The sequence below is a fragment of the Tinamus guttatus genome, unplaced genomic scaffold (genome assembly GCF_059628265.1).
Source record: "Tinamus guttatus ecotype Peru unplaced genomic scaffold, ASM5962826v1 Tinamus_guttatus_pri_ptg000551l, whole genome shotgun sequence".
NCBI classification, from domain to species: Eukaryota; Metazoa; Chordata; class Aves; order Tinamiformes; family Tinamidae; genus Tinamus; species Tinamus guttatus.
In genome coordinates this window covers 1-57,500 of record NW_028289085.1, presented here as the reverse complement: position 1 = coordinate 57,500, position 57,500 = coordinate 1, and the positions used below count along the sequence as shown (strand labels likewise).

Sequence of the window (57,500 nt, the reverse complement as noted above, 5' to 3'; positions counted from 1 at the left end):
GCCGTGTTATGACTCCAGAATTTCCAAAAGCAGTGCATGCAGTACCTTACGTGAGTCCTGGCATGGGAATGAATGTCAGTGTGACTGATCTCTCGTGATTGATAAGAACCTTTTGAGTGCCTTACACAATGGTTTTCTTGTGCGTTTATTGTCCAAGTGGTGAGAGGCATCCAGTATCTTGAAGACTTTTCTTTCAGCCAAGAATTCTTATATTTGTGGAGTTCATCTTGGATTGTAATGAATGCTTAGTTGAAAACACAACACCATTTTCTACACAAGTTCAAGATGAAGCTTGACTGACATGCACAGCTAACATGGAAGTACTGTAATCTACCTGAAGTCGTTGTACAGGCAACACACCAGTTTCTGCAGCCACTGTTGTTAGTCCCTTGGTTCATACTGACTTAAGCACACTTGACATCAATTGCATCAAGATGTGACATGTTTTATAAGAAAAAAAGAAGAAAAAACATTTAAAATGAAAAAAATATTTTTAGGTATTTTCACAAACAAAAACTGGCTTTTAAATAAATTTGCTTCCATAATGGTTGAATATGACAAACAAGAGGAAAAAAAAAAGGAAAAAAGGAATATGACTGTGAGGAAGTGGAATATCAAAATAAAGCTTAAGACATCAATTCCGTATTTTTCAAAGCCAAATATGTAATGCTGAGAAGAGAAAAAATAATCAAAAGATTCAAAACTTGTAATTTAATATTGTTATTAAAACTTTGCTGTATATCCTATTCTTTAACATTTGGTGTTAATATGAAATTACTTGGCGATGCTTGACATTTGAAATAAACTTTTTTCTATGGTTTTATTTGCAAGTGGTTCCATTAATTTTACTAGCTGCATTTGGGTTCTATAACGTCTTAAATCTAAAAGGACACTGTCAAGGTTGGGTCAGTATATTAACTTTTGGGCAGCGTCGCCATCCCCAGCTGTTCAATGTTTTTATCCTATAGATGAGTTGAAGCTCTAACGCTGAAAATATTGAGCTCTGAATACCAGCTCTGAGCTCTGATGATCAAGTATGTTCTCTGTTAGGACAGGGCTTCACACTAGCTCATGGCAATCAGAGAGGTGCTGATTTGGAGTCCAGTTCCTCTTAACTCTGAAGCCCAGGGCCTTGCAGTCCAAAGATGTGGTTTGTGTCTGTCTCTACTTTTGCACAATTTTGTACAACACGGTCAGTAGTAACCGATAAATGGCAAGCACTAACAAACATAAAATAATTTTTAAAATTATAAAACATACGTCTCATAGTTCTTCAAGGGAGCAATTCTCAAACTATTAAAACCAATTTTAAGCAGTACCTAGTAATGTTATTTGTTACAAAAAAATCCTTGACAGTGTCTTTTTAAATTAAAAACAATAATAAATGAAATCAGCTATAAGTCTGTATTGATGAAATATAAGTGCTTACATGAAACTTAGGCATTGTGAATATTCTTTGCAATCTGAGGTTATCATGCATTTTAATTATATGTATTTAGATACCACAGCTCTACTTACAAAACAGAAAGGAATCCTAGGAGGGGTGCAATAACATTAATTTAAATGCTAATGCAAAAGAAACCAAAATAATATTTCTCAAGCTTTCCCTGTAGATAAAATACCGTACATTTTGTTGAAGCGTTTCCATTTTTGTGCACTGTGGATGCAAAAAGACACATTATGCTCCATGCAGCATCAGTAATTCTCTTTATTTCATTTTGGACTAAAAATTGGAAACGAGGCTTGCCGTTTTAGTTGGAATCCATCTCTTAGGCTTAAATACAATATTTCCTGAACACTGCAGGAGTTTATCAAAGTTTGAAGCCCTCCTCGTGGCACAAGCTCTGAGCTTGTTTGTGCAGCCATGGGAGCATCGTGGATGCTCTCACTGCTGTCAGTCTGAGACACCTGCAGCGTGGGCAACATCAGACAAACTCACCAGTAACTGCCCCATAATTTACCTAAACCATTCCTTGACACGTCTGTCCAAGTAATCCATAGGTGTCTGTGCATTAGTCCCCATCAGGAATGTTGGGAAATGCATTCTGATTTCTAATGTTCAATGCTAGAATGACCAAACTGAAATAACACTCATATGGTAAGCTAAACTTTTTCCAAAAGTAGAATTGCATTACTGTATACAGTGGAAAGCTACTTATTGTACCTCTGGGCTTATTCCTCTAAAAGTCGTAGCGTAAAAATCTTTGTCAAGCCTGAACTGATGTACATAACTGAAATAATGTAAAGTTATATTTTCATGTTTTTATACTTAACAACATGATGGGAATACATAATGTATGAGTATTTCAATAACAGGTAATATTGATTGGATACTCCACATCTCGGTTAAAAAGCAGTAATCATAGTTTAATATCCATGTTACAGTACATCAGTATATTGCTATATAAAGTATGTCTGTGTGCACTTAAGTGAAAAAGTAGTCAAGAGTGATGAACGATGTCCAAGGGTTTTTTATTCATTTTATATGAAAACTGTTATGGAGCAACCAAAATGTTTATGAAATTAATCTTGTGTAAATTTCAAAATGTCCTTTACTGTAGCTTTTTGTTTACAGTACAGTATCTTATTTTCTGCTTTGTTAAATGAGTAACAGTACAAAGCTGGACATACACTTTCTAAGACATTAACGTTCTCTTTTTTTCATGTATACCTATATGACAGAAAATGCTTCTGATTTTATTTTTAAATCTAACTCATGATGGCTTTTCTGGAGTGTTGTATAAACTTCAATCATACATAAAAAATCTTCTTAAAAAAGGCAAAAGATCCTTAATGTCTGTTTAGTATTATTGAAATCTGTTTTCTTATTCAATGTAAGTGTATTTTCCTAAGGTTTTACATATAGGGAACCTACTTGTCCCTCCAGACATGAATTGTCCTGAGTTTTTCAAGAAGAATATGAATTTTCTACAGAATGATCATGTCAGTCAAGCGTAGATTTATTGTAGTTCACATTATCACTAAACAAAGTAATGTCACTTTCTTGACAATGATATAATTGTATTTCTGGACTGTAACCTTCACGATCATGGTGGGATGGTGTGCTCGGAAAGTCGAGTACCTGTTCAGTAACTCTAAGGAAAAGCTGTCGGATGCTCCCTGGATCGGGAATTTTTTACTTCTACAGATTTTTAATGTGTTCAAATCAGGGAAAGGATCTAAGAAACGGCAAGTGTCTTCTGTATATATTAATAGTGCTGCTCTTATAAATCTAGATCTATAACAAAGAGTTTGCTTTAATAGCAAACACATTGAGTTTGAAGAGATTCACAGTGTGAGAGGTTCGACTCTTTATTTTAAATGTGTAACATTTTAATAGAGAGGGTGTCTTGGGACCTTTCCGCTCTCGGGCTGATAAATGCAGGCAATGTTTTTACCCTGAGCACAGCGCCTGCATAACTGTATTTACATGGTTTTTGTAAATACATGGTTTACATGGTTTTGTAAATACATTTACATGTATTTACAAATACATGGTTTTAGCTATCTTTTTGGTGCAATTGGATATCTGAATATAGGGTTAGCTGTCTTGTTGTCACCAGCAAAATAGAATCAGGACCAGCTACATCTTAGGTAATCCCTGCTGCTCAGATATCAGGCTACTCATATGCTGTATGCTGTTATACAGTACCAAATTTATCCTGGCAGGACATCACAAAAATGTCCTGTGAGAGACCTCTTGGGTCCAGATTGTTTTAGGAGCTCATATTTTATCAAGCACGCAGTATAAATCTTAGCAAATAACTTAACCACGGGCCTAACTTTGAGGATTTTCCCTGGCAGGAGTTTGTAGATAACATGGAGTGGTACATATATGTGCAAGATAGAATGAGGGATTATATGCAACAAAGGCACCTATGTGACAAATTCCATTTAAACTATGCCTGCTGTTGCTTTTCCTGAAATTTGGACAATGGTTCGTGTCTATTTTTACTACCCTTAATAGTATAAACTTGGAGCTTTTTCAGATTACTTCAGTGTAAAAATATCACAACTGTTGAGTTTTTTTCTGCCCTTAGTTCTATCCCTTCCCATCTTTCATCTCTTTTCCCAAAAGCAGACAGATAAACATGCCTGTAGCTAGGATCTTAGGACCTTTGGGAACTTCACGTGGTAACAGATTCATGACAAAAGATTCTCAATTAATTCCTATTTGCATTTAGAAGGTATCAACTCTTCATACCTTGAAATGACTGCAATATTGGTAATAAGTCTTATTTTCAGAGCTTACCTTAATGTGTTGACTATTACATTAATGATTATAATTTCTGAGCCTGTTAGATTCATTTAGTGCTATACCACATAATCTACTGAATCTTGATATTTGGAAAAAGAAGTCATTAAAAGAGGATTTTTGTAAACAGAAACCTAAAAAAATAGAACACTAAGATACAATGGAGGAGTTGTGAGAGCTGCAAATCTAACTCACCCGTGGCTTTGAGGTGCTGGGTCGTGAGGCCCTCCCACGCTCCCCAGTCCTAACGTTAGGGCATGATGTACTCCCTTTTCCTCTTACTGCACACATGCAGTTAGTTCTAATATATACTTTTTAGCTGGATGGGCAGATAAAAATGTAAGTATTGTATATAATGCTGATTATGTATTTCTAATTGATTTGGCAATCATTCAAAATGCTTCTTATGGCCCATTGCATCTGGCCTCTGCTATCATTTATCAGAAACGATAAATATGGAAAAGTTATCCTAGGTGATAAACCTGAACTTGAATTCAAGTGGCATCATCCAGTGCACCCTTCTCATATCCATCTCCTTTGTACATCTCTAATTGCTAATGAAAATGAAATTTAGGCTACCTCAATAGAAGTTTCAATGCGTACCTCAGTATTGAGAAAACACTTCCTTTATCCTAGAAGGAAAGCATTATTCCACCTAATCCCAAAAGGAAAAGGCTGGTAAACATTAACAAATAGACCAAGCCCTTAAAATTGCCTTCACTCAGTGTCTGGAATAGGGGAAATGTTGCAGGGAATTAGGGTGCAAAGGGTCCCATGTGCTATGAGCTGCCCAGGACCCAACTGCCTCCTTTACCTGCTGCATTTGCAGAGGGAAGGAGGTGGCCGTCGGCCTGCTGGTTTTCCACGTCATTCCTCTGTTCCTCTCAATCCTAAAAGGCAAAGGAATGTCCAGAAAAAAATACCAAGCAGGGTCTATCCCTGCTACCTAAGGATAGAAAATAAACTCATTTTTTTCCCCATTCTCAAATTTACTGTCAATGTAATTTTGAAAATGTCATTCTCTGAATTTTTTCATAAGCAATTCTTAAAATTGGAAAATGAAATCTGTTTGCAGAGTCTCTTACACGTACTTGTTTCTGAAAAGGGGACTTTCGAGAGTCCTTCTGATGTGTGTTCTACAGAAGCACAAAGAACATCTTGTTAAATCGACGTGGAGCTTTTTCATGACGGCTTTTTGTGCAGCATTCAGTTGGTGTTATTACTGTCAGTCCTTCAGCACCGTGTTCTCTGAGTTAAGAAGAAAATGCAAATAAAGAAATTGTTATATATCTTTTTTTCTTACAGAATTATCACTAAATGCTTACAAATAAGGTAGTATTTTTCCATTATTGTTTTCCTTAAGAGTTTCAGTTTAATTCACAGATACGTTATTGGTTACCTGCTACTGTAAATTGCTTCATGGAACTATTTTTCCGGTTTTGAAAGATTATATACTTTTTATGCTGTCACAGTGACTAAAAATATAATAATGTAAACTACTTCATGGTTTTTACTTGGATGATTGTTTTTGTATTTATTTTTATTTCATAAAACTGTTGGAAGAATATTTCCATAAGTTTGGATCTAAGTGATGAGTTTGGATCTCAGCCGATATGGGTTCCTTTTAGTTAGAATTTGTTATTCAGTTTCACCTGCTGCGTTCTAGCGAATAAACAGTCACTGCTCCATGAAAATGATGGTGGTGGATTTTCCAGGATGCACCTATGGCCACGCACACATGTGGCTATGCACTAGTTAAACAAGGGCTGACTTGGATAAAGCCAGGATTCTGCATTCAAAAAAGAGTGTAACTACAGCAATAATTCATAGTAGAACCTGTAGTGAGAGGCTCATAAGCAAGTGCCTTATCACCACTAGTTTGAAGAAATATGGTGTCTTATTTTTCCATAAAATAGTAGGTAGTCTCATAGGATTGAGTCACCAATGAATTCCATAATGTCATGGTTTAGACCCCGAGGTGGTCTTTGTTCTTATTTACAGCATTATTTTCTGCAGATTCTCCATAGGAAAAAAAATGAGGCTGTTCCACACTTCCCTTGACCTGCACAAAAATGTGGCCAAGTTGCTTCTAGAAAGGAAAGCTGCACCGTGCACCATTGCAGGGTCGATGGCAGTTATGTGTATACATGCATGTGCCTTATTTTTCAAATTAAAGTGTCTAAAAATCAATACGGTTATCTGAGATGCTCAGGTTAAAAAAAAATGAAGTAAACTGTGAGCTGCTGTTTGATTTTCTGAAGCAAAATCTCTGAAAGAAGTTAATGCCTCCAGAACAAAACTGGGTATCCACAGGGCTTGATGGTGCATTGCATTGTGCAGTAATACTGTTCTGGTGCTGTGGAAGGATTCTGTCCACATTTTATATTATTTTTAGTAGCACAGATCAATGAGTAGTTACAGGCTGCAGGCAGCCACAGTGCAGTCCTGGCAGGCAGTTCCCAGGCAGTTGCTATTGCAGGTTGGGGCTGTGGCATTACCATGTTCTCTTAATGTGCACCTTCAAACCCTAACAATAAAGCACACCACACACTTCTGTTGGTTTGTTTTTCAGAACCAGTGTCTTCAGTGAGAGTAGGATTTTACTCAGCATTTTTTTTCTTCATCCTGATGGCTGTATGTCCCTAAAATATTGTTTTCCACAGCAATATTTTAGCATAAATCTGCTTGTTTTCATTCTATTTTCTTCTGTGTTCTAGAAGACCTAATTGCCTATTAGTATAAATACATTTTTCTGTAATGCTATAGATCCACAATTGGATCTGGGAAACGTTCCTCAGTTCTGCTCAGTCTGTCACATAGGCTGCTTTCTGTAGGAGACCTTTGTAGTTTCATACTTGTAACTTAGTTTTTCTGATCTTTTATGACTGAGGAGAGATTTTAGCACATTGAGGAAAACAAATGAGCAGAGCTCCCCTGGGATCGCTGCTAACGCCAGCAACATCTATGGTGAGCAAGGGCAGGATGCTTCTCCTCACAGCAGGAGGCCAAAGGGAGGGTCTGGCCCCTTCTCCCCCTAGCAAAGCTGCTTGAAAAGCTGCTCCTCTGTGTGCTGCAAACTCGGAATATACCTTTGAAAATAGCATTAATATAAAATAATGGTGTCTTTTTTCACAGCAGAGGAAATCCAGCATTTGCCCTCACTGCAGAAAACTAAGCACAGCCATCTTGTCCAGGTGAACAGTTTTAGGGAGATTTTTCTCACAAGGCAAAAAATTCTAAGAATTATGAAATATGGTACATATTTTTCATTAAAGAAAACTAACTCCTCAGTAGAGCGTGAAAATGTAAGTATTTTGGGGTGGAAGGTGCTGGCTATTACTGTGTTGTTTTGTGGATAGTCTTTGTGTACACATGTCACAATATGCTATGGAAATTAAAGGTTATTGACTTGCCAGGTAGTTTTTCTGCAGTACCAGTATAGCACTTATATAATAGCATACATACAAATAATGCTATTTATGAATTTTAAAAGCATATTCTTTGATACTGGACAAAGCCTAAATTAGGAGTAATATAAGCAATTGAAGTTACATTAGTGCAAAGCACGCAATATGAGAACAGTTATCTGAAGTACACTTTATTTTTTTAATTTCTTTTTAATTACTGCTCAAACTGTGTCTTGCTAGAAGCAACTGGAACAGAAGGGTGGAGGGAAAAAAAAGCAAAGCAAGCGGAACCGGGAGTGTGGAGCGGGTTGTAAAGTCACAGTTTGAAATGTGACATTGATTAGTAAATGTAATGGAACTTAAGTCCTCACCTAAGTTAACATGTTGGCAGAATATCAGGAAATTTTATTGAAACGGCTTTGCAAAACCAGCTGAACAGAAGTATGGAAGTGTGTCATAATGTAATCATGTCTATGCAGTGTAGATGCTGTATGTAGCCCTTGGCGTTTCACGTGTAGGCTTATTCAGTCTCCATGTACTAGCCTTTTTTGGCTACTTTGTGAGATTGTCCTGGGCCAGGCTTCCTGCTTGGTTAAGCCCTGGTCCCGTTCTAGCTGCTTACATCCCATGAACGTCAAGATGGGAGTTTGCATTTCCTTTCAGTTGCTTTGCTTTGTATTTTAGAATCAGTATTTCAACAACCACCAAGGGTAATTATTTTCCTTTACTACTGATAATATTCTCCATGGATTTTTGAAAGTTTTTATTTAAAAATGTTTAAAAAATGTTTTACTTTAAAAAAGTAAAAATTGCTTACTGAGGGGTAATGTGGATTATCAGACAAGCCAGTATTTTAAATTTTCCCGTGCAGAAATTAATTTTTTTTATTTTTTAAAATTTGAAAAAATGAAATGAAATGAAAAATGAAAAAAATGAAATGAAATGAAATTTTTTTAAATTTTTCACCCGTGCAGATGGGCATTAGAGTGTCACAGACACCCTGTTCAGATATTTCGTCCTGATTTCACTTCCATGTGGATATGACTGTTCATTTCTTTCGTCAACTTGTATTTGTGCTACAGTCACAGCCACAGAGATTGATGACAAAAATGTAAAAAACGTTATTTCTAAGACAATGATGCACAATGCTCATGGAACAGATTTCTGTTTGGAAAAAAAAATACCTTCAAAAAAAAAAAGTTGCCTTTGAGCAACTTTCAATGTGCGGATAAACTAAGTGGTGGGGTCTTTTTGTCCTGTAATTGAATTCTCCTTGAATAGATAGTCCTATTCTTTGTACACGGATATTTTTGCAGGATCAGGCTCTAATTACCTGAATTCTGTGTAAATACGTGAATCTTGCTATGGAATGTGTGATGAAAGGCACAAAGAAACTTTGTTTATAAACCAACTAGCATGGGGTTTTTTTCCTTTCAGTAACATCTTCCAGCCTTGCAATCCTGTGGCTGTTTTGTTTTTTGTTTCATTTTTTGGTTGGTGCAGCATGAATGTGAATTGATGTTCAGTGTCCTTTGAGGTGACATTCCATCCCCATTGCACGGTGCTATTCCTCCCCCTCTTTCAGAGCCTGGAACTTGCCTTAGGAGCAGGACAGTCTTGTTAGTTACTGTAATGTGATTTTTTTGTCCGTCTTTGTGCCTGAAACATCTTGCAGACTGTTTTTCCTCCTCTTAGGAACAAAAAGAGATGATACCTGGAACGCCGCGAGTGTATCTGAACTCTGGAGATACCGTCACGTGTGTGTGTAGGTGCTTGGTCATGTCCTGTCTCAGCTGCGCTCAGACCTTGATGGCTGATGTGGTTTAAATCTTCTTTGTGTCATTATGTTGGAACCGGCTTTGTAACCAGGTACCATTCCCCAGGTAGCCATTAACTAATGATTAATGATGCCATTCAGACACCATATTTAATTTATGTAATACCTGGAGGCATATGCAGTGTTTTACAGAGAATTTAATATTTATAACACTCTAAAGTGAAGTCTTGGGCATCAAAGTTAGAACACTGAGGATAAAAGATTATAAATAAAGAAGGTGTAGGAGAAATAAAATACTGTGAGACTTTGCAGCCTCGTTGTGTTGTTGTGAACATATACTCTATTTGGTTTTGTGTTTAATATTAAAACTTGAAATCTTTAGTTCTGAATTTTCTTAATGAAAAAGTGAGCACGAATTCAGATACAGAAATACACATTATAATTTCCATCTGATGATTACACTTATTCCAACGGAAATGATTTTTTGCAGAGGGAAAAGAAAGATCTTTCTTGTGAGCATCTTATGCTCTTGATTTTGTTTAGAATAGTATTGCTTCTTCTTGAGATATTTCCTTAATTTCTTTATTGAAGTTCATCCTTTAAGTTTCAGAGAGAAATGCAGCTGCAAACATAAGATGCTTATTTTGCAAGTGCCTACAACTTCCTGAATTATTCCCTCTTTTGCCAAATTACCAAGTAAATACATGTTTTTCCCACTCCCTATTCTTTACTTATGGGAGGTAGTGTGTTCTGATAGCAGCTGAGTTCTCAAATGAAGTTTGGAACAATAAATCAAACTCTAAAAATGGTACTTAGATATGTGAAAATGAGCTCTTAAATTAAAGTTTATTGGCATGACTGAGCTAGAAGCTTCTAGATCCTCTGCAAGGAGCCCTCTGTGTTGTTTTACATGTCAGTGATGTTGTAAATCGTGATAAGGGAAACATAAACTGAAACCTTTCCATGTTAAGAAGACTTTTCCAGCTCCATTTGTCCGTGTGCTCATGTTAATCGGCCATGTAAAGTGTCTTTTTCTCAGAAACATTCAATTGTAGTCAGGCCTGTAATTTCCATGTTTATTTGGAGACTTTATTAAATAAATCATGCAGCAAAATTCACTAAGCATGGAGTTAACCTCTCTGTTGTTTCTCTTAAGTTGATTCAGACTTGAGACTTGGTTTATTTATTATATTCTATAGAAGAATCTGTGATAGAAAATTGCGAACAGCGTACTGCTCTATCTCTTGATGCGAGTTCCTTACCATCTATGTAATATAAATATTGCCTTGGAAAAATGAGTACAACCAAAAAGATATTTTATGATACTCATGATAATTTGTACTGCACTCACCTCAAAATTTCATCTATCCCCATCTCTAAGTGGGTAAAATGGTATATTATTGCAATAAGAATAATACCTTTTTTTTTTAATCATCTTGCGTTTAAAATGTTTAGAGCTGCATAAAAGGCCTTAACCAAAGGGCCAACAGAGTGTTCTCAGACTGGGTGAAAATGTGACTCCGTGGCACCATCCATGCTAACGGCTGGGTCATTATTTGGCAGCAAGCAGGAATATTTGTATTTAGAACAGAATAGTAAGGTATTTGAACTTAGGACCTTTCCTTTATCTGTTTATCTGCCTATATCCTTTTCTCTGCAGTTTCCATAGGAAAAAAAAATAGAAAAGATAATCCCCCCATTTTCTTCTGCTGGCAAAAAGAAAAAAAAAAAAAAGAAAAGGCATTAAAAAAGCAGATCAGACTGGTGAAAGTGTCTGCATCATTTTTACTATGAATTATCTTCCTATCTTTTTCAAAGTTCAGTTTGCCTGGTATCTAAATGGAACAGTGAAAATCTCTCGTAAGTCACTTATCAGATTCCTCCTCCACATGGCTTTGTCAATTAAGATTTCCCTGGTGATTTCCAAGTCTCATCAAAAGATTTTTTTAAGGAAGAAAGTTGGACCGACATGAGGATGTCTAAGACATCCTGCTTCGAGGTCAATCCCTGCTGTTTGAGCTCAGCAGTGAATCCAGAACAGCAACGTTCTGAGACAGCTTCAGAGTTTAGTTTCCACGGGCACTGCGAAACGAGGACAGGAGGAGACAGAGAGAGGAAAAAGAGCTTAAATGCAGGGAGAGTGTAATCTAACATGGCTGGGGTGCAAAATGAAAAGAAAATGTCCAGATTAGCATTAAAACAGGTGTTAAGCCCTTGGGTATTTCCAGGATCATTGAATCACCTAGAAGCCGTCATTGTCAAGCATTAATTTGAATAAGTAATGGAATTTCTAAGCACACCCGTGTGTGTTACCCGTGAGGGTCTCTGGTGCCGGCTGTGATACGCGGTGCCCGTGGTGATGGATTCAGCAGCCCCTGGCCCGTCTCCAGACTGACCATCGCTCCCACCGCGCGGACGTGCCCAGCCAAGCGGTCCCCATGAATTCCTGGGGACATCTCAGGAATTAGAGTGCCCCAGAGATCCTTCCCGTTAGACAATTTGTGTCTGTTGCAACTTTCTGGGTTGCGGAGAGGTTGCTGGCCTGGATGCAGGCTATTCCCCACTATGCAGCATGGGAATATTCTTGAGGCATTCAATTTAGCAGCATGGATGTCACCGAGGGGAGCTAATTAGCACAGTTGTGAGGCCAAGTGACTGGAGGAGTCTAGAGCTTGAACTCTGAGGGAACTGGCGGCACAGGGATTTCTTTGGGCGAGGATGTCATGTCTGGAAGAGATTTTTATCGGAAGCCTTTGCTCTAGTCCACCCTTGCGGAGTGGGAAAGACACATGAAATAAGTGATTATTTAAAATACCATGGCTGTTTTTCTGAAGAATTTTTTAGAAAAAGCGAGAACAGATTAAGAAAAATCAACCTGCAGTAGACTTTCCAACAGCCATTCAAGATCAAAATTTTCTTCAGACATTTGAATATATTAATACCAAATGTGAAAATGTGGGCTCGCTGTACTCTGACAGTTGTAACTCAAAGAGTAAATGTGTATTTTGGTTATGTTTTGGTAAGGAGGAGTGGTGAATAAACTGCAGGTTTCTTCCAAACAATAAAGTGTAAGGTGGGCAGGAATCTGGGCAAAGGATGCCCCATTACCTAAAGGAGTATTGCATTGTATTCTTTAAAGGTCAGCGTTAGATCAGCTGGGTTTTAACAGACAAAAGATGATCGTAATGTAAAGATTGGGAAAGACCTGCTGGAATAAATTTGATGATGCAAAGTTAAGATTAAAATTTGAGTGAGGGAAACGGATGTGCTTGGGGCCGGGAATGATAAATCGGAATAGCATAAAATGAAAGGCATTGACAAAACGAAACGCAGCAGCAGATCAAGGGAAACCCATTCCATTCCCTTCCTGCAGTGGCGGCTGGTGCAGGATGCCCTGTGAGGAGCCTACGGACAGGCCGCACGTGCGTTTTGTGCTTCGGGGTTTTCCTGAGACAAAGAACACACCTTTGCATTTCATATAATTTCCAGCAATTTACTAAATCCCTTTGAGCTCATCTAAACTTCTGCAGCCACAATATCCTCTAACAAAAATTGTCATGATTTAACTACGTGTTATGTAAAGAGCCACTTTATTTTCTTCATCTCCAGTCTGTTTCCTCACAGCAATTTCATTCGCTGTCTCCTTGTGCTCGTAGTGAGACAGATAGTTACCACTTGCTTGTTAATTCCAGTGCTGAGGTGAGGCTCGAGCAAAAGCAAAATGGGGTGAGTTGTTTCCCTGTGAGAAGGCCCCGCTGGGCCTGTCACACAGCAAATGGCAGCTGAGGCGCTGGGGCCGACACGACCAACACGAGCGAGAGGAGCGCTCGCTCACAACGGGGGAAAACGTTCCTTACTTCCGAGAACGGCAGCACCAAAACAGGGCAGAAATACGGGCAAGGCAGTAAGAAACAACCTGTGCAGGTTTCTCCATAGTCACCAGGGCCACAGATTGTGAGGATGTGTGAGATCCGCTCGTTGGGTTCGGCCAACGAGGAGGTCCCTTTCTGCGACGCAGAGGCCCTTGGCTCCTGTCGGATTCGCTCTCCTGCATCATCTATATGTGGGCGTTTGTATAAGGCAGCTTGCAAATAAGCAAGGATGCGTGTAGTGTCCTTTCGTCCCCTAGACCAGTGATTACAAGTGATTTAGTTTATTAAAAACAAACAAACCAACAAAAAAACACAACTTTCTTTGCACATGAGAAACCTTGATTCACCACTTCCTTTGGGGGGGGAAACTTGGTTTTACCCAGCGGGTGAAACTGTCATCACTGGTAGGAGTGGGTATTATCAGTGAACCCCCAGAAAATATCACACAGAAAAGAATTCTCTGTTGCAAGGATAAACCAAGCAGTCACTGAGCGAAATAGGCCCCATTTAAGAGAAGCCAGACCTGCTCCTCTTCCCGTGACTGAGGCCAGCACAGAAAACTGGCGCTTTTGGCAATACAGGAGCCGCTGCGTTAGGGGCAGCCGCGTTAGGGGCAGCCATCTTGCCCTCTTGGATTGTTCTCGGCCTTGCTCCGAGGCTTGTCCAGCTGAACCACGTCCATCTGCTTGGAGCAAGCCAGAGCCTCCCCTGCGAGACGTGGGCATCGCTCGAGGGACGTGGGCTTTGCTCCCGGTGCTGTCCTGGCAGACGCAGCCTGTCCGTTCTGTCCTGTGTGCGTGGAAGGTGGTGGCCACCATCAACACGAACGTGAGTTCCATCTTCCTCGCTAACTCACTGGAGCGAGGTGGGAGAGGAGCGCGGCAAAGTGTTGGCTCTGTGCGCTAGAACAAGGGGTGACGTACAGAGGATTCGTGGTACATTTCAAGTTCCCTCAGCAAAGAGGGGAATGTAATTCAGGTCTCCCACGCGCTACGTGAGCGTTGCAGCTCCTGGAGCAAAGCGCTGGCTTTGCCTGCGGTTCTTAGGAGGCTGCACTCAGCCATTATGCTCTGAGAAGCATAATGAGACACATGCTGAGGAGATGGAAACACCTCCAAGAGTGTGATTACAGGCTTAGATTCGAGTGGGACATCTTGAAGCGCAGTTTAATTAACATTTACACGCTTTGTGTCATGTCCAAAGCCAGATCCTGAGGTTCCCAGGAAAGACATTTAGAAAAACTTAGGCAGCTTCTAAGGAAGGTGGTAACTGAGTGCTGAAAGGCAGTGAGGGTGTAAATTGTAGATGTAGACACCTTTCATAAATATATCCTGAGAGCTTGGCTCAATAGGTTCTTTAAAATTACTGTGAACTGGTTGATAAGGTACAAATGAAGTATGAGCAAATCAGTCTTTTCTTCCTTAGTACTGAGTTATGTGTAAATAAGCTTGAGAGGGAAGCACAGTCTGTTCTTTCTTCTCTCTGAAGAGAATGCACTCCATGTGCTAAATTAAAATCTGCAGAATAGGAAAGGCCAGAGAGAAATTATCTTAAATAGAAAATTCTATGCTAAGACATGTGAGTTGCAGGTCTTTAGATCTTTAGTTTCTGGGGGGTTTTTTAGAGAAAAAGAGGAATGATATGTAAAAACCAGATCTGTTCAACCTTGAGTAATGCTATTTTCCACTAAATAGGGTTGCTCCTGCCAAAAACATTAAATTGGCAAAGAGAAGCTAAGATGTCTCATTATGCTATTGCCAATAAAGACATGAATTTTTAAGCTCTACAAGTTGGACCTAGAGGCTCTTGCTGCCAATCTACTCTGGTGTTCACCACTGAAGAATGAGTAGAATCAGTGTCCCTGAAGAAACGGTGCTTCAGGCATCCCTGGATGTGCACTGAAGAGATTCCAACAGTGCTATTTATGAACACAACCTCTCTCATGTGAGGATCTCAGTTTTGCTTTATGGTCGAGGCCGTAGGAGATGTTAGGGAAGATAATAGATCTCAGAATGTGTGTTTATCTTTAAGAACTGATAGAAGAAGAATCATAAAGTGGTGCTGCTAAAGGACAAAGGGAAAATGAAATCCTACAGCACTCTACAACAGGAGGCACAAGCTTTTTTAGAGGGATAAGCTGCTTATTTTAGAATTATTAATCATACCTGCCCTAAGGATGTGTTCAGTGAGAAGCATAAAATTATATTGAATAAGCAGGCAAAAAGTATGTCCAATGCATATTTTTCATTTTTTGGCAATTCATAAGCAAGTTGGAACAGCATACAAATAGACCTGTGAATTCTTGAGATTGCTGATGTGTAGCAAATTAATATGAATTGTGGTTTGTTTCCGTAGTGGAATGTGAATCAGGCATGAGCAAAAGATGGAAAAAAAAATAAGGAAAGAGCATTTACTCAACTAATCAAACTGACATGAGTATTCCTGGATTCAGGGGAAAAATACGAAAAAAAAAAAAAAAAAAAAAGGAAAGGAAAAAAAAGGAGGAAATACATTGCTTGGCAAGACAAAAATAAGATGAAAGTAGGATCCATCCTACTGCTCTTCCAGGAGCAGTTCATAAGGCACATTTTTAAAGAAAAGTTAAATTTGGAATGTAATTTGGATTAACTGTCCTCTATACTTGTACTAACAAGGTGTGTATCTTAGTCCAGGCATTTGAGTCATAAATTGTCAGTATTTGAAGGTTCGTAGATCTCAGAGCCAAAAGGAACTTTTGTTGCCTTACTCTTGACCTGCCTAAGACCTTCCAGAAAACCTTCTTTGGAGGCTTCCATGTTGAGCCAGCTTGGCACACTGCTCGGAGGAACATGCGGTCTTGACAAAAGGCTCTTATAACAGCAAACTTAGCAGGTTCTTTAGTAGTCTGCTCTTATATTTTTTTTAGCTTCATTTGAAAAGCATAATCTAAAAAAATGCAATCTAATTCTCATTTGAGCTGTGATCCTTCTGTCTCCTGGAGTGCCTGAGTTTGCTAGATTGAAGAGTCTGCTATTGGGAGATAATTTCCTTTTATATAAGCACAAATGGATCGTGATTTAATAACGTCATAATCTTCTTCACAATACTGTAAATACATTGAGGCGACTTAGTCTTTCATTGGAGTCAAGGTCGTAGATCATTCTTGCACTTCTAACTCTAATTTACTGTATCCAATTTGTCAGCAGTGTTCATAAAACTGTTGTTAGATTTTGACATGGGTAGTAAATGCCATTTCTCTATTCATGCTTATATTAACAACAACCAATTTTCTTGAATCTTCTTTGAGATTTTACGTTCAGGTAATGACACTGGTATTTTTCAGAATTGCAGTAAACTGGAGTAGGGCATGCCAGATGTCTTCCCATGTTTTTGTGTGCAGAGGATGAAGGAAGCAGAGCAACCTGCATCTTTCCACCTCTCTCCAAAGTCATTGGATTAAGAGTCTGCTAACATTAGGCCACGATTCCCTTGCAGGAGCCCTCCTCCCTTGCCATCACACGATGGGAGGAACGTTTTGGAACAGGCACTGGGTCTTCAAAAGCCGTTAAGTAGTGAGAAGATGATCTTGGAAATAAGAGGTGGGGAATGGTATGGAAGTTTTGCTCTTTCTGACTGGGACTTTCTGACTGTGCTAGGAGATGAGCAATCCCCCTCTTCCCCATACTGCTGCTTCACAGGAAGGTGGCATTTCTGCTGGTCGTGATGCGGCAAAAAGTCACCTGTAAGAGAAGATAATTTGGGAATGGATCTCCAGGCTTCACACTTTTTTATGCATCTCTAGTCTTTGAGTTCTTCTGCCCTTTCCAATACATATTTTAACATTCAGTATCTCATATCTGGGGTCCCAGGGACACTGGGGACATCACCGGACTTCTGCTAGGAACAAATAACTCTGATTAGGGAAATGCTGAAACAAAAGCCCTTAAAACAAATTCTTTCATTTGCTTGCAACTGATGCTATCTTGATGAGTATTAAAAATCTTGTACTAAATCTTTCTTGGAATTATTACAAAGAAAACTCTACCTTTCTGAAATATGAATGCTAATTGGAAAAAAAAATCAGCATTTATTTTGAGAAAATAAAACTGATAGCACTTTGTAGACCTGTGCATGTGTAGATTATTAAAGTCTATTCAAACAGTGTGTGCTCAAGTCAGCGCGGCGCAGGCTGCCATTCGTTGTCAGTTTTAATATCAGCCAACTAAAATCTACCAACTAGCCAACTGCACCTCTGTTTATTAGTTTCTAATTCATGTACTATGATTAGATTTGAACACAAAACATTGATTTAGTAGTAATCACATTTGTGTGAGTATTAAGATTATGTTTCAGGAAATCTGCCTAAATTCACCGTGAGGCTGTAGATAATGAAATGCTCACTCTATTGCTGAGTAGAAGAGCTTTTAAATATGCGCAGTCTATACTGCAAATAACAGAAAGTCAATTCATCCTTTCTGCTGACTTGTCTAGCTTGGGTCACTCTGCCAAAAGTGCAATATTTTGCCACGGTAGATCATGTACCAGCTTTTGAACATACCAGCTTTTTCACTATGTTTTGTGAGCATCTAGGAGAAAGGACATATGAGACATGTAAGAAATGAGGTAGCACTGAAAAAGTACTAATTTATACCCAGAACTCTCACTAGGGGCAGAGCTAGATGTATGAGAGTCTTTCTGTTAAGCAAATTCATAGTGTCTGCATTTGCATTAGGTGTTACATGCTTGACTGGTGCATGCCCACGGAGAATGACACCCTTCAATATGGGGGGTTACATCTTATTTTCCTCTTTTGCTGTTCTGATATTATTTTTAAAACTTCCCAAATCAAGATGTGCATAAATGTATGTTTTCATTTATAGACACAAGCTGCTGCCTTGTCTATAGTAACTACGTATATATATGCAAGTAACATAGACCAGGCATAAAGAGCAGGTAGTCTTGACTTATTTGTAATCAAAGTGTGTCTTGCTATTAAACTTTATTTGAAGTATCTATTAATGTAAAAGAGGGAAACAGTCGTAAGAAGGCTGATTATTATTCAGAGGCTTAGTTAAGGATTACCATGGCAATCAAATCACTCAGAATTGAAATATCAAAAACCCAGTTAAACCAGGCCTCAAAGCAGGAATACTTATTGTATTACCAAGCCAGGTGGTCTGGGTGTAATCTGCATGTTTTTTGAAACAAGAATTTGGACTGGAGCAAGCGGTTTCCAGCCAGGAGTGTTTAAGAAGACACTTGTGTTGGTGCAGAGGGCACTGACATTAGGAGCAGTCCACGTTTCTCATGTTCTGTTTCTCCGCTCGTGCAGGGGAACAGCCACAGGTGAGTAACTGACAGCCAAACCCCAAATGTGGCCGCACTCCGTCACAAGTTAGGACAGCTGGAGGGATGGAGCAAATCCTTCCAAGACAGGACTGAAAGGAGGAATAATAAACCCCTGCCTGGCGTCACAGCTCTCTGACTCCCACAGGGACATGGAAGCTGCCACGTCCACCTCGTGTGTCCCCTGTCTGACGGTGGTACAAGAGGTACAACTCCATATGATATCTCTATATAGTCTGGAATTAGAAAAGATTATTTTTTTGTTGAAAAAAATAGTAGATTTGCTAAGCCTATTTCCAGAAATATGGAACAGTGCATAAGTAGAAAATTACGTATTCAGTCTTAGCTCTTTCTGAACAACAAAAACAAAAACATTCTAAAACTGAATTTGAAAACCCCAAAGAGCCCGGTTCCGTGCATTGTTTAATGTGTCAGATTATGCTGTTGCTGTCCTCTTTTTGCCTTGATAGTCATGCTATGCAAAGACCTGTCATTTTGATTTCTTTCACATGAGACATAATTAATTCCTCTGTGGAAAAAGTCTTGACTAGAAATAGCAGCACTGTTGGTGTTTTATAATGCAGTGCTTCAAGGGTTGCTAGACGGTCTTCTCATCATCCCCCCCAAAGTGCTGATGCTGGAGTTGCTGCTTGGGAGCGATGCTCTGTGCAGACCTGCACGATCCTCCCGTGTTTCCCGACAGCCAGGACGGTGTTTGGCAAGATACAAGGTTCAGAAGATCATACATTACAAACGCACCCAGCTGCCACCCGTACCAGACTGCAGTATTTAGCACCTTCTTACTATTTTTAATACTTGAATGTCACTGGGCTGATGTAGCCAGGACTAGGGACAAGCTAATTCCCAGCTTTCTTTAGCCTGCTCTGCTGACCCAAAAAGCCCTGCTCGGCGGCCCCGAGGGGTTCTCCGGAAAGCCCGGGGAGGTCCCGACCACGACGCTTCTCTGCTTCTCCCACAGGGGTTTTCTGCTGAGTTCAGCTGCTAATGAGCGATCACGAAGCTCCGTGGCCCTCTCTGAAATCCCCCTTAGGCTTTTGCTCCTCTTGTTCAAGTGAAAGGCACTTAGGCCGGTTCTCTTTCCATCCCCTGTCCTTTGCCAGCACCAGTGCGGCTGCTCGCGGGAAGAGAGGCAGAAGGCAACACAAAGCAGCCACAGGGCATTTGCAAGAGGGAAGAGCTTCGGTTCATTTACCCAGCTGGTTTTACTGGAGTTGCTCTTGTTTATGAGACAGATCTATCTGTTTCTGGCAGAAGATGAAGGGACAGGGACCACAGACGTCTCACTCAGCACAGGGACCCGCTGCTGTCCTTAGAGCCACCTACCAGTGCTCAGCATAGTGGCTCACCATCACTACCACCTCCTTCTGCTCTCCTTAATTTACTTTCCCTGAACAGGCTGTTACGAGAATGTGGGAGAAAGAGGGTGAATAAATTCGTTATAAGCAAGATTGTATCATCAATTGATGCCAGCTGAAAAGAACGCTTATAAAATAGTTTCCTCCCATAACCTGCTTCCAGACAAATCTCCAAGCACACTGAGGAGCATTGTAATTATGCTATTCCAGCAGTGTCATTGCAACGTGAGCATGGATACAGAAAATAAAGGGGGAAAGGGAAGCAAGAGAGATGTTTATCATCTCCATAGCAGTGCTCACGCAGCCCCCAGGGCGGACGCAGCTTTATCAGCCCGAAGGTGCCGTCTATGGGCACCGTTTGCTCCCCACTGTCATTAAGGTGGCTCAACTCGTGCTCCTTAACGAGGAGGAGAGTGTCCCCGGTTTGTGATTTTCGCAAAGCGCGAAGGAAGGTGCAGAAGAGCTGCCCTACATGGGTTTTCCCTTGGTGACAGCAATCAGGAGCCCACAGCGACGTTCAAAGCCTCCACGTTTTCAAAAACCGTGACCCCAAATGTATCTCCGAGCCATTATGAGCAGAAATTCAACCCCTTTTACTCCACTAACTGCTCTTCAAATGCAGATAACTCCCAGCAGCACTTGTTTTGAGGAATAAATGCCCCCTGGCCCTCAACAGGATAGAAATAAAGGTAGTAAATGCGCTCACTTGGGAAGGCTCTGGTTTGTGACCTGGAAGAAACATCGAAGTACCTGACTTTTGCCTTTCTCTGTTGACACTTTTCAAGACTCATTTTCCTTCTATGCCGTTAACTTGTTAGCTTGAAGCGTAAGATATCATCATGATACAAAATGCACGCAGGAAAGCATCCATTAATATGGTGTTAAAACAACGCTGGGAATAGTAACATTACAGATATAGCGTGACACAAGCTTTTCTTTTTTTTTTTTTTTGGCTAATGGTGTAAAAGCCAGAGGAAAATGTCACCCCATCTGGCTCTTATCACAGTTTATATATCCCAACATGCAACAAATCCAGTTTGTGTGGGGAGTGTTGTGCACGACACACGTTAGAGGCTAAGCGCATTAAACGCCGGCGGGGGCGAAATGCCCCATTATTATATTTTGGTCTAACATAACCATATAAAAGCATGGTAAGGAAGCAATCTCTGGTGGCATCTGCTCCAAACTCCAGCCCATCCCTGCTCACAGCGTTTTGCTCTTTCCAAAGATCGGATTTTTTTAGAGTTTCTGATGTAAATGGCATCCTTCCTTCCTTACGGAAGAAGATTTTTTTCCCCCAAAAGGGCACATTATTACAGAAATTTCTGCCAGGTGGAGTTTATACAGTCTGTTACCAGGGCATTTAATCTATAGCGCAGCAAAGATAAAACCAATAAAAAAAGGCAACAGTATATATTATTTAGAGAATTACATATGCTCTAGTGCTATAAATTTTCTATTTGTCAACAGTTCCTATAAAACGAGGAGATTTTTGTGTCCGCTTTAAAGCCAAAGTCAGAAAATATTGCCTTGCAAAATCCCCCGATGGAAAGGAGCAAATTGCATCCCTCCAGGATTCCCTGGAGAAGACAATGCAGAAACAGGTCCAGATTACAGATTTTTAGAGAGCGATTTAAAATTACCAAGCCAGCAATAGCAGGTGAGGCATATGATATTAAATCCCAGTGCTTGAACGAGATGGGTATATTTTTGGGGGGAACATTACCATTTCCCAGGACAGTTTTTTGGCGGGGAGGGAGGATGTCCTGTCTCTTGCTGTCCAAACGTGGCAGGGAAGCAGAAGCAGGAGAAACAGGAGCCCATGAACTGCAGCCCCTCGAGCAGGGAGCACAAGATGGGAATCTAAAAGCAGCTTTTCAGTAGGGAATCGGGCAGCATAAACGTGCATAAAAGCAGTTCTTCATTGAGAGGCATTATGTGATATGAATTAGATGAAAGCATTGAGTTCCTCCTTTTTTTTTTTTTTAACGACGAAGTCCAGAATTAAACTATTGTAATTATCGTTATCTGATAAAATGCTGTATGTGAACAGCTCATGCCTGAAGATAAGGAATGATAACAGGGCAAGGAAAATATAGGGAAAACAGTTGAAGATTCACTTGAAGATTCTTTTATTATAACTTGGAGTGCTGCCTGTTTGAGTCTTCTAAGGAAAGTCCTCTGTACAGGGAGCCTGAAGTGTCCACACAGCACTTAAAACAAAAGCTACATTTTTCAAATCAATCAGGAAGTGATTATGGATGTAACAAGTGACTTATTGGATTTTTCAGATCATTTTATAAGAGAAGGTGAGGGTTTGGCAATCTTTCTTTTGGTCAACAGCTACTGTCGTGCTAGGAAGAATTACACTAGTTCTTTCAAAGGTTTTCAGAGCCTGCATATAAACGCCTTTCCATCAATTTTATTCCTTTTCCTCAAAGCTGCCCGGGTACCTTCAATAATTTTGGCTTCTGAATCAGGCTGTTCCTCTGTGACTAATGTGGAGGGGAGCAGTTGCTGCCATTGAAGATCTCACCTGCAGTTTGCACTGCTAGGGCATGTTCTGTGTGATCCGAATTTAGATAGGTTTCTTGGGCTTTATATTTTTCACTATAAAAAAATAAAAGAAGAAGGTAAGCAATAATTTCTGTGCCTAGTTGATTTCTCTGTAGCACAGAGTGCAATTTTTTAAATGGTTTAATCATTTCAATTTATTGTTAACTGAACATGGCAGATAACTTCACATTGGCCTCGTTGATGGAGTTGATCTGGATCCTCCACCTAGAATGCCCGAGGTTGGCAGGGACCTCTCGAGGTCACCTAGTCCAACCCCCTGCACACGCAGGGTCACCTAGAGCACGTGGCACAGGACTTCGTCCAAGCGGGTTTGAAGATCTCCAGAGAAGGAGACTCCACAACCTCTCTGGGCAGCCTGTTCCAGGGCTCTGGCACCCTCACTGGGAAGAAATTTTTCCTTAAGTTCCTGTGGAACTTTTGGTGCTTCAGTTTGTGGCCATTACCTCTAGTTCTGCTGGTGGCCACCAGTGAAAAGAGGCCGGCCCCATCCTCCTCACTGCCTCCCTTGAGGTACTTCTAGACACTGCTCAGGTCCCCTCTCAGCCTTCTCTTCTCCAGCTGAACAGGCCCAGCTCCCTCAGCCTCTCCTCATAGGGCAGATGTTCCAGGCCCCTGATCATCCTCGTAGCCCTGCGCTGGACTCTCTCCAGCAGCTCCACATCCCTCTTGTCCTGTGGAGCCCAGAACTGGACACAATACTCCAGATGCGGCCTCACCAGGGCTGAGTAGAGGGGCAGGATCCCCTCCCTCGACCTGCTGGAGACGCTCTTCTTAATGCACCCCAGGATCCCATTGGCCTTCTTGGCCACGAGGGCACACTGCTGCCTCATGGTCAACTTGTCACCCACCATGACACCCAGGTCTTTCTCCGCAGAGTTGCTCTCCAGAAGGTCGGTCCCCAGCCTGTGCTGGTGTATGGGGTTATTCCTCCCCAGATGCAGAACCTTGCTCTTGGCCTTGTTGAATTGCATGAGGTTTTTCACCGCCCAGTTGTCCAGTGTGTCCAGGTCCCTCTGGATGGCAGCGCAGCCCTCTGGGGTTTCGGCTACTCCTCCCAGTTTGGTATCATCAGCAAACCTGCTGAGGGAGCACTCTGTGCCTTCATCCGGGTCAATGATGAATAAATTGATAAGGACTGGACCAAGAACTGACCCCTGGGGGACACCACTAGCTACAGGCCTCCAACTAGACTCTGCACCGCTGATCACCACCCTCTGATCTTCCTTCCTCGAGGTTCTTTAGGTGCTTTCTGACCCAATCTTCCTCTACCCAGGGCGAGTCCTCCTCTCTCCAGGTTTCTTCTCTTGTCCCTAGAGCCTGGGGCTCTAAAGGACTGCCCTTGGTAAACACCGAAGCAAAGGTGGCATTCAGCAACTCTGCTTTTTCTGTGTTATTCGTAACCAGGGTGCCCATCCTGTTCACCAGCGGACCCACATTTTCCCTGATCTTCCTTTTGCTGTTCATATATTTGAAGAAGTTTTTCTTGTTATTTTTAACGTCTCTTACCAGATTGTGTTCCAACCGCGCCTTAGCTTTCCTTGTCACACCTCTGCATTCCCTGACTACGTTCCTGTATTTCTCCCAGGGGACCTGTCCTTTTTTCCCACATTCTGTATACCGCTGCCTTCTGCTTGAGCACTGCCACAAGCTCCCGGCTCATCCACGCAGGTCTCCTGCCCCCTCTGCCTGCCTTCCTACACATAGGGATGCACTGCTGCTGGGCGTGGAGGAAGTGCCACTTGAAAACTAACCAGCTCTCTTGGGCCCCCTGCCTTCTAGAGCACTAGGCCATGGGATTCTTCCGAGGAGGTCTCTGAAGAGGCTGGAGTTGGCCCTCTTGAAGCCTATGGTTGCAAGGCTACTTACAGCCCTGCCTCCTCCTCGTTGAATCCTGAACTCCACCAACTCATGGTCACTGCAGCCGAGCCTACCCTCCACCTTCACATCTCCTACAAGTCCCTCCCTATTTGATAGCACGAGGTCCAGTAGCCACCTCTCCTTGTCGGCTCCTCCACAACCTGCGTCAAAAAGTTATCGTCGACGCTCTGCAGGAACCTCCAGGACTGTTTGTGCCTGGCCGTGTTGTCCTTCCAGTTGATGTCGGGGTAGTTGAAGTCCCCCATGAGAACCAGGGCCTGTGACTGTGAGGCAACATCCAGCTGAGTATTTATAGGCCTCATCAACCTCCTCATCCTGCTCAGGTGGCCTGTAGCAGACACCCACCACAGTGTCTCCCACATTAGCCTGCCCTCTAACCCTTACCCACAAGCTCTCAACTCGCTCATCCTCGACTCCCAGGTTGAGCTCCATGCACTCCAGTTGCTCTCTCACATAAAGAGCAACTCCACCACCTCGCCGTCCCAGCCTGTCATTTCTAAAGAGCACATAGCCTTCCATGGCAGCGCTCCAGTCGTGCGAGCTATCCCACCACGTCTCTGTGATTCCAATGAGATCATGGCGCTGGGACCGCACACAGATCTCCAGTTCATCCTGCTTATTCCCCATGCTTCGGGCATTGGTGTACAGGCATTCCAGGGAAGTAACCGAGCCTGCAGGTTTCCCAGGAGGGGTGAAAGAGGACCCTCTGTGACCATTTCCTATCCTCACTTCCCCACTACCATACTCCCGCTGGAAGCCCTGACATTGGCTGTGTGGTACTCTTCGCTGTGTCTGTGTGATACTCCTCTTCCCCCTTCTCTAAGAAGGGGACTCCTCTAAGAGGGGGACCCCAATCCCTTCACAACCTGCGTTTCTACTGCTTGTTTTGCCAAAGAACAGACAGGGCACACGGTGAAGAGACAGGAACGTTTCTTTAGCGAGGCCGGTGCGCAGAGCAGCCTGGCGTCAGGACGCGGCCGAGCGCCAGCAGCACAGACTGGCACCGCGCAGAGGGCAGCGCCGCCTCTGCCACGCTCTCCTCAGGCGGTCGCACAGGCCTTCCTGGGTGCCCGTGGGTGCAGCCCCCTTCCCTGCAGCTCTCAGGATGAGCACGGTTTGGGTGGCCAGGGCAGAGATGGATGGGCTGCTGTCCTCCTGCAGGCCTTTCAGGGCTGAGGGGGAAGCACGAGCTCAGAGGAAGCCCCCATCTCCCCCAGGCCCCAGGCCTCTCCTCCTAACACCACACGTCCCAGCCAGCTCTTGCCACAGCCAGGATGGAGCCAGGGGCTCTCCTGGATTAGCCGGCAGCTGCTGCCCAGGAATGTGCCCAAGGTGCCTGGAATGTCTCTCTGCTCTCCCCACAGCACCCTGCTCCGCTCCTCTCGGGCAGCAGAGCCCTCCTCACCTACGCAGGGACGGGAGCTCCTTGGCCAGGGTCTCTCTTGGTCCCCCCAGCCCCGTGTGACCCCCCGCTTGCCCTCACTCACTCTCACAGATGGCCTCCACCGTCTCCTTGCTCTGCTCCCCGCCGCGCTGCCCAGCATGCCCTAGGCCCACACACAGCGCCCCATAAATGCTGCTCCTCAAAGCTGTTCCCCCAGTGCTGCCCCCCTGGCCAGGCACCCCCGTCCCTTGGGCCGGGCTCACCCCAGTCCCTTTCCGCAGTGTCACCCGCAGGGCACCCCCGTCCCCTCGGGCCGGGCTCACCCCAGTCCCTTTCCCCAGTGTCACCCGCAGGGCACCCCCGTCCCCTCGGGCCGGGCTCACCCCAGTCCCTTTCCGCAGTGTCACCCACAGGGCACCCCCGTCCCCTCGGGCCGGGCTCACCCCAGTCCCTTTCCCCAGTGTCACCCGCAGGGCTCCTGCTCGAGGGGCTCCCGCCAGCCCCACCGCTGCGGGCGGAGATGCCTGAGGGCGGCTGGAGCCTCCAGGCGCCCGGCGCTGCCTCAGGCTCGGGGGCTGCAGCAGCCACGGGGCTGCTTTTGCTGCCAGCGCAGCCGCCCGGGCTGAGGCCGAGCTGTCCCAGGACAGCGATGGAGCCCGGGGCTCGGGGCTCACCCAGGAACCGCACGGCCGCCTCGCGCAGGGACTCCTGGCTGCTCTCCAGGTAGGACAGGCTCTGGCGCAGGTATTGGTCCGCCCTCCTCCTGCCCCTGCTCCCGGCCAGCTGGGGAGAGCACAGGGCTCAGCGCACACCGTCCTCTCGCCGTCCTTCCCCCAGGAGCAGCCGCCTCCCCCTGCCACCACACTCAGGACCCCGCAGAGGCCGGGCAGCCTGAGCCGGCGTTGGAGGCAGCGGAGGGCCCTGCTGCCCCGCGCGCGGAGGGGCCCTCCTGCTGCAAGGCCCCGCGGGGCCAGGGGCAGCTGCAGCACCCAGGGCTCAGCACAGGCAGAGGAGCCTGCAGGAGAGCCCGCGAGGGCTGATCCTGCACCCGGAGCCGCCAGCCACACACACTGGGCACGGGGGAGGAAAGAGCTGCTCCGCGCTGGGCTGCGGCCTGGGGACTGTCCTTACCAGGCACTTGCTGATGAGCCAAGTCTGCTGGCTCTGAGCCAAGCGCCTCAGCTCCTTCCACCTGAGGAGCTTGGCGGCACCAAGGAGGGCTTCCTGAGCAGCCTGCACATGGAAGAAACGGGGAGATGCCACCGCAGCCCATGGGACAAGAGCCTGTGCCCCCCACCGCCCTCCTCTTGACAAGGCTCCGGGCATTTGCTGGCCCTTCATGGCAAGGGGCAGCAGCAGGGCACTGAATCTGCTTTGGGGTCCTTGGCCCCCTCGGTGGAGGGCAGAAACATGGAGCAAGCACCACCTGAGCCACCCTGTCCTGGACAGGCAGCACAGCAGAGACTGTCGAGAGCTGCTGAGCTGCAGCCCAGGCCAGCGGGAGGCTGAAGGGCTGCAGCCCCAGAGACATCCAGGCAGGACTCGGCCAGGACCACCTCCCACGGCTATTCCCAACGTGGCCACTGGGCTCCCCAGCGTGCCCCATTGCTCAGCCGTACCTCCACCACGCTGGGGCTCTCATCCTGCAGGTGGAAGAGCAGTGGCAGCGTGCTCGTGTGCACGTGCTGCTTCATCTGCTCCTTTGCCCTGCCCGCTGCTGTCTCCACGAGCCTGCTGAAGAGCTGCATGGAGATCCTTCGTGTGTGCTCGCACTCCTGGTGGCAAGGAAGAGAGAAGTGCTCAGCCCTGGCACCGCACGTGGCAGCTTCCTGCACAGGCTGCACTGGTGCAATGCAGCCCTGCAGCCAGGACAGCGTGGGCAGCGCAGGGCAGTATCCCAAGAGCCCTGGCAGAAGGGCTCCTGGCAGCCTCCCGCGCACACCGGCCGGCCCCACGGCTCTGCCCCCCGCCTTACATCCTCAAAGAGGGGCAGGAGCTTCTCAGCCAGCTGCGGAGCCATGTCCATGAGCCTTGGTCCCTCCAGGACACGGACCACATGGCTGAGCACCAGGAGGGCCTGGCCGCTCATGTCCCTGTCCTCATCCTGCAAGTATTTCATGAGCTGAGGCATCAGGACACTCATTCTTCCGACCTGGATGTGGGAAATACGAGTTCAATTTAAAAAAACAGAAATAAAAGACTACCCTAGCACCTTATTAGACAGCAGCTTCCCTCTGTCTCCCAGCCGTTGGGAGATGGCTTGCTGGGTGCTGGGCCGAGATCTGCAGCCTCCTCAGCTCCCGAGGCCCAGCAAAGTCCAAGCCAGCCTGTTCCCTGGCACCCAGCTCACACAGCTTCCCCCAGTGATGCCCTGCTCACCATCTCCTGTCTGCTGCACAGCACGAGGAGGCTCCTGAGTCCCAGCTTGCGCATAACCCTGCAGTGACTCTCCAGGGACATCGCAGAGATTCCCAGGAAAATATCCTCATATGCACGAAGGTCACTGCAGGCCAGCAGCTGCAATGCACAGCACAGAGAAGGTGGCAATGGCCGCAGTGCTCCCTGTGTCGGACACCGCTGGATGCCACCAGCAGCTCCGGACAAGGGCAGCGGGCTCAGAGGAAGCCTGGCCAAGGGCAGCAGTGACTGCAGGGAGCCCCCGGGACCCCCTCCCTGCCTGGGGCCTCAGGGCACAGCGAGGGCCCAGCCTTGGTCTGCTCCTGCCCTCCCTGCACCAGCCTCCTGTCCCCGTGCTCTGGAGGGGCCCTTGGACAGAGACACAACACAACGGAGGCACCAAGTACACGTGGGGACAAGAAGGAGCCCGCTGCAGAGGGGCCAAGGCCGAGGGGACTCATGGCAGAACACCCACTGCCCCACTGGCGCTCGGGGCCCTCCGTCCCGCAGCTGGGGCTACAGCTGGAGCTAGAAGCAGCCCAGAAGGGCAGTGCCCACACGAGGCTCACCTCCACCAGGAAAGCCATGGCAGGGATCTCCGTGCAGGGCTCCTGGCGCAAGAGCAGCGCTCCCAGCCGTTGGAGCAGCACAAGGCGCAGCGCTCTTGGGCTCCTCCTCATCTCTCTGGCGGAGGGAAGAAGGCTCTGTGAGGCCTGAGCAGCCCAGGCAAAGCTCTCCTGAGCCTGCACCCTCACTGCCTCCCATCACATCCCTTGGGCCACCACGCACAGAACAAAGCCACCTTTGTGTGCAGAACTGGGCACCCCCGTGGGCTCCGAGAGCCACCCTGTGCACAGGGGCGAAATGCTGCAGCAGAGCGGGGAGACGGGGGCTCTCACCTGGCCAGCAAACCCACTCCCTGGTGATGGGTCTCGGCGCGCAGGAGCATGTCCCAGCCGCCCCTCCTTGCCATGGCCAGCACCACGTTCTCGAAGCCGGCCTGGCACAGCAGTGCTTTGATGGTCTGCACTGCAAGCCTGTGTGCAGAGAAAACACCCGCTCACACTCGCAGCCCCGACGCTGCCTGCAGCCCTGCCTGGCGGGGACGGCGGGGACGTGATGGAGCACCTCACGGGGCTGCTGCACGTGGCCTCCTCCCTTCGGCATCTCCCCCACAGCGCGTCCGACTGCTCCTGCTCCAGCGCTGCCAGGAAGGCGCTCTGGAAGAGCAGCGCCAGCAGGAGCGGGGGGAAGAACTTCCCTAGCTCGTGCAGGCAGGGGGGCTGCTGGAGGATCTCGTGCAGCGCACGCGTTGCCTGCAGAGAAAGCCAGAGACAGCCCTTGCTGTGAGATGTCCCTCCTGTGCTGCTGGAGCTCGGGGTGAGGCTCCTCGCAGCGCCCTGCGCCTTGGAGGGGCTGCCTGGCCAGAGCAGAGCACGGCAGCTCCTGGGGCTCGGTGCCACAGAGCCACCATGAGCCTTCCTGGGCAGTGGGAACATCTCCCTGGACGGCCACACGTAGCCTGGAGGCCACCCAGGCTCCCCTGACCGGGCCCTGGTGACGTTTCTGCTGCCTGGAGCCCTCACGTGGCCCTGGCCCTGGTCCTGTCCCCAGCGCAGGCTGAGCGCGTGCCGCACGCGCAGGGCGATGCAGGGGTGCAGGGGGACACGCAGCCGCTCCGGCCAGCTCCGTGTGTGCGGGTGTGCAGAGGGCCCCAAGCAGGCCCAGCAGCCCAGCAAGCTGGCGCTGGCCAGGCCCTGCCAGCCGCAGCCCCCGTCCCGCACTGGGCCCGTGCGTCCCGGGAGGCCCCGGCCTGGGGCTGCATGAGAGGGGCAGCGGGAGCCCGGCCTCTCGCCGCAGGGCAAGGGCAGCCCGAGGGCAGAGCGGGGCTTCCCCCACAAACTCACGGCCAGGGAAGAGGCGGCCGAGGCCGCTGCCTCGCGCAGCCGCCAGTCCTGCAGCGCGCGGAGCAGCTCCCGCAGCACCGGCTCCGCGGCGCCCGGCCTGGACAGCAGCACCTTCCACATGGCCCCGGCGGCGCTGCGGGCCCAGAGCGCTTGGTCAGCGGCTGCCGCGGCTGCAGCCCCGTGGCCTGCGAGGCCACAACCCTGTCCCTGCCCCTGCCCCGGCCAGCACAGACCTGTCACATGAGGGGCAGCAGCTCAGCAGGCTGGCGACCACCTTGTCCGGGCACGCGCTGCTCAGCTGGAGAAGAGCCCTGTCCAGGCTGCGCCGTGCAGACGCATCCCGCACGGCCAGGATGGTTTCCCACATTGTCTGCACCAGCCTGGGCACCTGCAGCCCACATGGCAGAGTGTGAGGCTCTGCCGCACTGCAGCCCTTTGCCCAGCTCCCACGGAGAAGGTCTGCCCTTGCCACCGCTCTGGGCTGGCCACAGAGGCAGTTGGGTGCCTGGTACACGAGCACTCAAGGGAAAAACAAGCCCCCAAAGGGGCTGAACCCCGGCCGTGCCACCCGCAGGCTACTCACATGCTCCAAAAGGCACGCGTCGTCCGTGACGAGCTCGTCCAGCATGTGAGCAGCCGCCTGCGGGTCGTAGCTGCTGCAGGCTCTCATGCCCCGGATGGCTACAAGGACGGCCTCTGCCTTCTCGTCCGGCCACAGGTGCTTCCCAAACATCTAGGGCAGAGAAGAAGGCAGCCCCGAGAGACGTCACAGCCAGGATCCCGACTGCATGGCCTGGCTGAGCAGCGCGTGGCCCTGAGAGCGACACGGGGCAGCGCTGGCACAGCGAGTCCCTCCGAGCCAGGAGCCGGGGCTCTGCTGGCTGCGGTGACGGCGCTGGGATGGGGCTGGTGCCTGGGGTTAAGGTCCCACCCGCTGCTCCTGCAGGGAAGCAGAGCTTGCGGGATGCAGGAAGGAAGCCCCGGGCTAGTCCTGGCCTAAGGAAAGTGCCAGCCCTCTCCTCAGCCCCACCTGCAGCCGCCCCTCTCCGCGTCCACGTTGCAGCTGACCCCACAGCTGGAGGTCCCAGCCAGGGAGGCCTCCTTACCCTGCTCATTGCCCTGGTGTCCCTGGACCGGGAAAGCCTCAAGGTGCCTGCGGTTTCCCAGTCCTCTCGGAGCTCCTGCTGCCAGGCACTCTCCTGCGACGGCTCCCTGCCTGCACAGGAGGGGAAACACAGGGCCCTGAGCATGAAGGCTGCACAGCTGGACACGGCCCACGGAAGGTGCGAGGGACAAACCTCCCCTGGCAGGGGAAAAGTCCCCAGCAGGACAGAGAGCACAGCGGGACGCCCAGGGAGGCGCTGGGCCTATTGCAAGGGGTGGGCGAGGGGAATTGCAACCACACAGAAATTCTTACTCGCTCCCTGCACGAGGAACTCGTAGAGGTGCCACAGGGCGTCCGCAGCCTCGTCACTGCTGCCCTCGTCCTGGCAGGCGCCGCACAGGGTGAGATGTCCCACCAGCTGCCCCAGGACCGGCACGCTCCTCTCCAAGAAGCTGCCACAGCTGGCACCGCCCACTTGGAAGCATTCCCGGACCTGGGAAAGGGAGGCAGTGCTGCCACGAGGCCGGAGGGCAGCGCTCGGGATCAAAGCCCTGGCCCACGCTCCTTGCAGGCTTGGATCCCGGCTGAGCCGGAGCCTTGGTGGCTTCCCTTGGAGGCAGCCTGGAGCTCCAGGACACGGCCGCATGTGACAAGGGACAGGCAGTGGCTGCAGCTGGCCTGCACCACGGGCTCCTTACCGACACCAAGGAAGAGCTGGTCAGGAGATCCCCCAGCTTCGCCAGGCGTCCCACAGCCCTCTCGTGCACAGCTGCCTGCTGGCACTCAGCGTAGGGCAGGAGGAGCTGCAAGGAGAAAAGCTGCTGCTCTGCCCTGTGTCCCGCAAAATGCCTGGCCAGGTTTGTGCCTTGGAGCCCCGGCAGAGCCTGGAGAGGGGATCTTGTGTCCAGAGTCCCTTGTGCCTGTGGGGCAGATCTCCCAGACGGGCCTGATGTGACAGCAGGGGGTTGTAATGAGGGCAGGAGCGGGTCGAGGAGGAGGGGGTGTTGTCTGTACCAAGGGACACTGGGCTCACACAGGAGAACTGTGGGGATCCCCATTCCCGTGAGGGAGCTTGTCCCCTCTCCGCACTGGGCTCTCTGCAGCCGCTGCTGGACAACTCCCCCCATCCCAGCACAGGGCCTGGAGCTGGCGGCTCTGCTCCTGGCAATACCAGACCTGCAGGATGGTCTTCATGTCCAGCACGCTGGAGGAAGGGCTGCCGAGCATCAAGGCCTGCAGCATGCTGTCCATGGCCTCCAGCATCTGCAAGGGGGACAGAGGGCTGAGGCGCTTCTTCCCCATTGCCCCCGGCTGTCAGAGAGGGCTCGGAATTCCTCCCGTGCCAGGGGGACGTGTAGAGCAGTGCTGAGGGCAGGAGAGCCCCCAGGGCAGGGGAGCTGCTGCTGCTGCTGCTGCTGCACAGGGCGCAGCCTGGGGACACTGCCCACGGCCCTGGGGACACTGCCCATGGCCCTGGGGACACTGCCCATGGCCCTGTCCAGGGCAAGGGGGACAGGGCAGGGGCGAGGGAGAGGCAAGCGGGGAGCCTGCCCTGAGCCTCCCTGGAGCAGCCAGCACCCACCTGGGAGTAGAGAGCAGCATCCAGGTGCTCCCGTGGAGGCAGGGAGAAGACGCTGGAGAAGCAGGCGTCCAGCAGGCCCTCCAGCTCGCGCTCCAGCAGCAGCCCGGCTTTGCTGCGAGCAGAGAGGGGCTTCCAGTGCCTGGGCTGGCAGCAGCCAGCAACACCCTTCTGTCCTGGGCAGGGGGATGCACCCGGGGCTCGGGAGGCCCGTGAGCGATGGCCAGGCCAGGCGGGGAGGGAGCCCCATGGGAGTCACCTCTTCTCACCAGCACGCTGTCCAGGGACAGGGGACACAGCGGGCAGGGGGGCCCAGTGATCTCCCCACCTCCTGCCCCAGCCCTGGGGAAAGGCCCGCACCCACGGGAGAGCTCCAGGGCCCTCTCTGCTCTCCCGGCTCCAACCCTCTTGGTGCCCCCAGATGCCAATGGGAGACTCCCCCAGGACGAGGGAAGGCTCCCTGCAGGACTGGGGCCCTCTGGGGTATCTGCTGGGGAGGCCGTGGCCCAGCCAGGCCTGGGGCAGCTACCTCATGGCACTGATGCAGAGCATGACCTGCTGCCGCACGGCCGTGCCCAGGTGGTTCCTGGGCTCCTCCTGCAGCAGCACCTGGACAGCACAAGCGGGAAGGGTCGCAGGGAGCTGCCAGGGCCCCACAAACGGCTGTGCCCTCCAGCCAGCCCCCCACAGCTCCCCGCGCTCACAGCAGCCCGTCCTGCTGCGGAGCGGGGCCGGGGCCCTCCCGAGCAGCCCCGGAGCCCCGCGTGCCCTCACCTCCAGCGCCTCTGCCAGCCGGGATTTGCACTGCCACAGCTCCTGGCGCAGCAGCAGAGCGGGCAGGCCGGGCGGGCAGGACGCTGCGCAGAGGGTGCAGACGCAGGCCAGAAACTGCAGCTTCTCGGCCTCTTCCTGCTGCCAGGAGCAGTGGGACGAGGAGAGAGCGTCAGAGGGGCCGGCGCGCGGCCGGCAGCACCAGCGCATGGCAGGGGCTGCAGCGACACGTGGGCCCCTGCGAGGGAGCAGCCCCAGCGCCAGCAGCCCCGTGGGGCCGTCGGAGCGCCCCGAGGGCGCCGGCAGGAGAGGCCGGGCAGCCCCGAGCGGGACGGCGACACTCACCTTCCCTCCACGCTGCAGAAAGGCGCGCACGCGCTCCAGGGCTTCCTCTGCCTCCTCCGTGGGCAGATCCGCACCGGGAGCTGGCGGGAAGGGAGCGGGCAGAGCTGCAGGGCTGCCCGGAGCTGCAGGAGGCAGCGGAGCGCTCTGCCCTGCGCACGCTGCTGCCGGCCGCACGGCGAGAGCTCGTGGCCCCGGCGCGGCCAGCGCGGCCCCCGCACTCACCCGACGGCGCCTCCTCGGGCGCGCGGCTCGAGTGGGGCTCCAGGTCGCACACGCTCCCTGCAACCGCCCCATCCTCCTCCTGCTCCTCAGCAGCCACCGAGCGGTGGCCAGGGAGTCGCTCCGCCATCCCGGCCGCGTGGCCAAACTCTGCGGAGCTGCCCGGGGGCAACGGGGAATTCGTGGGTGCTCAGGGGGCTTTTCGGCCAGCACCTTCGCTCCCGTCCTCTCCCGCTGCCGTCGTCCCGAACACTGCGGGCCGAGCCCGCCGGGCCAGGATGTCACAGCAGCGCAGTCACAGAGGGCCCCGCTGTCACTGAGGGCCACCTGTGACCCCGCAGCGGGTGTCCCCTCGGGGCGCACACCGGTGGGGTGGCTGCAGCAGGATGGAGACCTTCTTGCCCGGGCACAGGCTGCTCGGCAGCAGGAAGGTCCGTGCCCAGCCACACAGACGTGTCCGTGGCCGTGTGGACGTGGCCGTGGCCACGCAGACGTTTCTCCACGCGCTGCACCAGCCGTGGCACCTGCAGCCAGGACGGGCTGCTGAGCGTGGGGCTGCCACAATCAGAGTGGATTTTCAACCCTGGCAAAATAATCCAAGGAACTGAAGAGCCACCACCTGACTCTTCCATACATGAGTTGAGAATGTTATAGAATCAAAGAATGCTCAAGGTTGGCAGGGACCTCTTGAGGTCACCTAGTCCAACCCCCTGCACACGCAGAGTCACCTAGAGCACGTGGCACTGGACTGCATCCAAGCGGGTTTGAAGATCTCCAGAGAAGGAGACTCCACAACCTCTCTGGGCAGCCTGTTCCAGGGCTCTGGCACCCTCACTGGGAAGAAATTTTTCCTTAAGTTCCTGTGGAACTTTTGGTGTTTCAGTTTGTGGCCGTTTCCTCTAGTTCTGTCAGTGGCCACCAGTGAAAAGAGGCCGGCCCCATCCTCCTCACTGCCTCCCTTGAGGTACTTCTAGACACTGCTCAGGTCCCCTCTCAGCCTTCTCTTCTCCAGCTGAACAGGCCCAGCTCCCTCAGCCTCTCCTCACAGGGCAGATGTTCCAGGCCCCTGATCATCCTCGTAGCCCTGCGCTGGACTCTCTCCAGCAGCTCCACATCCCTCTTGTCCTGTGGAGCCCAGAACTGGACACAATACTCCAGATGTGGCCTCACCAGGGCTGAGTAGAGGGGCAGGATCCCCTCCCTCGACCTGCTGGACACGCTCTTCTTAATGCACCCCAGGATCCCATTGGCCTTCTTGGCCACGAGGGCACACTGCTGCCTCATGGTCAACTTATCATCCACCATGACACCCAGGTCTTTCTCTGCAGAGCTGCTCTCCACAAGGTCAGTCCCCAGCCTGTACTGGTGTCTGGGGTTATTCCTCCCCAGATGCAGGACCTTGCGCTTGGCCTTGTTGAACTGCATGAGGTTTCTCTCCGCCCAGTTGTCCAGTCTGTCCAGGTCCCTCTGGATGGCAGCGCAGCCCTCTGGGGTTTCGGCTACTCCTCCCAGTTTGGTATCATCAGCAAACTTGCTGAGGGAGCACTCTGTGCCTTCATGAAGGTCATTGATGAATAAATTGATCAGGACTAGGCCGAGGACTGACCCTTGGGGGACACCACTAGCTACAGGCTTCCAACTAGACTCTGCACCGCTGATCACCACTCTCTGAACTTCCTTCCTCGAGGTTCCTTAGGTGCTCTCTGACCCAATCTTCCTCTACCCAGGGGGAGTCTTCCTCTCTCCAGGCTTCTTCTCTTGTCCCTAGAGCCTGGGACTCTAAAGCGCTGCCCTTGGTAAACACCGAAGCAAAGGTGGCATTCAGCAACTCTGCTTTTTCTGTGTTATTCGTAACCAGGGTGCCCATCGTGTTCACCAGCGGACCCACATTTTTCCTGATCTTCCTTTTGCTGTTCATATATTTGAAGAAGTTTTTCTTGTTATTTTTAACGTCTCTTACCAGATTGCGTTCCAACCGCGCCTTAGCTTTCCTTGTCACACCTCTGCATTCCCTGACTACGTTCCTGTATTTCTCCCAGGGGACCTGTCCTTTTTTCCACATTCTGTATACCGCTGCCTTCTGCTTGAGCACTGCCACAAGCTCCCGGCTCATCCACGCAGGTCTCCTGCCCCCTCTGCCTGACTTCCTACACACAGGGATGCACTGCTGCTGGGCGTGGAGGAAGTGCCGCTTGAAAACTAAGCAGCTCTCTTGGGCCCCCTGCCTTCTAGAGAACTAGCCCATGGGATTCTTCCGAGGAGGTCTCTGAAGAGGCTGGAGTAGGCCCTCTTGAAGTCTGTGGTTGCAAGGCTACTTACAGCCCTGCCACCTCCTTGTTGAATCCTGAACTCCACCAACTCATGGTCACTGCAGCCGAGCCTACCCTCCACCTTCACATCTCCTACAAGTCCCTCCCTATTTGATAGCACGAGGTCCAGTAGCCACCTCTCCTCGTCGGCTCCTCCACAACCTGCGTCAAAAAGTTATCGTCGACGCTCTGCAGGAACCTCCAGGACTGTTTGTGCCTGGCCGTGTTGTCCTTGCAGTTGATGTCGGGGTAGTTGAAGTCCCCCATGAGAACCAGGGCCTGTGACCGTGAGGCAACATCCAGCTGAGTATTTATAGGCCTCATCAACCTCCTCATCCTGCTCAGGTGGCCTGTAGCAGACACCCACCACAGTGTCTCCCACATTAGCCTGCCCTCTAACCCTTACCCACAAGCTCTCAACTCGCTCATCCTCCACTCCCAGGTTGAGCTCCATGCACTCCAGTTGCTCTCTCGCATAAAGAGCAACTCCACCACCTCGCCTTCCCAGCCTGTCCTTCCTAAAGAACACATAGCCTTCCATGGCAGCGCTCCAGTCGTGCGAGCTATCCCACCACGTCTCTGTGATTCCAATGAGATCATGGCGCTGGGACCGCACACAGATCTCCAGTTCATCCTGCTTATTCCCCATGCTTCGGGCATTGGTGTACAGGCATTCCAGGGAAGTAACCGAGCCTGCAGGTTTCCCAGGAGGGGTGAAAGAGGACCCTCTGTGACCATTTCCTATCCTCACTTCCCCACTACCATACTCCCGCTGGAAGCCCTGACATTGGCTGTGTGGTACTCTTCGCTGTGTCTGTGTGATACTCCTCTTCCCCCTTCTCTAAGAAGGGGACTCCTCTAAGAGGGGGACCCCAATCCCTTCACAACCTGCGTTTCTACTGCTTGTTTTGCCAAAGAACAGACAGGGCACACGGTGAAGAGACAGGAACGTTTCTTTAGCGAGGCCGGTGCGCAGAGCAGCCTGGCGTCAGGACGCGGCCGAGCGCCAGCAGCACAGACTGGCACCGCGCAGAGGGCAGCGCCGCCTCTGCCACGCTCTCCTCAGGCGGTCGCACAGGCCTTCCTGGGTGCCCGTGGGTGCAGCCCCCTTCCCTGCAGCTCTCAGGATGAGCACGGTTTGGGTGGCCAGGGCAGAGATGGATGGGCTGCTGTCCTCCTGCAGGCCTTTCAGGGCTGAGGGGGAAGCACGAGCTCAGAGGAAGCCCCCATATCCTCCAGGCCCCAGGCCTCTCCTCCTAACACCACCCGTCCCAGCCAGCTCTTGCCACAGCCAGGATGGAGCCAGGGGCTCTGCTGGATTAGCCGGCAGCTGCTGCCCAGGAATGTGCCCAAGGTGCCTGGAATGTCTCTCTGCTCTCCCCACAGCACCCTGCTCCGCTCCTCTCGGGCAGCAGAGCCATCCTCACCTACGTGGGGATGGGAGCTCCTTGGCCAGGGTCTCTCTTGGTCCCCCAGCCCCGTGTGACCCCCCGCTTGCCCTCACTCACTCTCACAGATGGCCTCCACCGTCTCCTTGCTCTGCTCCCCGCCGCGCTGCCCAGCATGCCCTAGGCCCACACACAGCGCCCCATAAATGCTGCTCCTCAAAGCTGTTCCCCCAGTGCTGCCCGCCTGGCCAGGCAGCCCCGTCCCTCGGGCCGGGCTCACCCCAGTCCCTTTCCGCAGTGTCACCCGCAGGGCACCCCCGTCCCTTGGGCTGGGCTCACCCCAGTTCCCTTTCCCCAGTGTCACCCGCAGGGCACCCCCGTCCCTCGGGCCGGGCTCACCCCAGTCCCCTTTCCCCAGTGTCACCCGCAGGGCACCCCCGTCCCCTCGGGCCGGGCTCACCCCAGTCCCCTTTCCCCAGTGTCACCCGCAGGGCTCCTGCTCGAGGGGCTCCCGCCAGCCCCACCGCTGCGGGCGGAGATGCCTGAGGGTGGCTGGAGCCTCCAGGCGCCCGGCGCTGCCTCAGGCTCGGGGGCTGCAGCAGCCACGGGGCTGCCTTTGCTGCCAGCGCAGCCGCCGGGGCTGAGGCCGAGCTGTCCCAGGACAGCGATGGAGCCCGGGGCTCGGGGCTCACCCAGGAACCGCACGGCCGCCTCGCGCAGGGACTCCTGGCTGCTCTCCAGGTAGGACAGGCTCTGGCGCAGGTATTGGTCCGCCCTCCTCCTGCCCCTGCTCCCGGCCAGCTGGGGAGAGCACAGGGCTCAGCGCACACCGTCCTCTCGCCGTCCTTCCCCAGGAGCAGCCGCCTCCCCCTGCCACCACACTCAGGACCCCGCAGAGGCCGGGCAGCCTGAGCTGGCGTTGGAGGCAGCGGAGGGCCCTGCTGCCCCGCGCGCGGAGGGGCCCTCCTGCTGCAAGGCCCCGCGGGGCCAGGGGCAGCTGCAGCACCCAGGGCTCAGCACAGGCAGAGGAGCCTGCAGGAGAGCCCGCGAGGGCTGATCCTGCACCCGGAGCCGCCAGCCACACACACTGGGCACGGGGGAGGAAAGAGCTGCTCCGCGCTGGGCTGCGGCCTGGGGACTGTCCTTACCAGGCACTTGCTGATGAGCCAAGTCTGCTGGCTCTGAGCCAAGCGCCTCAGCTCCTTCCACCTGAGGAGTTTGGCGGCACCAAGGAGGGCTTCCTGAGCAGCCTGCACATGGAAGAAACGGGGAGATGCCACCGCAGCCCATGGGACAAGAGCCTGTGCCCCCCACCGCCCTGCTCTTGACAAGGCTCAGGGCATTTGCTCATGGCAAGGGGCAGCAGCAGGGCACTGAATCTGCTCTGGGGTCCTTGGCCCCCTCAGTGGAGGGCAGAAACATGGAGCAAGCAGCACCTGAGCCACCCTGTCCTGGACAGGCAGCACAGCAGAGACTGCCGAGAGCTACTGAGCTGCGGCCCAGGCCAGCGGGAGGCTGAAGGGCTGCAGCCCCAGAGACATCCAGGCAGGACTCGGCCAGGACCACCTCCCACGGCTATTCCCAACGTGGCCACTGGGCTCCCCAGCGTGCCCCATTGCTCAGCCGTACCTCCACCACACTGGGGCTCTCATCCTGCAGGTGGAAGAGCAGTGGCAGCGTGCTCGTGTGCACGTGCTGCTTCATCTGCTCCTTTGCCCTGCCCGCTGCTGTCTCCACGAGCCTGCTGAAGAGCTGCATGGAGATCCTTCGTGTGTGCTCGCACTCCTGGTGGCAAGGAAGAGAGAAGTGCTCAGCGCTGGCACCGCACGTGGCAGCTTCCTGCACAGGCTGCACTGGTGCAATGCAGCCCTGCAGCCAGGACAGCGTGGGCAGCGCAGGGCAGTATCCCAAGAGCCCGGGCAGAAGGGCTCCTGGCAGCCTCCCGCGCACACCGGCCGGCCCCACGGCTCTGCCCCCGCCTTACATCCTCAAAGAGGGGCAGGAGCTTCTCAGCCAGCTGCGGAGCCATGTCCATGAGCCTTGGTCCCTCCAGGACACGGACCACATGGCTGAGCACCAGGAGGGCCTGGCCGCTCATGTCCCTGTCCTCGTCCTGCAAGTATCTCATGAGCTGAGGCATCAGGACACGCATTCTTCCGACCTGGATGTGGGAAATACGAGTTCAATTTAAAAAAACAGAAATAAAAGGCTACCCTGGCACGTTATTAGACAGCAGCTTCCCTCTGTCTCCCAGCCGTTGGGAGATGGCTTGCTGGGTGCTGGGCCGAGATCTGAAGTCCCCTCAGCTCCCCAGGCCCAGCAAAGTCCAAGCCAGCCTGTTCCCTGGCACCCAGCTCACACAGCTTCCCCCAGTGATGCCCTGCTCACCATCTCCTGTCTCCTGCACAGCACCAGGAGGCTCCTGAGTCCCAGGTTGCGCATTACGCTGCAGTGACTCTCCAGGGACATCGCAGAGATTCCCAGGAAAATATCCTCATATGCACGAAGGTCACTGCAGGCCAGCAGCTGCAATGCACAGCACGGAGAAGGTGGCAGTGGCCGCAGTGCTCCCTGTGTCGGACACCGCTGGATGCCACCAGCAGCTCCGGACAAGGGCAGCGGGCTCAGAGGAAGCCTGGCCAAGGGCAGCAGTGACTGCAGGGAGCCCCGGGACCCCCTCCCTGCCTGGGGCCTCAGGGCACAGCGAGGGCCCAGCCTTGGCCTGCTCCTGCCCTCCCTGCACCAGCCTCCTGTCCCCATGCTCTGGAGGGGCCCTGGGACAGAGACACAACACACGGAGGCACCAAGTACACGTGGGGACAAGAAGGAGCCCGCTGCAGAGGGGCGAAGGCCGAGGGGACTCATGGCAGAACACCCACTGCCCCACTGGCGCTCGGGGCCCTCCGTCCCGCAGCTGGGGCTACAGCTGGAGCTAGAAGCAGCCCAGAAGGGCAGTGCCCACACGAGGCTCACCTCCACCAGGAAAGCCATGGCAGGGATCTCCGTGCAGGGCTCCTGGCGCAAGAGCAGCGCTCCCAGCCGTTGGAGCAGCAGAAGGCGCAGCGCTCTTGGGCTCCTCCTCATCTCTCTGGCGGAGGGAAGAAGGCTCTGTGAGGCCTGAGCAGCCCAGGCAAATCTCTCCTGAGCCTGCACCCTCACTGCCTCCCATCACATCCCTTGGGCCACCACGCACAGAACAAAGCCACCTTTGTGTGCAGAACTGGGCACCCCCGTGGGCTCTGAGAGCCACCCTGTGCACAGGGGCGAAATGCTGCAGCAGAGCGGGGAGACGGGGGCTTCACCTGGCCAGCAAACCCACTCCCTGGTGATGGGTCTCGGCGCGCAGGAGCATGTCCCAGCCGCCCCTCCTTGCCATGGCCAGCACCACGTTCTCGAAGCCGGCCTGGCACAGCAGTGCTTTGATGGTCTGCACTGCAAGCCTGTGTGCAGAGAAAACACCCGCTCACACTCGCAGCCCCGGCGCTGCCTGCAGCCCTGCCTGGCGGGGACGGCGGGGACGTGATGGAGCACCTCACGGGGCTGCTGCACGTGGCCTCCTCCCTTCGGCATCTCCCCCACAGCGCGTCCGACTGCTCCTGCTCCAGCGCTGCCAGGAAGGCGCTCTGGAAGAGCAGCGCCAGCAGGAGCGGGGGGAAGAACTTCCCTAGCTCGTGCAGGCAGGGGGGCTGCTGGAGGATCTCGTGCAGCGCACGTGTTGCCTGCAGAGAAAGCCAGAGACAGCCCTTGCTGTGAGATGTCCCTCCTGTGCTGCTGGAGCTCGGGGTGAGGCTCCTCGCAGCGCCCTGCGCCTTGGAGGGGCTGCCTGGCCAGAGCAGAGCCACGGCAGCTCCTGGGGCTCGGTGCCACAGAGCCACCATGAGCCTTCCTGGGCAGTGGGAACATCTCCCTGGACGGCCACACGTAGCCTGGAGGCCACCCTGGCTCCCCTGACTGGGCCCTGGTGACGTTTCTGCTGCCTGGAGCCCTCATGTGGCCCTGGCCCCCGGTCCTGTCCCCAGCGCAGGCTGAGCGCGTGCCGCACGCGCAGGGCGATGCAGGGGTGCAGGGGGACACGCAGCCGCTCCGGCCAGCTCCGTGTGTGCGGGTGTGCAGAGGGCCCCAAGCAGGCCCAGCAGCCCAGCAAGCTGGCGCTGGCCAGGCCCTGCCAGCCGCAGCCCCCGTCCCGCGCTGGGCCCGTGCGTCCCGGGAGGCCCCGGCCTGGGGCTGCATGGAGAGGGGCAGCGGGAGCCCGGCCTCTCGCCGCAGGGCAAGGGCAGCCCGAGGGCAGAGCGGGGCTTCCCCCACAAACTCACGGCCAGGGAAGAGGCGGCCGAGGCCGCTGCCTCGGGCAGCCGCCAGTCCTGCAGCGCGCGGAGCAGCTCCCGCAGCACCGGCTCCGCGGCGCCCGGCCTGGACAGCAGCACCTTCCACATGGCCCCGGCGGCGCTGCGGGCCCAGAGCGCTTGGTCAGCGGCTGCCGCGGCTGCAGCCCCGTGGCCTGCGAGGCCGCAGCCCTGTCCCTGCCCCTGCCCCGGCCAGCACAGACCTGTCACACGAGGGGCAGCAGCTCAGCAGGCTGGCGACCACCTTGTCCGGGCACGCGCTGCTCAGCTGGAGAAGAGCCCTGTCCAGGCTGCGCCGTGCAGACGCATCCCGCACGGCCAGGATGGTTTCCCACATTGTCTGCACCAGCCTGGGCACCTGCAGCCCACATGGCAGAGTGTGAGGCTCTGCTGCACTGCAGCCCTTTGCCCAGCTCCCAAGGAGAAGGTCTGCCCTTGCCACCGCTCTGGGCTGGCCACAGAGGCAGTTGGGTGCCTGGTACACGAGCACTCAGGGGAAAAACAAGCCCCCAAAGGGGCTGAACCCCGGCCGTGCCACCCGCAGGCTACTCACATGCTCCAAAAGGCCCGCGTCGTCCGTGACGAGCTCGTCCAGCATGTGAGCAGCCGCCTGCGGGTCGTAGCTGCTGCAGGCTCTCATGCCCCGGATGGCTACAAGGACGGCCTCTGCCTTCTCGTCCGGCCACAGGTGCTTCCCAAACATCTAGGGCAGAGAAGAAGGCAGCCCCGAGAGACGTCACAGCCAGGATCCCGACTGCATGGCCTGGCTGAGCAGCGCGTGGCCCTGAGAGCGACACGGGGCAGCGCTGGCACAGCGAGTCCCTCCGAGCCAGGAGCCGGGGCTCTGCTGGCTGCGGTGACGGCGCTGGGATGGGGCTGGTGCCTGGGGTTAAGGTCCCACCCGCTGCTCCTGCAGGGAAGCAGAGCTTGCGGGATGCAGGAAGGAAGCCCCGGGCTAGTCCTGGCCTAAGTGCCAGCTCTCTCCTCAGCCCCACCTGCAGCCACCCCTCTCCGCATCCACGTTGCAGGCTGACCCCACAGCTGGAGGTCCCAGCCAGGGAGGCCTCCTTACCCTGCTCATTGCCCTGGTGTCCCTGGACCGGGAAAGCCTCAAGGTGCCTGCGGTTTCCCAGTCCTCTCGGAGCTCCTGCTGCCAGGCACTCTCCTGCGACGGCTCCCGGCCTGCGCGGGAGGGGAAACACAGGGCCCTGAGCATGAAGGCTGCACAGCTGGACACGGCCCACGGAGGGTGCCAGGGACAAACCTCCCCTGGCAGGGGAAAAGGCCCCAGCAGGACAGAGAGCGCAGCAGGAGGCCCAGGGAGGCGCTGGGCCTATTGCAAGGGGTGGGCGAGGGGAACTGCAACCACACAGAAATTCTTACTCGCTCCCTGCACGAGGAACTCGTAGAGGTGCCACAGGGCGTCCGCAGCCTCGTCACTGCTGCCCTCGTCCTGGCAGGCGCCGCACAGGGTGAGATGTCCCACCAGCTGCCCCAGGACCGGCACGCTCCTCTCCAAGAAGCTGCCACAGCTGGCACCGCCCACTTGGAAGCATTCCCGGACCTGGGAAAGGGAGGCAGTGCTGCCACGAGGCTGGAGGGCAGCGCTCGGGATCAAAGCCCTGGCCCACGCTCCTTGCAGGCTTGGATCCCGGCTGAGCCGGAGCCTTGGTGGCTTCCCTTGGAGGCAGCCTGGAGCTCCAGGACACGGCCGCATGTGACAAGGGACAGGCAGTGGCTGCAGCTGGCCTGCACCACGGGCTCCTTACCGACACCAAGGAAGAGCTGGTCAGGAGATCCCCCAGCTTCGCCAGGCGTCCCACAGCCCTCTCGTGCACAGCTGCCTGCTGGCACTCGGCGTAGGGCAGGAGGAGCTGCAAGGAGAAAAGCTGCTGCTCTGCCCTGTGTCCCGCAAAATGCCTGGCCAGGTTTGTGCCTTGGAGCCCCGGCAGAGCCCGGAGAGGGGATCTTGTGTCCAGAGTCCCTCGTGACTGTGGGGCAGATCTCCCAGACGGGCCTGATGTGACAGCAGGAGCCCATGGGGGTTGTAATGAGGGCAGGAGCGGGTTGAGGAGGAGGGGGTGTTGTCTGTACCAAGGGACACTGGGCTCGCACAGGAGAACTGTGGGGATCCCCATTCCCGTGAGGGAGCTTGTCCCCTCTCCGCACTGGGCTCTCTGCAGCCGCTGCTGGACAACTCCCCCCATCCCAGCACAGGGCCTGGAGCTGGCGGCTCTGCTCCTGGCAATACCAGACCTGCAGGATGGTCTTCATGTCCAGCACGCTGGAGGAAGGGCTGCCGAGCATCAAGGCCTGCAGCATGCTGTCCATGGCCTCCAGCATCTGCAAGGGGGACAGAGGGCTGAGGCGCTTCTTCCCCATTGCCCCCCGGCTGTCAGAGAGGGCTCGGAATTCCTCCCGTGCCAGGGGGACGTGTAGAGCAGTGCTGAGGGCAGGAGAGCCCCCAGGGCAGGGGAGCTGCTGCTGCTGCTGCACAGGGCGCAGCCTGGGGACACTGCCCACGGCCCTGGGGACACTGCCCATGGCCCTGTCCAGGGCAAGGGGGACAGGGCAGGGGCGAGGGAGAGGCAAGCGGGGAGCCTGCCCTGAGCCTCCCTGGAGCAGCCGGCACCCACCTGGGAGTAGAGAGCAGCATCCAGGTGCTCCCGTGGAGGCAGGGAGAAGACGCTGGAGAAGCAGGCGTCCAGCAGGCCCTCCAGCTCGCGCTCCAGCAGCAGCCCGGCTTTGCTGCGAGCAGAGAGGGGCTTCCAGTGCCTGGGGTGGCAGCAGCCAGCAACACCCTTCTGTCCTGGGCAGGGGGATGCACCCGGGGCTCGGGAGGCCCGTGAGCGATGGCCAGGCCAGGCGGGGAGGGAGCCCCATGGGAGTCACCTCTTCTCGCCAGCACGCTGTCCAGGGACAGAGGACACAGCGGGCAGGGGGGCCCAGTGATGTCCCCACCTCCTGCCTCAGCCCTGGGGAAAGGCCCGCACCCACGGGAGAGCTCCAGGGCCCTCTCTGCTCTCCCGGCTCCAACCCTCTTGGTGCCCCCAGATGCCAATGGGAGACTCCCCCAGGACGAGGGAAGGCTCCCTGCAGGACTGGGGCCCTCTGGGGTATCTGCTGGGGAGGCCGTGGCCCAGCCAGGCCTGGGGCAGCTACCTCATGGCACTGATGCAGAGCATGACCTGCTGCCGCACGGCCGTGCCCAGGTGGTTCCTGGGCTCCTCCTGCAGCAGCACCTGGACAGCACAAGCGGGAAGGGTCGCAGGGAGCTGCCAGGGCCCCACAAGCGGCTGTGCCCTCCAGCCAGCCCCCCACACGTCCCCGCGCTCAAACCAGCCCGTCCTGCTGCGGAGCGGGGCCGGGGCCCTCCCGAGCAGCCCCGGAGCCCCGCGTGCCCTCACCTCCAGCGCCTCTGCCAGCCGGGATTTGCACTGCCACAGCTCCTGGCGCAGCAGCAGAGCGGGCAGGCCGGGCGGGCAGGACGCTGCGCAGAGGGTGCAGACGCAGGCCAGAAACTGCAGCTTCTCGGCCTCTTCCTGCTGCAGGAGCAGAGGGACGAGGAGAGAGCGTCACAGGGGCCGGCGCGCGGCCAGCAGCACCAGCGCATGGCAGGGGCTGCAGCGACACGTGGGCGCCTGCAAGGGAGCGGCCCCAGCGCCAGCAGCCCCGTGGGGCCGTCGGAGCGCCCCGAGGGCGCCGGCAGGAGAGGCCGGGCAGCCCCGAGCGGGACGGCGACACTCACCTTCCCTCCACGCTGCAGAAAGGTGCGCACGCGCTCCAGGGCTTCCTCTGCCTCCTCCGTGGGCAGATCCGCACCGGGAGCTGGCGGGAAGGGAGCGGGCAGAGCTGCAGGGCTGCCCGGAGCTGCAGGAGGCAGCGGAGCGCTCTGCCCTGCGCACGCTGCTGCTGGCCGCACAGCGAGAGCTCGTGGCCCCGGCGCGGCCAGCGCGGCCCCCGCACTCACCCGACGGCGCCTCCTCGGGCGCACGGCTCGAGTGGGGCTCCAGGTCGCACACACTCCCTGCAACCGCCCCATCCTCCTCCTGCTCCTCAGCAACCACCGAGCGGTGGCCGGGGAGTCGCTCCGCCATCCCGGCCGCGTGGCCAAACTCCGCGGAGCTGCCCGGGGGCAACGGGGAATTCCTGGGTGCTCAGGGGGCTTTTCGGCCAGCACCTTCGCTCCCGTCCTCTCCCGCTGCCGTCGTCCCGAACACTGCGGGCCGAGCCCGCCGGGCCGGGATGTCACAGCAGCGCAGTCACAGAGGGCCCCGCTGTCACTGAGGGCCACCTGTGACCCCGCAGCGGGTGTCCCCTCGGGGCGCACACCGGTGGGGTGGCTGCAGCAGGATGGAGACCTTCTTGCCCGGGCACAGGCTGCTCGGCAGCAGGAAGGTCCGTGCCCAGCCACACAGACGTGTCCGTGGCCGTGTGGACGTGGCCGTGGCCATGCGGACGTTTCTCCACGTGCTGCACCAGCTGTGGCACCTGCAGCCAGGACGGGCTGCTGAGCGTGGGGCTGCCACCAGGCCGCAGCCACCTGCACAGCTCCCACCACCAACGGCAGCCCCTGCCGCCCCTCTGGGCTGCCCTTTGGGGCTGCTGGGGCCTGATGTTCTGGACACGAGCTGGAATGTCAAAGAAACTGAAGAGACAGGGCAAAAAAAAAAAAAAAAAAAAAAAAAAAAATCAGAGTGGATTTTCAACGCTGGCAAAATAATCCAAGGAACTGAAGAGCCACCACCTGACTCTTCCATACATGAGTTGAGAATGTTATAGAATCACAGAATGCTCAAGGTTGGCAGGGACCTCTAGAGATCATCCAGTCCAACCCCCTGCACACGCAGGGTCACCTAGAGCACGTGGCACAGGACTGCGTCCAAGCGGGTTTGAAGATCTCCAGAGAAGGAGACTCCACAACCTCTCTGGGCAGCCTGTTCCAGTGCTCTGGCATTCTCACTGTCAAGAATTTTTTCCTTAAGTTCCTGTGGAACTTTTGGTGTTTCAGTTTCCGGCCGTTTCCTCTAGTTCTGTCGGTGGCCACCAGTGAAAAGAGGCCGGCCCCATCCTCCTCACTGCCTCCCTTGAGGTACTTCTAGACACTGCTCAGGTCCCCTCTCAGCCTTCTCTTCTCCAGCTGAACAGGCCCAGCTCCCTCAGCCTCTCCTCGTAGGGCAGATGTTCCAGGCCCCTGGTCATCCTCGTAGCCCTGCGCTGGACTCTCTCCAGCAGCTCCACATCCCTCTTGTCCTGTGGAGCCCAGAACTGCACACAATACTCCAGATGTGGCCTCACCAGGGCTGAGTAGAGGGGCAGGATCCCCTCCCTCGACCTGCTGGAGACGCTCTTAACGCACCCCAGGATCCCATTGGCCTTCTTGGCCACAAGGGCAACTGCCGCCCAATGGTCACCTTGTCATCCACCACGACGTCCAGGTCCCTCTCTGCAGAGCTGTCGATGGCAGCGCCATTTCAGTCCTTTCCTTGGATTTCCCCCATTTGCAGCTAAGGCAACGAGACTTCCGTGCTCCTCCCTCAGTTGTGGTGGCTTTCTTTAACATCTTCAGCTAAACACAGCTTTGCGTGAAGGATCTGAGGAAAAGCTGTGATTTCTGTGTCTGCTACTCCTGTACAAGCGAGCGGTGCCGCGCGGTGCCCTGCTTGGGTTGCGCCTTCTGCAACGGCGCGGCTCTTGCCTGTTAATAAGGAAAGCAGGGATTACTTGGCCATTTGCACATAGAATAATAATTATAATCATAAAAAGTAATTTAAATAATAATTTAACCAGCTCCGTACCCTTCCAGCACTCGTAACAAGCAGACCGGATTGCCGTATCTATCTCCTTCATAAGCCTAGAGAATGGTACAAAGTCCATGCACTGCTCGATAATAAGAAGCACGTAGGCTGCCCTTAGCTCTGCCTTCCGTGCAGGCATCGTGCAGGCACTGCACACAAATAATTCGTATATAAAAATATACATTATATATATATCACACTTTCTGAAGCCTATGAGCCATGTTCTGTGTCATTCTTCACTGAATTTTCTGCATTTTCATGTCAGTGTGTCTGTAGCCACCATGTGGAGGTTTCAAAGGTTCAGTGTTAAATGAAAATGTAAAATTATCGTAGCTCGTTGCCTACTGATTTAGTCTCAAAAGGGGGGAAAAAAAAGAAAACAGAGACAATATGCCAAGGAAATCCAGATCATTTTCTTGGAGAGGGGCAGAAGGAACTGTGCCCGAGTAGAGGTGCACCTTAAGAGCACATATATCAGTGAGCAGCACTCACAGCGCAGGCGTGGATCCTTCCTCACACCACTGGATGTGCAAGTGATGCCAAGTGTGGAGGTTCTCCCACCCCAGCACAGTGCCGGACCACGAGCAGGCCTTCACTTTGCACAAATACAATCTCAACTCCTGTTTCTTAAAAAATACAACATTTCTTGTCTCCAGGAAATACTGCTTCTTCCCTGAGTGCACAGAAATTTGGAGGAAAGATAAAAGGATTACAGGGAACTTAATAAAAAAAAAAAGATTGCTCTTTATGACTGTCTTTACATTATGTCTCACGGACTTCCTAAATAACGTGATGAATAGCCTGGAAATTTAAATAGCACTTGGAAGATGTGGAACTTGAGTTTCTAGCCTCATAAAATTCTAATCGTAGAAGCCTGCAACCAAGCTACAGGGACTTTTCTCTCTCATTTTAATCCTCTTTCAGAAGTGAGTTATGGATTGCACTGAAGCACATTAACCGTCAAAGTAAAACTGGGCAACCCTGTCACAGTGCACACATTCTCTGCTAAGGCTTGGTAAATACCTTATACACAAACCCACAAATACAGGGCTGATTTTGGGTGTCTTAGCCCATAAAGAACAACCATATGGCCACAGGACAAGCCCCCACATGTGTGATTTCTTGTAAAGGAGGAGGAAGCAAATGGCTTTGGTTCCAGGGTAAATCTCCGGGAGAAAAGATAATATTACCCAGAGCTTTTCAAGAGTCTGCTAGCTAAATTTACGAGATGAAATCAAACACAAGGCTTTATTTCATTCATCAAGACAGACCCCACAATTTTTTCCCCCTGTGCGCACATATATAGCTTCTAAATCATTTTACCTGAGGATTTACATTGAAGATATTAGAGAAGGCTATCAGGCTTTTAATTGGAGCATTTTATTCTAATGGCAGTAATTTGGAATTTTAATTTAAAAATTTCAAGCAGGCCAAACTGATAAATACAAGATGTCTGTCCTTCCTCCAAGGATGTAGAAAAGGGTGTATTAAAAGCAACGTTTTATGACACATCCTGCAAACACCTTTTGTTTTGTGATTAACTTTTATCCATGTAGCATTTTGAATAGTGATGTGCGTAGTGGAAAAATGCACTTTGAAATCTTCTAAGAAAGGCCTCCGTGTTAGAGTGAACAGAGGAATTATTGGCTTATTAGTATCAACACATCTTTACCTGGAGGCGTTTCTGCCTCTTGGCGGTTTTGCTGCAGGAGCCTCGTTGCAGAAAGCAGCACAGCTCCCCCGATGCAGAGCTCTGCTGTTTCAGCTTGTCGCAAGGTTTTGCAATAAACCACACCAACATTTTCACCCAAATCCCTTCATGAGATGAGGTGCCCACTCCAAGAGCAGCTGTGTAGTGTGATAGGGACCAAATGCCTTTCCCTGCAGCTGATGAGGCAGATAATCACTAACATGCGTGTGCTAAACCCTGTAGATTCTTGCAAATTAAGGTGCTGCTATACTGTAATAGATGCTGTAAATGAGTAAATATTTGGATTGGTAACGCCAGGGGATAGCTGCTTGTTGTTGTTTGCCTTTCATCACAGTTAATGTTTTTTTGGACAATGTATGAGTCATAGCAAGTGCAAACTGTTTACCTGGAGACTAATTCTTTTTAAATGATGCACAATCATCATAATCCTCAGCTCCCAGCATATTAAACAGCAACAATATTTATTAAAACATACTTTAATGAATGTTCATTTCTTAAAAAATAGGTGGCATTCTCAGTGAGAGGAAGCTTTTGTTTAAGTGGCATGGGGAATAACTCAAAATAAGTCTTAAGATTTGAACATATTTGTCTATAACAAGAAATTGTAAGTAAGTGATGTTTAAATTTACTTTATTTGGCCTATTTTCCTGAATTCTTCTGGGAATGGGAACAAACATATCTTCCTTGTAAGTTCCTATAATGGGACTTTTGTGTGGAAGAATTCCTGCCTCTTTACTCAGGGAAACTGTTGTGTTTGCACAGTGCACTGTGCCAGTTACTTAACTGGCAAAACACACACTTTTTCATTCACTCTTTTGCTTTACTATAACCCAAAACGCTACTCACAACATCAGGATCTCTTTGGTATGATAGAGGTTTTTTAAATGAGGCTAAAATGTACACTATCAAAGTCTGTTTAGAGTAAGAGATCTGAGAATTTAATTAATGCTTTTGTGTCCAATGGCCATTGCTCTTCCCACTCTAGTCTATCACTCCTGCTCTAGTTAGAAAAGAAAAAGAAAAAGAAAAAAATCCACTAAGCTCTGAAGCCCATGCAAACACATTAATGGCAATACTCATTAAGAGAGCAAGGAAGGAAAAGCACAGATGAGGCCTATTTCTTCCACATTTGTGTTATTCATCCTACACAGACTCTATGGCCAGCATCCAGTTAAGCCTCCTTTCCAAATTATCTCTACTCAAGTGCTCTCAGGGCCTCAGTTCTTGAATTTTTCCAGCTATGATGAACAACTGGAAACACGAGTCAGCAATCAGAAGTTATTTATTCAGAGAACATGTGGGAAAATTGCTTCCTGTGCCGGTGCCCGGCGCTGCTTCCGAAGATCCCCTTTCCCAACGGCGCCCGTGACGGAGCGAGGCGGGATGTGCCGTGAGGGCAGGGGCCACGGGAGGCCTCCTCAGCACCCCTCAACCCTATTCCCATCGCTTATATATTATAGTACATATTGGTATCTGTTGCTTCATCCTCTGTTGTCCCTGCTGCGCCCACGCCGACTCCTAAGCACCGTGCTGGGGTCTTGGCTTTTCCCTCCTGGATCTCTTGCAATTGCCTCCCTACAGGCAGGGCTGTGGTTTATTTGATGTCCTATGTGCTGTGACTTATTTAAAGTATATAATGTCTGTAGATAGTTTGTGTGTAACCTCTCTAGGGTAATATTCTTTTATCCACACATTCAGCTAAAACTGCTATTCAGGCTATCATTATCATTAGCTTATATATATATATATATATATATATATGTGTGTGTGTGTGTGTGTGTGTGTATATATATTTTTTCCTGCTGCATCTGTTTCCTTAGTCTTTGTAAGTAAAAAGCCACATTTACCCACCAAGAATTTGTAGAGAAAGCAGATCACTCCAAACACAACAGTAAATTTGTTGTAAATTTGGCCAAAACCAAGAAGAATATATAATATATTGAATAAAGAAGTAAACAGAATCAATTAGGTAGTCATAACAAATAATTTTAAACTGGCATATATTTTCTCTACATAAATAAAATATATTATTTTTCATTCCCTTATCTATTAAACATTGTCTCTCACGCATTTGATACAATCAGATTATTTACTGTTTGAAAAAGGGATTTTTTTTCCCAGAATTGTTTCATTCGTGTGCGAATCCTGAAAATTCTTAAAGGCTGGGGACTAAGATTGGACATTCTCATAGAGGACCTTTTCAAAAAGGACATATTTTCCTTGTTTGTTTAACTTGGAGGAATAGTCAGGAAATGACTTGGTCCCTTTTTTAACTAACATGTTAAAACTCACTGATTGGCCTCATTTTTAAAATCTGTCCATTAAAATCCTCTATTAAATTTGAATCAGGCTATTTAAGAAATAATTTATTCTCCTTTAGGTGATAACCATATTTAAAAACCTTGAGAAGAAAGCAACATAAAATTGTTATAGTTGCTGAAATAGCTAGAAGTTCTTTTTTAAAAAAAAAAAAAAAAAAAGTCAGTTTATGGTTTTATATCGGTCTCTAGAGTGAGAAAATGGACACTCCAAGCAGGAGTTTTTAATTTTTTTTTTCCTGAGCTGTTCAGTGGAAAGGAAATAATCTGAAAGCAATAATGCCAAATGGAAATGCACAAGAGAATGAATAAATTGCTTTGCAAATTAGTCAGCCTTTTCAAACCAGCAAAACCATTAATAGTTGCTGTTTTCATTATAGCTATGTTACTTTGTAATGTGAAGTTATACCAAAGGAGGATTCAGATAGATTTCTCCTTACTGAGAAGATATGAGCCATAATGACTTTGTTACAATAAAGCCCCTCTAATAATCACTTTGTAAAGTATTGTAGGAAGCTCATGAGAACCTCTGCAGGATGGATCCTTTATGGGCTGGAGAATATACTGGGTTGTAACTGGGTTGACCAGGTCTTCCTGAGCCCATTTTTCCTTCTATAAGTAATTTCAGGGCTTTGCAGAGTCTAAACTCTCCAGTACACCCCATGACCAACTATTGAAAAATAAGCCTTGACTTTTATTCTGCTGATTTTCTTAGCCCTAATAAAAGAAATATCAGGAACAATTTGATTTGATGTGTTATTTTCAACATTATCAAGTGCTACCAAATATTGTGAATCCCTGAAATCTTTTCACTAAAGAATGTTTTACCTCAAGTGAGAACCTCCTAACATGTAGAAACTGACTAAGTATTTTTCTTTGAAAATATTTTTAAAGTCTTTTGAATAAAATATTTCTATAAAAATTCTAAAATGTTTTATTCCAAGGGCAGATCTAGATGTTCCTCTGCAATTCAGACAGAGGGAAATACAGTGCATTCTAGGAAGCAGACTTTGCTCATCACAGCGGTGTTGAGTAACTTCTCTATTTTAATCTAAGCCTCTAGTGTGCATTGTGAGAGTTGAAAACACTGATAAAAGATAATACCCTATGAAGAATTAATGAAATGAAAGAAATTTATTAAGTAGGTTGTTTTGTGTATTCATTTTTCCAGGATTAGATCTTAACTAGCTGCTAAGAATCTTGTTAATTATGAGTGTTGAGAACACATTTCTTGACTCTTATATTGTTTTGGCCTAGAAATCTTTTCTTCTCCCTACTGTTCTCGGTTGACAGAAGAGAAACAATTATTACTGGAATCTCAGTTTCAGAGTTATGTGGCCATTTAATCTTCATTGCATATCTTCATTGGCATGTATTATGGGATCGTCTCCTTTGAGCTGATCCACAGGATCATCTATCGATGTTTTCTTAAACTACTTCTCCTTTGAGCTGATCAGCATGATAGGATGTTGGTGCTTTCTAAATTTCAGTCATTATTTGAGATCCTTGATATCAATATTCTTTAAATGATAGCATGAAAAGGAAGAAAAACCCTTTAACAAATAAATCTGAAGCTTTACCTTGGGGTGACTGTTCTATTTTATTCAGCGTAGTATGAGACAGCAGTTTTAAATAGAAGGGTGGATGATTCTTACTCTAATTCCATCCTCTGTTGTAGGGTCTATGTTATGGTTTTATCCTTTACACAAGGATAATTAATGTGTGTTTCTAATCACTCATTCCTCATGTTCAGAAGAAGAGAAGATGTAGCACTTTAATAGGCACTGAGCTGCATTCACAAAGTATTTTTGGTGACTATTGAGGAAAAAAGAAGAATCTCATGAGAAAAAAATGAACATTATCAGACTGACATTTTTAATAGTCTGAATGACACAAAGAACAAATACACCATTACACAAACCTGTTGCTCAGGACAGAAAATGAATTGAAGAAAATTGTTTAGAATGAATTGCTATCAAGTTGAGTTACAAGGAAAATTACGGGAGGCCCTGAATGAGGTAGCACATCACGACTCCCGAGCAACCATTTGTCTTGGGATTAGTGTGGTATAATGAGAGTTTGCCCTTTATTCCTGAATAATATGTATATATTTATCTAAGGTAGAAAACACAGTTAGGCAGCTCAAAACCGGAGTTACCCCCTGAAGTTAGTTTGCTAAGTCCTGCAGGGAAACTGGCCACTGCTCCGACCTTTTCCTCATGATTCTCTTCACAGCTGTCCTGTTAAGCTGCTCTGGACCTAAATGTTTTGCCAGAACAGCTGCATCGCTGAACAAAGTGGGGAAATAATAGTTTGGCTGATAATTGGCAATGGAAAAATATATTGACAAATGAAGTCTTTGGAGTAGCATTACTTCTTATATTTGGGGATATAGTTAAGCTAAAAAGATATTCACTCTCTTTTTCTGGTGGGAGAATCAATGAGCACAGTATTTGATTAGCACAAGATTAAGCTCAAGTGGCTACGCTAATATACTGGTAAATTACTCTTAGTGCATATTGGACCTCAATAATAATGTGAGTTAATGATTTGGGTGTATCTATTTTAAGTTTTATACCCAGAGAGCACCAGAAGAAGAAGAAAATTTCTGGCTCTTTTATGGATCCAGTTGCTGACAAATCATTTTTCAGTGAGTCAAATACTTTTATTTTGTAAGGTGAAGAGATTGGAAGTGCAGTCTAGGTCTTGCACAAGTTCCTCTGCATCCCCCAGGATCAAAATCTAGTGAAATGGAGCATCAGGTTAACCCACAAACTCTGGGATTCTGCACGGTGAAGCAAGGAACATCATGACCTGAGGCCCAGAATCCTGGATACTCAGTAGATGCATGTTTTGGAGCAGAAAATAAAGACCGCCTTATTCGAGTATTCAGCAGTACATGAAAAAATAATAACAGAATCTGTCACTTGTTTCACCAGAATAAATGTTTGTTGTTTTAAAGTGTGTGCTCTGCAAAAGGCAACCCACAATTAAATGCCCTCTCTATTCATCCTAATGCCTCGCAACCATGAAAAGGCTCTCCCATGCAAACAGCAACAATAGCTACCACATTGTGAGCATTTATTTTCGCCTGAAAACCACTGTTGTCTTTAGTTAATAAACCCTGCCAATTTGCCCTGATTGATTTACAGCCCATCATTTACCGCTGCTGCCCGAGTAATCTGTATTCCCGCCCAGAAAGGACAGTGTCAACAACTGCAATAATAACGCACTTGTTTTTCTTCACCAGTCTAAAAGAAAAGACATCCTGAGTTCAGAGGGATCCTCAAAGAAATCCTGTTAATGAATGGCCTTCCCAGCTGTACGCACTACGGCGCTGAAAAACATCCCCAAGAGCTCTGCTCAGTAGGACATCGTACATTGATTTCCTCTTCTTTTCAGCCTTGGTGGCCTCAGTGGAAATTCACAGGGCACAGGTTAGCACAGAATTTGCCCCATTACCTCTTGTGAAGGTAAAGGTTTTGTCCCTCCTGGTGCTGGAGGAGCTTGAGGTAATTTTCACCTATGTCAGATCCAGTTTATGTAACCCAATGGGAGCAAATAGTCATGCAAAAGTGTGAAGGGAAACGAGAAAATTCGGTGTGTGACTCTCCGCTGGTGTTTCCATGCTCCAGACGGGAATGGCAGCTCTCCAAAACACTAATTGCTCCGGGACACCTTCCCAGGGGTTTCCCATATCATCTATAGTGGGAGGTTTCTCCTTGCTGCTTTCCTTGGACCTGGGTTTCCAGCACAGGATCCGATCCGGCGCCGTCTCCCTGTGCTCCCCGCGCCATCGGGAGCGGAGGTTTCCATGGAACAAATGAACCAGCTGCGAGGGGGCTCGGGAGGGCCGGGAATAATGTGGCCATAGAGGATGTGCAGCCAGCGGAGACGCTCTCCGAGCAGCCAGGCGCTGAGTTCACTCCCTGCTGAACTGAGGCAGCTCCGCTCATCACACAGGCAGCTTGTTGTACCAGATGGGGTTGGGATCACTGGGCTTTTCAGCTGCTGCCAGGAAGGCTTTATGCAAGGGCCACTAGCATTCCCATAGCGTGCTAAGATCCGCGGAGCGGCATCCTTTAAAACCTCCTTTGCCACAGAGGTGATAATCAAGATCAAAGCTGTGCAGAGTTGTGTCGGGAATGACATCGCTGAGCCGAGAAACACGCGTTGCTACCATGTGAGATAAGAGGAGGCGTTAAGAAGGGGCTGCCAAAATGATTATGGGTGCAGGAAGATACTGCGGTTAATAGGAAATAGATTTATCCAAAAAAAAAAAAGAAAACAAGAAAAGAAAAGAAAAGAAAAGAAAAGAAAAGAAAAGAAAGAAAGAAAAGAAAGAAAGAAAAGAAAAGAAAAGAAAAGAAAAGAAAAAGAATAGAAAGGAAAAGAAAAAAAAGTAAAGGAAAGGAGAAGAAGAAAAGCAAAGGAAAAGGAAAGGGAAAGAAAAGCAAAGGAAAAGGAAAGGGAAACAAAAGAAGAAAGGAAAGGAAAGGAAAGGAAAGGAAAGGAAAGGAAAGGAAAGGAAAGGAAAGGAAAGGAAAGGAAAGGAAAGGAAAGGAAAGGAAAGGAAAGGAAAGGAAAGGAAAGGAAAGGAAAGGAAAGGAAAGGAAAGGAAAGGAAAGGAAAGGAAAGGAAAGGAAAGGAAAGGAAAAAAGAAAAAGCAATCAAACAGCCCAACAGGATTTTTCTGAGCTTTTATTATGAGGAAAAAGAGGGATAATGAATTCCAGCTTTTTAATGAACACTAATCTCTCAGAAATTAAAATCTCTCTTCCAATTTGCTGCAGAGTTAGAACAATACATAGATTGAGACAAATCTGGGTTTGCAGATCTGGTGGCAGGAGCTTGGAGATCGTTTCCATTTGGTAAATATTTCTCTCAGGTCTTGAGGAAGGGTGACTTTTGCTCATGGGTTGTAACCTTTCATTCAGAAATATCTGTATGTATGATAAACTTTTATTTTTTAATTACTTCCCACCATGTATTTTTGTTTTTACACCTTTCATTTCTGAGAGGAAAATTAAAATGGGATGTAAAGATATTTTTGTTTTGTTTTGTCAGACTTTTTCTGAAAACTAACATGCGCTTTTTTTTTTTTGTCATAAAATTACAAACCAAGCTAAGCTTATGATACTACCCTTTGCAGAACTTAATGAAACTGAGCGGTATTAGAGAATTAAAGATTTGTGGAAAGTGACTAGAGAGGAATCAGCATAAGTGAATCAAAATTAGCTTAGGAAAGGCTGAACAAAAAATAACTTTATTCATCTCTATCAATAATCCTTATTTTTACTATGAGGTTTTCTGGCTTTGGTTGAAAGTACTTGCTAACTATTAAGCTTTATAATGGATGGGTAGATTAGAAGCTCATGCACAGATAAATAAATAAATAAACACTTACTGCTATGATTATAATCTAACTATGATGTATTATTGCTATGAACTCTGATCTT

General features: G+C 50.5%; 1 protein-coding gene and 2 pseudogenes across 1 annotated transcript in view; 1 reads left to right on the top strand and 2 right to left on the bottom strand.

Moving 5' to 3' along the window:
- The window catches only part of LOC104579397 (glutamate receptor 2-like), a gene marked incomplete at its 5' end in the record, with an annotated part of 27,945 nt that extends 27,122 nt beyond the window's left edge, over nt 1-823 (top strand). The window contains one exon of the mRNA XM_088534401.1: nt 1-823. This exon is cut by the window's left edge and continues 67 nt beyond it.
- A 24,744-nt stretch (nt 824-25,567) lies between these two features.
- Nucleotides 25,568-34,304, bottom strand: LOC148592567 (maestro heat-like repeat-containing protein family member 7; annotated as a pseudogene).
- Nucleotides 34,305-37,605: 3,301 nt separating this feature from the next.
- On the bottom strand, nt 37,606-46,311 carry LOC148592566 (maestro heat-like repeat-containing protein family member 7; annotated as a pseudogene).
- Nucleotides 46,312-57,500: the final 11,189 nt, after the last annotated feature.